A 72,089-nucleotide genomic window follows, 5' to 3' on the forward strand; every position below is an offset into this window, starting at 1 on the left:
AGTGCTTCAGAGAGCACAGTACAATAGAGTGAGTAGATACGATATGGCTCCCTTAAGGAGCTTCCAATCTGATGGGATAATTTTGGTATTTGTAAAGTGCTTGCACGGTTCAAAGCGCTGAGGCAGATACACAACAATCAGGTTGGACACAGTCCCCATCTCACATGGGATTCGTAGTCTAAGTAGGAGGGAGAGCAGGTATTTAATCCTCATTTTACAGATGAGGAAACTGAGGAATAGAAAAGCTCTTACTTCCTAATTCATCCACACCCATACTCTCCACCACAAACCTGCTTCAGACCTATCCCAAGCCCAGGAGGAATTAAACTATCGAAAGTCACACAGGAAGGTCAAAACTTATTCTCCTGTCTTGGGAGCTTTCCAAATAAAACCCAGTGGGTTTAAGCAGATTTCAAATTTCTCACTACATCATCTTTTTTTTTTTTAAATGATGTTACTTAAGCTCATACAGTGTGCCAAGCACCATATTAAGCACTGGGGTAGATATAAGAAACTCTGGTTGATGCCCTGTCCCACATGGGGCTCACAGTCTGAATAGCAGGGCATAGGATTTAATCCCCATTTTACAGATGGGGAAAATGAGGTCCAGGGCTGTTAAATGACTAACCCAAGGTCACATAGCAGACAACTGGCAGAGCCGGAATTAGGACACAGGTCCTCTGACTCCCAGGCCTGTGGTCTTTCCACTAGGCCACACTGCTTCTCTGCTCTACCCATTTTAGGAGCACTAAGTCCTCAGAGTTATGGCCCAGGGCTGCAACTTTGCTCTTGAGGCATAGGGTTTTCATAGATACACAGGGGTTCCCACAGGGTTTCTGGAACTACAAGTCCCAGAAGCCCATTGAGTTAATCGTGAATATACACCACTTTCTCCCTTTCCCCCAACCACCTCCTTCCAGAAATGAGGCCAAGGATCCCTAATCACACCATGGCTTGCCTCAGAGATTCAGCTCAGAGCAGGCGGAGGCTAGGGCCAAAGCCAGAGCAAATGAAACTTGGCTAGAGATGATGCGGTGTCCTCCATTCTCCATCATCATCATCATCAATCGTATTTATTGAGCACTTACTGTGTGCAGAGCACTGTACTAAGCGCTTGGGAAGTACAAATTGGCAACATATAGAGACAGTCCCTACCCAACAGTGGGCTCACAGTCTAAAAGGCATGGCACTGGGACAGAACTCAGCAAACATGGACGTATGTACCACTTCCCGACTAATGCACCGTTAGCATTCTTTTCAAACCCCTGCCCCAGAAATTAATGGCAGGAATGACATATTTTCACCAGCAAAGGAGCTGGCCGTTTAATATTACCCACATGAGTGACAGGCAGGGCTGAGGAAAACATGTCGTTTTTAACGCTACGTAGATTCTTCTTTCCATGATTACAATAAGGGCTCATAATTGTGCGGAACAAGAGTGCCACAAATTTGGACCCATCTAAGGGAACAGGACAAACAGGACATCATCTGCTTCATTGTCTTCTGCAGGAAGAATAGATGCTCTCAGCGAACAATCCATTTAACAGACCTGGCTTAGAAACTTTGATTTCACTTCCTGGTAAGGGGGCTTTGATCCTGGCCCTTCTGAGTGAGGTTGACTGTCTCCTTTATTCAATCAGGCAGATTGTAATGAGAAACTGATGGATGCTTTGCGGAGCCATAAAGGCTTCTGGGTTGTTGTTTTTTTCCGGAATGTTCTCGCTGAAGAGCCATCCACATAAAGCAGCTGCAGTTCCAAAAGGACGTTAGACTAGAAAATTGATTTGATTGATTCAAATGTGATTACATACTGGAAACACATTTAGTTCAAGTTAAAGCACATGAACGCGTATCAGCTAGAATAAAATCCCAAATTGCTTCTTTGTTATTCATTAATGAAACCTAATGATTCCAACAAAACAGTAATGAAGAAAAATATTGGCTCACATAATTTGCTTGGAAAAATTAATTAATTGCTGAATTAGGGCATCCTGCTTCACCCAGTAATTATTAAGCTTTGATGGAGACTTGCTTTATGGTATCTATTTAATAAGCTGTTGTTTACCTCTTTCATTTCATATTGATTTGTTATGCATATAGTTAGTATGTTTTTCTCCTGCAGAAGGAAATTAAGCACCATTTGAAATGATGATTGCAATGGTGTGTTTATAATTGATAAGGTGACTGCATTTTAACATGTTAATGCGGCGTTTACTAAATTCAGTCCGCATCACAAAGATGGGAAGTCTGGTCTAGTCTCCATTAGCCTCATCAGGTCTGAGGAAACTTGAAGAACTTTCATGTATTTTAAAAGATCACAAAACCTAATTGGGGATGGAATTACAAACTATCCAAGACTCTGGAATATAGCAACTCCCAGCAAATCATCTGGATTTTCCTTGACCCCATAAGTGGTAGGAATAAGGTAAAAAACAAAAAACAGGATTACCGACTGCCTGAATCTCATCAAAGCGGAGAAATCGGGAAGTACAGTAGAAGTGGCACCAGCCCAGGAGAAATAGTGAGCTTGTTAATGCATTAAATAATTTATTTCTTCAGCATTGTATATGCTTTTGCTCATTTACCTCTTCCATAGTTTACATTTTACTTCTGTTGCTGGTTCCCAAACATCTAGTACAGTGCTCTGCTCATAGAAGACACTCAGTCTATGCTGTTATGAGGAGAAGGGGGAAGAGGCCAATTCAGGAATAGTCAGAGCTGGCTGGGGTTTGGGTACCCAATCATTAATGGGGCAACTCGGTGAGGACTTTATGACCTACTGAAAAACCAGAAGACCACGGATGTATATTGTAGCAAACTGAGTATTTAGTACAATGCCTGGAACATAGTGAGTGTTTAGCAAGTACCATGAAAAAAAAAAGACTGAGGCTGGAGGTCATTAAAACCTAAACGCTTATCCTGATTTTGTTACCAATTAAATAAATCATCCAACTTCATGCCATTTCTCCTTCTTTTGGTAAAATGGAAATGAAATACCTGACGAGAATACAGTACAGAGGACCGAGGAGCTTGACACTTAAGGGTTCTAATGTTATTATTATCACCAATATTATTGCAACATCCTCTCCTTTTCAATTACCCCACTATAAGATAAATCGATAAAACAGTCTGCAGTTTATTCTCAATGGTAAACTGTTGATCAAAAGCTTCCCCTGTTCTTTGTAGAAGATAATTCATTATCTATAATAGATCGGTGAATGTGTCTATATTGAACTGCCTGAACAACTTTTTCTTACATTAGAGAGCAGATTATCATTATTCAGATGTAGGAGCGAATCTGAAGGCTGAGGCTGAATAATGGTGACCTTTCATTAGGATGGAAAAAGTAGAAAATGAAATAGTTAACCTCTCAAATAAATCAGAGACTACATTTTTCAGCTGGCCTATCTTAATTGGGGAAGCAGCGTGGCTCAGTGGCAAGAGCCCGGGCTTGCCATTATAAATAAAACCTTGACATTGCTGTAAAGATAATAATAATAATAATAATGGCATTTATTAAGCACTTACTATGTGCAAAGCACTGTTCTAAGACACTGGGGAGATTACAAGGTGATCAGGTTGTCCCACGGGGGGCTCACAGTCTTAATCCCCATTTTCCAGATGAGGTAACTGAGGCACAGAGAAGTTAAGTGACTTGCCCAGTCACACAGCTGGCAATTGGTGGAGGTAGGATTTGAACCCAAGACTACTGACTCCAAACCCGTGCTCTTTCCACGGAGCCATGCTGCTTCTCTAAGATGAAGTTGATATTGTTTCAAAGATCTTTTCCTTGGGCTTCCTTCTTCTGGCCTATTGTATTTTAAAAAGCGCTATCTGCCCTAGAGTAGAAGTGAGTTTTCTGAACTGAAAAGGAAAAAAATGAAATGAAAGGATTTCTTTCCTTGGAAATAATTCGGAGTTAAATAGACCGCGATCTCTTTAGGAATGCTATAGGGACAATCTTCACTAGAGACAAATCTTCACTAAATGACTCCCCAGTAAGTTTTTGAACTCTGAAAAAAAGAATCGAGTAACATCTTTGAGAATTGCCATCTGCCTCCCTCAGAGTGACCATAGGATGGCAGTATGGGATGAGAAATAAAAGCAATGTTTAGCTTTATTTAGAATCTCTCTCTTCAGCTTGATGGGATTGTAAATTCTTCACTGTTTGGCGTGGTATCTAGGCGATTCACCGATATAGGTTACAGACTTGAAGTTCAGTCAGAATTCCATCTATCCAGGCCTTGATTTAAGTCTTCCTTCTTTCCATCGATCGATGGTTATTTATCGAACACTTACTGTATGCTGAGTACTATACGAGATGCTTGGTAGAGTACAATACAGCAAAGTTGGTAGACATGATCCCTGCCCACAGGTTCCTAATGGTCTCGAGGGTGAGACAGACATTCAAATAAATTACAGGCAGGAGAAATGGATATGTACAAAAATCCAGGGTGAGAAAAGGGTAGAACCAAGTGCCTAAGGGGTACAGTACGGATTGAATAGCTTGAAGATTTCCTTCCTGTCAATCAACTAGCAGTGCCTTCTGGGCATAGAGCAATCAATCAATCAATCAATCAATCGTATTTATTGAGCGCTTACTGTGTGCAGAGCACTAAGCACTTGAAAGACTACAATATAGTCAGTAGACAAGATCCTTGCAGCGTGGCTCAGTTGAAAAGCTCACGGGCTTTGGAGTCAGAGGTCAATCAATCAATTGTATTTATTGAGCGCTTACTGTGTGCAGAGCACTGTACTAAGTGCTTGGGAAGTACAAGTTGGCAACATATAGAGACAGTCCCTACCCAACAGTGGGCTCACAGTCTAAAAGGGTTCAAATCCTGGCTCCACCAATTGTCACCTGTGTGACTTTGGGCAAGTCACTTAGCTTCCCTGTGCCTGTTACCTCATCTGTAAAATGGTGATGAAGACTGTGAGCCCTCCGTGGGACAACCTGATCACCTTGTAACCTCCCCAGCACTTAGTGCTTTGCACATAGTAAGTGCTTAATAAATGCCATCATTATTATTATTATTAGGGAGTTACAGTCTGCTGTATGCAGAGCAATATAGTAAGTGCTTAAAAAAGTACAGTAACATGATCTGAGTCCTTAATGGGCTTACAATCTAACACAGAGATAAGACACTAAGTAACACTGACAGGAGGATAAAAAGACTGGAGATGAACATTTTAAAAAATGCTTAAATAGTTGAATATGTAAATTGATGTGTCAAAAGCCCTCTGTGTATTTCTTTTTTCTAAATGATATTTGTTAAGCACTTACTATGTGGCAAACACTGGGGCAGACACAAGCTAATCAGGTTGGACACAGTTCATGTCTGGCATGGGGCTCAAGGTCTTAATCCCCATTTTACAGATGAGGGAACTGAGGCCCAAAGAAGGGAAGTGACAGGCCCAAATGTCACACAGCAAACAAATGGCAGAGCCAGGATTAGAGCCCATGTCTTTCTGACTCCTAAGCCTGTGCGCTATCCACTAGACAACACTGCTTCTCCGCTATTGAATGGGCAAGGAGGATAATCAAGTTGGCAAGGCTAATTATTGACCAGAAATAGCTTATCTACGGGCATGGAATATATCTACTCAATCTGTTATACTGTACTCTCCCAAGCATTTAGGGACCATCTCTGTACATTGCTGACTTATATTTCCCAAATGCTTAGTACAGTGCTCTGCACACAGTAAGCACTGAATAAATGTGATTGAATTTAGTACAATGTTCTACACACAGTAAGCACTCAATAAATACCTTTGATTATCTAGGGCCAGGGCAGGCAAAGGAATCTTGTTATTGTAGTTATTGTTATGGTATTTGTTAAGCGCTTACTATGTGTCAAGCACTGTTCTAAGTGCTGGGATAGAAACAAGCTCATCAGGTTGGACACAGCCCCTGTCCAGCATGGGGCTCACAGTCTGAGTAGCAGGAAGAACAGGTATTAAATCCCTACTTTACAGTTGAGGAAACTGAGGCACAGGGAAGTGAAGTGATTTACCCGATGTCACACAACAAGCAATTGGCAGAGTCAGAAATAGAACCTAGGTCCTCTGATTCCCAAGCTCGTGCTCTTTCCATTAGGTCTTGCTGCTGCTTCTTGAACCCAGGAGGACTTCGGTAAGATAAGAACTGTGAGTAGGAGCCTAAGATAAAGCTAATTCACATTTCCTGGGGAATGGCAAAAGCAAATCTGAAACCCTGAGGGAATTATTGTAGCAATCAATCTAGCAGATGGAAATAGAGATAATCACCGAATTAATCAGAGTTCAGACAGCAACCAAGCGAACTTAGGTTGACGGAAACAGGGTGAGCCAGCGGCATAAAGGATAAAAGGGGTGGTGGGAAATTAAGGATCTGAATTACCTCCTGCAGCTTTCTGGGGATCACCTCCAACTTCAAATCCCAAGAAGTTCTCGGCATGCTCCCAAAGTAACTAACAAAGTTTTCAAGTCATCCCAGTTCTTCACGAATTGGCCGAAAACCAAAACCCAACCAAAAGAACTGGAGTAAGGGAATCTGTAATATGATGGCGGTATTCGTTAAGCACTTACTATGTGCCAGGCACTGTTCTAAACCCTGGGGTAGATACAATCTAATCAGTTTGGACACAGCCCCTGACCCACAAGGGGCTCAAAGTCTTACTCCCGATTTTATAGATGAGGTAACTGAGGCACAGAGAAGTGAAGTTACTTCCCCAAGGTCACACAGCAGTGAAGTAGTAGAGCCGGAATCAGAACCCAGGTCATTCTGAGTCCCAGAATCTTGCTCTATCCACTAAGCCTAGCTGCCTCATAATATGTTGGTAGCAATATAGCCGTCCCCGCTCGGGTTGTCACCTTGAGAGTTTCTGGTACTCTACCAGTCTCGGCTACAGGAGGGAGAGTCCAATCAAAGACATACCCATTTCATTCCTAGCTTAGCCAGTGACTAGCCAGTAAAAGGCAATCTGCCATAGGTCAAAAATCACCTGTCAAGGGCAGAGACTCAAGTTTACTGTGTGGAAGAAGCCAATGGTAAACCATTTTCACATTTTTATGGAAACAAGTCTATGGATTCACTACCGGAACGATTGCAGGCGGAGGTGGGGTGTTCTGGGAGAGATGTGTCTATGGAGACGCTATGGATAAGTGATGACTCAACAGCGTAAGACAAGACAATACAGCCGTAGCACCAGTTTGAGCTATACACAAATGAAGATAATCCTGCTTTGACTAGGGTGAAGAAATAACTCTTTTTCTCAGTGATTTTTCCCAACTTACATGTTTTGTCCCTTTGGGTCAAGCACAATAAATAGTCCCATTTTGAGTGGAAGCAGGACAAAGACTGTGAAATGTCAATCCTAAAGCTTCTATCTAGTCACCAAAAGCTCATTCTGAGCAATATGGCTTAGTGAATAGAGCCTGCGTCTGGGAGTCATAAAGTCATGGGTTCTAATTCCATCTCCTCCACTTGTCTGCTGTGTGACCTTGGGAAAGTCACTTTACTTCTCCGTGCCTCAGTTACCTCTCCTTTAAAATGGGGATTGAGACTGTGAGCCCCAGGTGGGACAGGGACTGTGTTCAACCTCATTTGGTGTTTATGCCCACCCCAGTGCTCAGAACAGTGTCTGACACATAATAAGCCCTTAACAAAGCCCTTACTATTATTGTTATAATTAAAGCTGAGACATGTAGACCCAACGAAATGGGGCAAGATGCCAAACAGAATGCCAAGCCAAAAATGAATTTCCAAAGAAGCGCTGTTCTCTCTGGAACCACCTCCTCCTCCTCTAACCCTTCCTTAAAAGGGAGGAAAAGTCCTTAGTTCTCACGTTGCTAGCTTTTCCCAAATGTTTCCCTTCCCCATCCTTCACCGATCCCTAGAACTGAGGGGATGTCTGCCTTCACCCTGTGTCCTGGGATCCGGGCAGTGAGCAAAGTAATTTCTTCAGTATATTAGCCCTGCTGTAGGTTCACTGAAGCTGGGGAGCAAGAAATGTGTCCAGGACTGAGTTCTTCTTGTCTCCCTGCTGCATTGTGGCATTTCCTCAATACCATCCCTACAGATCATATTCTTGGGGTCTCTGTTAGCGTTAGGAGATATTAACCACACAGCAACACCGAGAAGATACTCAGAAGCAGCAAGAGCAGCCTCGTTCTTTGGTTTTGGGGTGCCACAAGGCTACAATAAGGAGGTATTCAGCAACAGCGATTGCAGTTTTATTGGCAATGTATCAAGGAGGGGTGCTACTTGTACATTTCTGTAATTTATTTGTACTGATATCTATCTCCACACCTCTAGACTGTATGCTTGTTGTAGGCGGGGAATTTGCTTATTGTTGTAGCGTACTCTCCCAGATGCTTGGTACAGTGCTCTGCACAGAGCACTCAATAAATATGATTGAATGAATTAATGAATTGAATGAGTGATTGTGATGGGTGGTCTCTATTGGGGGCAGGGGCAACCAAAGAAAGTCACGCCAACCATTACCACCAGCTGCTTATACTTCCCAAGCACTTAGTACAGTGCTCTGCACACAGTAAGCGCTCAATACATTTGATTGAATGAGTGAATGATTGCACTCTCCTTCGGGTTCATTCTTCTTCTATTGGTCGTCTTCTCCAATCTGGATCCCCCTGTGATCGGTCAGTTGGGTGGGCTTTTGACCACTCCTCTCCACGGGGGCCCCCCTTGCCTGGTCTCAACCGGTTTCAGCTGCTGTTTATGGCAGTGGTTTGGAAGCTTAGCTCTTCATCTTACTCCTGGCCTTCAGCCTTACATCCTTTTCTGCGTGGCTTTCACAAGTCCTGTCAAAGCACAAATTTACATCCCCTTTCCTTTGTCAAAGCATACCCACCCTCACAGTCTATTTTAAGCAAAGGGGAGAAAGATCATCATAATGATAATAGTAATAATGATAATTGTGGTGTGTGTTAAGTGCTTACTATGTTCCAGGCACTGTACTAAATGCTGGGGTAGATATAAGGCAACTGGGTTGGGCACAGTCACTGTCCCACATAGGGATCACAGTCTTAACAAAGGGGAAAAAGATAGTCATAATAATAATAGTAATAATGATAATAATTGTGGTGTGTGTTAAGCACTTACTAGGTTCCAGGCACTCTACTAAACGCTGGGGTAGATATAAGGTAATTGGGTTGGAAACATTCCCTGTCCCATATAGGGATCACAGTCTTAATACACATTTTACAGATGCTTAGAACAGTGCTTTGCACTTAGTAAGTGCTTAATAAATGCCATCATTATTATTATGATGTAACTGAAGCACAGAGATGTGAAATGACTTGCCCAAGGTCACACAGATAAGCACTCAGAGCCCTCTGACAATCGGGGCCCTCGGGACGTGGCTTCTAGGGGTTACTGGGCGCAGAACACTATACTATGTACCTTGGGGAGTACAATGCAAGGGAGTTGGTAGGCTTACAATCTAATAAGGAGTTCGACTGTAAGCTCGTTATGAGTAAGGAACGCGTCTACCACTTCTCTTGCACTCTCTCCAATGCTTTGTACAATGCTCTGCAAGCGCTCAGTAAGTACCATCGATGATGATGAGGATGACGACAATGATAAAGAGGCCAGAGAAGGACATATAAAGCTACCAACATAAAAATTGCAGCGCATCTGTGCCAGGAGGGAAGTGTCTTCAGTCTTCTCACCGTTTCAGGCTGCAGTATCCTGAGTCTAGATATCCACAAGCTTCCCAGAGTGTTAAATGGGGTTAATCCCCAGCTTTGGCAGGTATGGGTGGGGAGGGGGTTGTCTCAGTCATCAGCAATCCCCCGTGGCTCCCAGATTCCAGGGAACATGCCAAATCGTCACAATATTTCATTTTAGAGTAATTATTGCTAGCTATGAAATAGAGGCACATTACTTTGGGTGAAATACTAGGAGAACACAGATTTAACAATTTCCACTGCCATCTTGTGGCAGTGGAAACAAAGTACTGACAATCTGGGACGTGTTGATTTAAATAAAGGAATATCCTACGTAATTGTATTTTGAAATATTATTCCCGGTCATCACTCGGCCCTATTAAATTCATTACAATTTCAGCAAAGGAATAAGATAATTTGTTACTGTCATCTATAAAGGCAGATTAAATGGCATTAAAAGTCTCCTACTCCAAATGCATTTCACTTTTGAATTGCTTCTTGCTATTTTTGCAGTTGAAATTCAATCAAAAAAGTAATCTGTGCAGGAATATATGCATCTGATTTTTGAGATAGAATTTATCTCCGAATATTCTATTTAGCCCAAATTTTATCATTTTCAAGTTTCTTACCAGATATTACAGAACAGATCATCCAACTGCCCACTTCAAATACATAAAATATTTTCCAGATTCTATGTGTAACCCCAACCTAGATTTTGGGCCTTAAGTGTTTAAGTAGAATTTATTGCATCCAAGACACTAAAAATAACTGTGAGAGTTCAAACAGGCTTGAAGAAAGAGTTGGGAACAGGTAGTATAGGGTTTCATTTCTTCAGTATAGTATTTATTTGTGTCAGTTTTGTGTGGCTTCTATCTATCACCTTCAGTATTTTGATCATATAATTCGTTCCCTTGGTCTCTCTCATCTATCTCACCGATTTTTTCTTGCCCATTTCCTGCCTTTGGCCTGGAATGCCCTCACTCCTCATATCCAATAGACAATTACTCTCCCCCCCTTCAAAACCTTAGTGAAGGAACATCTCCTCCAAGAGGCCTTCCCTGACTAAGCCCTCATTTCCTTTTTTCCCACTGCCTTTATGTCACCCTGATTTTCTCCCTTTATTCATCTTTCACTCAGCCTCACAGCACTTAAGTACATATCCATAATTTATTTATTTATATTAATGCCTGCCTCCCCTTCTAGACTGTAAGCTCATTGTGGGCAGGGAATGTGTCTAACCAACTCTGTTGTGTTCTACCAAACTCTAAGCACTCAATAAACACTTATCCCAGTTACCCAAACACTTGACTTGTCAGTTGTCTGGTTCCATGCCAATTTTTCTCAAGTTGTTTTTTTTTTAATTATTATTCAGAGGTCTTATTCGAAGGAACTGATATCCAAGAAGCATTTCTCATTTAACTGAGACATGAACTTGGAAGCAAAAATCAACTTTGAAGCCTCCTCAAGGGAACCTTCAATAATTGCAACATTAATAGAGTTGTGTGCTACCAACATAATTAGAAAAATGAAGACTACAAAGACCTTTCCATACATAAATATTACAGCCGGAAAAGAGAGTGCTATTGAGCTCACCCAATAAATGTCGTGTTCTTTAGAAGAGGAAATAATGAACAGAATCCACAAAGACAGAAAAAAAAAGGTTTTAAATATGGAAAAATCAACTGCATATTTGATTGGTATTCAAGAAGCAGAAACATGTGTTCCTTCTTGTAAAACTGAAGACAAATCATTTCTTTCCTTGAAGCAAAATTCTAGTGAATTGGAATGGAATGCTAAATATTGGATATAGGGTTGCAACTCTTTTCATAGGCTCTGAACATAACTAAATTTCTATGTGTGGAGTAGTATCTAGCCAAGGCCTGTGACCTTTCGGTAAATAACTTCTGGCAAATACAGTTTTCTCCATTTTCCAGGTAAGGAATCTGAAATACTGGCTGCAGTAACTTGGGCAAACTCAAACACTACCAGATGGGGTTGTCTGAATTCCCTGGTACCTGAGTTCTAATCTCAGCCCCGCCACTCGTCTGCTGTGTGACCTTGGGCAAGTCACTTCACTTCTCTGGGCCTGACTTACCTCATCTGTAAAATGGGGATTAAGACTGTGAGCCCCCTGTGGCACAGGGACTGTGTCCAACCTGATTAACTTGTATCTGCCCCAGCACTTAGTACAGTGCCTGACACATAGTAAGCACTTAAGAAATACCTTTTTTAAAAAAAAGTCATGGAGCATTGGAGGGAGAAATGCAGACACATCATCATCATCATCATCAATCGCATTTATTGAGCGCTTACTATGTGCAGAGCACTGTACTAAGCGCTTGGGAAGTACAAATTGGCAACATATAGAGACAGTCCCTACCCAACAGTGGGCTCACAGTCTAAAAGATAAATAGAATTATAGATATATACACATCATTGTTAAGTGCTTTCTATGTACCAAGCACTGTTCTAAGCACATGCTGTGACTTGGCCATCTCAAGAAAGGCCTTCTGCCAGGGCAAACTTTCAAACAAAGCTGAGCTTGCTAAAGCTCAAAATGTGATGCTGAGCAATGTCTAGTAGTTGACAAAGGCTCCAGTGTTCTCTGAGGATGAGGGTGTCACTTCTCTACCGCCAGCCTACTCAATGAACCTCGCTCTCATCCCTCTTGCCATCAGTCAGTCATATTTATCGAGCACTTACTGTGTGCAGAGCACCATACTAAACTCTTGGGAGAATATAAAACTATAGACAGACATATTCCCTGCCCACAGCAAGCATACAATCTACAGGATTGTACACCCCTTCCCTCCTGTCTGGACCTCCTTCCCGCTTCATGTAGGTCAGACCACCACTCTCCCTACCTTCAAAGCCCTATTAAAATGACATCTCCAGGAAGCCTTCCCTGATTAATTTGTCCGCTCCATACTTGAGTCTTCACCCACAAGAAGCATAGATTTTAACCCACCTCCCTCACTCCCAACAATACTTATGTACATATCTTTAAACTCTAATTTATTTTCAAGTCTGTCTCCCAGATACTTGAGGACAGAGAGCATATGTCTACTAACTCCATCCTTCTCTCTCAGGAGCTTAGTTCAGTGTCTCTCCACAGAGTCAACACTTTGTAAGAACTATTGATTGGAGAAACAGCATGGTCTAGAAGTAAGAACATAGGACTGGGAGCCAAGAGATGTGGGTTCTAAACTTGACTCTGCCACTTGCCTGCTGTGTGACCTCAGGCAAGTCACTTGACTTCTCTGTGCCTCATTATAATTGTGGTATTTCTCCTCCTCATCTATATCTTCCTCCTTATCTGTAAAATGGGGATTAAATTTCAATGGTCCCTCCACCTTGAAAGTGGAATACGAACTGTGTCTGAACTTGTTAGACCCCAGGGCTTGGCACAGAGTAAGCATTTAATAAATACCACAGTTATTATTGATTTCATCCAGTGGGCCTCTCTGATGCTTAGTCCATTCCAAGTCAGGTGCCTATAGAATTGAGTTGGAAGCATGGCTTCAATAGACCAAGTCAGCCAAATGAACCAGATTGGGCAATAACTATATAATTACCCTTCGCCTACAAGATTATGGTGCTCCAAGACAATTTCCTTAATCTTACTTCCATGAAAACATTTAGAAATGCCCCCAATTTTTAATTTACGGCCTGAATACTGGTTATATCACAAGGAGCGCAAGCCCGGTATCTAGAAATAATATTTTTACGGCATCTATTAGATCTGGGGTAATGACAAGCTAAACTTCAATACTTCACTTTAATGACAAATCCTCTTGCCCAATGCCTTTCAAATTGCCCTCAATCTGCAGACTCAGCTGGAGAAAAGTAAAATTACTTGAAGACAACACCACTCAGCACTGTAAGCCAACTGAACATTTGACCATCCTAAATGAAAATGACAGTAAGCAGATTGACTTGGCACCACCCTGTCTATCCTAAGGCTGGCGTGACTTAGGCGTTAGCAAGAACTTGCACTGAAGTAAACTTTTCTTCAAGACAAATTGCATCTTTCAATATATTGATTGATTGTCAATATAATAATAATGGCATTTATTAAGTTCTTATTATGTGCAAAGCACTGTTCTAAGCACTGGGGAGGTTACAAGGTGATCAGGTTGTCCCACATGGGGCTCTCAATCTTCATCCCCATTTTACAGATGAGGTAACTGAGGCACAGAGAAGTGAAGTGACTTGCCCAAATTCACACAGCTGACAAGTGACGGAGCTGGGATTTGAACTCATGACCTCCAACTCCAAAGCCCGTGCTCTTTCCACTGAGCCATGCTGCTTCTCTAATGTTCTCTATTGCTTCTCAATATGTACATAATAATAATGATGGTGTTTGTTAAATGCTTCCTATGTGCCAAGCCCTGTTCTAAACGACGGGGTAGATACAAGGTAATCAGGTTGTCCCATGTGGGGCTCACAGTCTTAATCCCCATTTTACAGATGAGGTAACAGAGACACAGAGAAGTTAGGTAACTTGCCCAAAGTCACACAACTGATAAGTGGTGGAACAAGGATTAGAACCCACAACCTCTGACTCCCAAGCCCAGGCTCTTTCCACTAAGCCATGCTGCTTATGTGCTGTTCCCTCCCAGATGCTGAGAAACTCCTCTCAGGATGGCACCTGGAGAGTTTCCAGTATTCTACCGTTCTCGGCTACGGGAGGGAGAATCAAGCATACCCATTCCATTCCTAGCTTGGGCAGTGCCTAATGTGTGGAAGGCAATCTGCTACAAATCAAAACTCACTTGTGCTGGGCAACAGCGGCCTGGGAGAGAGTCGAGGGTGGAGACTCAAGTTTATTGCACTGAAGAAGGCAATGGTAACCACTTCTGGATTTTTACCAAGAAAACTCAATGGTTACACTACCAGAATGATTGCACATGTTGGTGGGGTGTCCTGGGAGAGATGTGTCCACGGAGTCTCCAAGGGTCAGACATGACTCGGCAGCCTAAGATAAAACAAGACATATGTGCTGAATTGCTGCCTCCCCTATCTGTAATTTATTTTAATGTCTGTTCCCCCCCATTATAAGCTCCTGGAGGGCAGGGATCATGTCTACCAACTTATTGCGGTGAACTCTCCCAAGTGCTTAGTACAGTGCTCTGCACACAACAAGCGTTCACTAAATACGATTGATTGATTATTGGGTCACACCAGTGACCAGGTCAGTATCCTGTCACCAATAGGGGCAACAGATGATTGAAATTTACTCTACTATCTATCCTAATGTTTTGGGTTTGCCCATTCAACACTTAGTGCAGTGCCCCACACTTAGTACTATGCCTGGCACATAGTAAGCACTTAACAAACACCATAATTATTACCCAACGTCCAAAACATTTTCCTCTATAGTACTGATTTTTCCCTCATAATCCACTGTGGATTTCTAGTCCACAAAATTATCCAGATAATTCCTTAACCTTGCCAAAATTTTCAGCACAGCGTGCATCGGTGGTCCAACAAATTACTAGTATCCTTGTCAATTAGTAGTATTTACTGGGCACCTAGTGCGTGCAGAGCACTTTACTCAACCCGTGGGAGAGTCCAATAGAAACTGATCCTCAGCTTCAATATTAATGCGGTTGTTTCCCACAATGCCTCCATTCTCTTCTTCCTCCCACTCCTCCACCCTACGACCTACTGCTTCACCCCACCTCCCCCAGGCACCCTCTTGGTCACTGGCTGGATCTCATCACTACTAATCATGGATTCCATTTCTAAAATAAACAACTCTGAAATCCCAATCTCAGGCCACACCCTCCTATCTTTTCTTCTCACACATGCCCTCTCCCCCTGAAAAACTGTTCTCGTCCCCGCTAAGCCCCCAACAGTGACCTCTGGTCTGTTGACCTCTTCCACTTATCCCATACCAGTACTGTTGCCTACTGGATAGAGCCCGGGCCTGGGAATCAGACAGTCATGGGCCCTAATCCCGACTCCACCATTTGTCTGCTGGGTGATCTTGGATAAGTCACTTCACTTCTCTGGGCCTCAGTTACCTCAACTGTGAAATGGGGATTGAGACTGTGAGGCCCCATGCGGGACAAGGACTCTGTCCAACCCAATTTGTTTCTTCCCCAGCGCTTAGTACAGTGCCCAACACAAGTGCTTAAGCACTTAAGAAATACTATTATCATTATACTCTTGGACTCCCTACCTATCTCCCCCCTACTGATAAACCATCTAAGGCTTCAACCCCATCCTTCCTGCTGAAGTTAACTCCCTTAGTCCCATTTTTCCTCTGTCAATCTTATACCACCAATCCCCAGACCTGGGTCCCCATAGAATAGGCCTCCACCCTACCTCCTCTCATGTTGCAAAGGCATCATTGAGTTGAAAGTGCTCAATCAATTTTAACCCCTCCTACTTGTCCAATCCTCTCTCACTACGCCCCATTTCACACTCTTCATTCCTCTTAAAGTAACCTAGATTGTGAGCTTGTTGTGGGCGGGGAAAGTGCCTGTTTATTGTTATATTGTACTCTCCAAGCGCTTAGTACAGTGCTCTGCACACAGTGAGTGCTTAATAAATACAGTTGACTGACTGACTAATCTAGCCACTGTGCCTTCCACTTCCCTCTTCCTTTCCCCCTACTTGGAATGCCTCTCCCTCCTCCAGACCACTATGCTCTCCATCTTCACAGCCCTTCTGAATTCACAACTCCAATAAATCTTCCTTTTTTTTTTTAATGGTGCTTTTTAAATGCTTACTATGTGCCTGGCACTGTTCTTGTGCTGGAGTAACTACAAAGTAATCAGTTTGGACACAGTCCATGTTCCATGTGGGACTCAGAGTTTTAATCCCCCATTTTACAGATGAGGTAACTGAGGCACAGAAAAGCAAAGTGACTTGCCCAAGGTCACGCAGCAGACAAGTGGCAGAGCAGAGATTAGAAGCCAGGTCCTTCTGACCCTCAGGGCCATGCTCTATCTGCTAGGCCACAGTTTCTACTCTCTTCAGGTTATATCCTCCCAACTACTACTTTAGCCTTTCTGCATCACCTAAACACTGGTGTACTCACAACCGCCATTAGCTCTTCCGTACATATCTTACATTATCACTTAAACACAAACTCATGTGCATGAGATGTACTTGAATCTGTGACCTACGGGCATTTACACACCTCTCACTCAGCCCCACAGCAACTATGTACATATCTATGAAATTCTACATTATGAATTATTTATTCATGTCTGTCCCCTAGTCCATAAGCTTGTTGTGAGCAGGGGATGTGTCTGTCAATTCTGTTGTATTCTCCAAAGTGCTTAGAACAGTGCTGTACACATTCATTCATTCATTGAATCGTATTTATTGAGCGCTTACTGTGTGCAGAGCACTGTACTAAGCGCTTGCACACCGTAAGCGCTTGATAAATACCACTGATCAATTGACCTATATGTCCCCATTTCCTTCTTCCTCCTGACTGTAAATTAAGTTAGTATTTGTCACCCCCCACTAGATTGCAAGCTCTTTGAGGGCAGGGATCATGTCTTTTTGCTCTATTGAATTAAGTGCTTAGTAAAGTGATCTGCACACAATAGGCAAATTAACAAATATTATTGAATAGTATCACAAAGCAGCATGCCCCAGTGGAGAGAGCATAGGCTTGGAAGTCAAAATGACCGGGGTTCTAATCCTGGCTCCGCCACTTGTCTGCTATGTGACCTTGGGCAAGTCATTTCACTTTTCTGTGCCTCCATTACCTCATCTGTAAAATGGGGATTAAGACTGTGAACCCCATGTGGGACAGGGATTGTGTCCATCCTGATTAACTTGTATCTACCCCAGCATTTAGTACAGTCCATGCCTCATAGTAAGCACTTAACAAATACCATTTCCAAAAAACACTGAACAAATACCATACAAAAATTAATTGATTGATTAACATATGAGGATGTCAAAAATGGCCCACCATTTTCCAACCAACAGAACTACTTTGGATCCTATCTAATTCTATTTCAGTAAAATGTATATTTCCCTTTGTTCAATCCCTCCCTGTTGCCCATTTCAGAGGGTGTGTGGTGGCTACCATTCCATCATTCTTCCATGATTAAACCCTCCTGGAGGATCTTCTATGAGGACGCAGAACAATTACTCAACTTAGGCACTTCCATTTACTGGATTCCAGTTCTGCTCCAACTTGTCAGTGAATGATTCACACTGAAAAGACATTGAGCAATTGCAATTCATTAGGCCTTTCAGTGAAAGAACCTCTCGGATGGGTACTAGTCATATCATGTCAGGAGAAGTCTCCTGGACAGTGAATCGTGGCTTCAGTGTCAAACCCCAACTCTCTTTTCAGTCAGTCATGTCTAATTGCCTTTGAGTCACACGGTCTTAGCAGAAGATGCAATGAAGTTGCTGATGTTTAAATCTCAAACCAGCTTTTGCAAGGGTGAGAGACTGGAACGCTAATGGTGTTGGAGTGGGGGGATCATAATGTGAGGAAATCTGTCTTTCCTGTCCAGCTGCTTAAGAATGTGAAGGTGGAACGAAGCAGTCCAGGCGTCAAGCCTCTAAATCGTTTCAGGAACTTTTAATAATGCGTCAATTAACCTCGTGCACATTTTAGTCAAAGGAGGGACTTCAAACCTGGATTCTGAAATCAGTCAGATGGTTTTTTTTCGGTTTTTGAGTAACTAAGCATTTGTTCAGGGTATCCTTAAGAGCTTATAGTAAGTTCTTTTTGTTTTAGTGGTGTTTACTAAGCATGTACTATGTCCTAAATGCTGGGGTAGAGGTCAATCAATGGAATTTATTCATTCATTCATTCAATCGAATTTATTGAGCACTTACTGTGTGCAGAGCACTGTACTAAGCACTTGGGAAGTACAAATCAGCAACATATAGAGATGGTCCCTACCCAACAAGAGGCTCACAGTCTAGAAGGGGGAATAATGTCGGCATTTATTAAGCACTTACTAGGTACCAGAGGTAGAGGACAATCAGATTGGAAACAGTCCCTGTCCGACATAGGAACCTGAGATATAGGAAACAAGTATCTTATTTTATCAGTGGTAATTGTAGTCAGAGTTGCCATAGCAGAAGTAATACTACTATTTGTTAAAAGCTTATGCAACGTGGCTTAGTGGAAAAAGCACAGGCTTGGAAGTCAGAGGTTGTGGGTTCTAATCCCAACTCCACCACTTATCAGCTGGGTGCCTTTGGGCAAGTCACTTCACTAATCTGTGTGTCAGTTACCTCATCTGTAAAATGGGGATAAAGAATGTGAGCCCCACGTGGGACAACCTCATTACCTTGTATCTACCCCAGTGCTTAGAACAGTGCTTGGCACATAGTAAGAGCTTAACAAATACCGTTATTATTATTATAGCACTGTACTAAGGGTGGGGGAAAATGAACAGGTGGAAATTAGATATAGCCCCCGGGCCTCAGGTAGTTCAAACTCTGAAAATATAAGTGGGGAGAGGGGATTGGCAATATAAGGAAAGATTAAACAAAACGCTAAACATGCATAATAAAAAAACAAATAAAAACAAAGAATAACATGGTACTGTAAGTTGGGGAGCAGAATTTCAGGCTCCTTACAGCTCAGAGTCCACAGTCATGACCACAGCCCCAGTGATGACCACTACAGGAGCAGCTGACCCAGTCTGCCCCAAATTTTGTAGAGGCAGCATAGTATGGCCGTTTCTCTCTTTCCTACCAGGTTGGAGAAAAGTAGGTTGGCGTGGTTCCAGTTGTGGAAACTGGAGCCCAGGGACATCAAGTAATTTGCCCCAGGTCACACAGCCAATCAGGACCAGAGTTAGGACTAGAAGCTAGGTCCTCTGGCTCCCAGCCCTGTGAGCTTTTCTCTAGGTTACACCAGACTGCATTATTAGGAAATGCTGCTTTCTGCCAGAGCTCCATCAGATGAAATGCTGATATTTTCTAATCTCTGACTGTCGTTTATTCAGGAAAAGCCCAAGAACTGACTTGGTTCTCTCCCCTGCAGCGGCAAGGGGCATTAAACTCACGGAAAAAGCTACAAACTGAGCCCCTCTAGACTTTAAGCTCCCTCTCGACTGTAAACTCCCTCTAGACTGTATGCTCGTTGTGGGCAGGGAATGTGTCTTTTTATTGTTATATTGTCCTCTCCCAAGTACAGTGCTTTGCAAACAGTTAGTGCTCAATAAATATGACTGATTGATGACTGGCAGGAGTTCAGGAAAGAAAGACTTTTGTCTATCCCTTCCCCACTTTGAGCTTTGCACAGAGGATGCTGTTCTGGACACAAGCGGTGAGGTATGGCCCCCATTCGTGGCCCAGAGGGGAAGTAGGTGGAGGCGGTGAGCCAGAGAAGGGCAGGGAGGGAGCCAGAGAAGGCAACAGTTTCAGAATCCCTGAGGGGAACTCTGTGAGCCAGGAAATCTGGGTTCCAATCTTGGCTCGGCCACTCACCTGCTGAGTGACCTTAAGTAAATCATTTAGCTGGCTGCCACACAGTTGACGTCTGCAAATAAGAACAATAGCATCTGCCTCTCCCTACCTCAAAGGGCTGTTGGGAGGATAAAATAAGATAATTGTTATGAAAACATTTTGGAAAAAATTAGAGTGCTCTACTTCGTATCTTTTTGTTAATGGTATTTGTTAAGTATTTACTATGTGCCAGGCACTGTTCTAAGTGCTGGGGTAGATACAAGATAATCCAGAGTCCCTGTTGCACACGGGGTTTACTGTCTTAATCCCTATTTTACAGATGAGGTAACTGAGGCACAGAGAAGTGAAATGACTTGCCCAAGATCACACAGCAGACAAATGGCAGATCTGGGATAAGAATCCAGGTCCTTCTGACTCCCGGGCCTATGCTTTAACCAGTAGACATAAATAACATCTATTGTCTCCCAACACTGCCATGCACAATCTAGTGGTGGTAGTAGAGTGAGTTTGTTCCAAGAAGTATTCAAGTTGGAGTTTTGGAATGAGTGAGGGACAGGGCTTTGCCCTAAGCCTACTCAGCCAGTGTCTTCTTTTTACTATGTCCTGCTTCAAATCCTCTTTAAAGTTTTTTCCTTCAACCACTGACTTTCTGAAGATCATGTTCTAAAGTTCTCTACACTCTGAGATGGTGGCTAATAGCCCAATTCTCACCACATTATAAATTACAGTTTCCTATAAAACAAAATCCATGTCTAAAATAATTGGGCACTTCATCCCAGTCACTCGACATGGGGATGAATTCCTGAAATAGTCTGATGATAATAGTAGTCAAAATCGGTCATGGTTAGGCCTATTAATATCCCAACAATGTCCCTACTCCTCTCTTCCCTTCTGTGAAGAAATATTTCATCATTTCACTGCTGTTATGAGCCATAAGTGTTTCATATAAAATTATCGTTCCCGTGACAGCCCATTTATTATTATTGGATTAAAACTAAGAGGGCTTTGTCCTGATGGTAATGAGAGTCTGCATTATATTCATCAGTCTGAAATGGCTTTAAAACAAATTGAACTCGAGGCTGAGATCATTAATGTGAGAAACATTTTTGTTATTCCCAGTGAAAAGCATTGGGAACTATTGTGGTCTAGTGAAAAGAGCACTGAGTCAGAGGACCATTCATTCATTCATTTGTACTTATTGAGCCCTTACTGTGTGCTGAGCACTGTACTAAAAGCGTGGGAGAGTACAATGTAAAACTAAACAGACACATTCCCTGCCCACAATGAGCTCACCATCTAGAGGGAATCTGAGTTCTAATCCTGCCTCTGCCAATTACTTGCTGTGTGCCCTTAGGCAAATCACTTCACTTCTTTGTTCTTTAGTTTCCTCTACTGTAAAATGGGGATTCAGGACCTGTTCTCCCTCTGACCTAAACTGTGAGCCCCATGTGGGACAGGGACTGTGTCTGACCTAATTACCTTCTACCTATCGCAGTGCTTAGAACAGCGTTTGACACACAAGGCTAACAAATGCCATAAAAACAAAGGAGTACAAAATGATTGGGTCCTCAAAATGAAAAGGAAGTGGAGCATTCTTGGGCTGTGTAGATATGGAATTTTGGCCATGTGATTGTGTGTTCAGGCATCTCTCCTGATTGACGGCTATTGTTGCCCTACTCTGCTCTCTCTGCTGTAAGGTCTCAAGCTCAGTTGTAGCCTGCAAAATGAGAAAGATGGTTTGTCCAATGGGATTATGGATTATGGAATGCCTGGGGAGAAGTTGAGGCTTTAATCTGGCAAACAGGCTTGCAAGCCATGAAATGATTTCCCAGTGAGTTGATGATTCGGCTTGGCTCACCGGTTGATGGCACCACCCCATCCCCACCCACATTTTATGAGTAAAAGTATTTCCAGGACTGTATTATAGTAATAATAGTGGCATTTGTCAAATGCTTAGTCTGTGTCAAGCAGTGTATTATGCGCGGGGGAAGATACAAGGTAATCGGGTTGGACACAGTGCCCCGCATGGGGTTCCCCATATGATATGAATTAGCTTCTCTTCATATACAAGGAATACTCTGAAAATGCTCTGAAAAGGAGTCCAATACTCTGGGGTCTACTGACTCTTTTGAGAGAGGTTTGAATTTGGTGGAGATAAAAGTGGTCAGTGGCTAATCTTTACTGAAGTCACCCTTTCTTATGTCAAATCTCAATTTGAGCAATCCCTGAGCCATTTCACCTTCCTTCCTCACCATCTTCTCCCCACCTTCTCATCACCACTAGCTTCCAGCCCATTTCTGAGGGAAAGAGCACAAAGGAAATGATTTACCCTGGATTTTAAGATGATCTGAAAAGGTACAAGTAGTTAATAATATTAATAATAATGGAATTTCTCAAAGCACTTATGTGCTGAGCACTGTACTCAGCACGGGTAGATACAAGATAATCAGGTTGAAAAGAGTCTCACAGTAGAAGGAGGGTTAACAGCTATTGAATCCTCATTTTACGGATAAGGAAATGGAAGCACAGTGAAATTAAATGACCTGTCCAAGGACACACAGGAGGGAGGTGGCAGGTTGGGACTAGAATCCAGACCCTCTGACACCCAGAGCAGTGCTCCTTCTACTAGGCCATATTTCTTCTCAAGCTAATCTTCCTGTGATCCCGAAATGCTTAGGAGGGTTAGGCAGAAGGAATCATTTGATTAGTCAATTAAATGGCTCTTCCTGTTCCTGCATTTTAGATGTGGAAACATTGCGCCTGCATTTTCCAGCAAGGAGCTAACTCACCTCAGGGTGTGCTTTGGGAAGCCAGACTCCTCACACCCTGGGTGTGTTCAAGCCCTCAATTGGGTGTGGATGTTAAGTACGCCCAATGCGAGACAATTATGGGTTCTTGCTTACAAATCGGGTTAAAAGCAGGAACATCTATTCTGAGGCTAAGGTTGAAGGCATTTCTCACTAAGGCAGGAGAATTTTTTTTATGGTAAGCACTTACAAGGTACCAGTCACTGAACTAAACACTGGGGTAGATATGGAAAAGCTGAGATGCTCCGACCCTCCTTAGGTCATTCATTCATTCATTCATTCAATCGTATTTACTGAGTGCTTACTGTGTGCAGAGCACTGAACTAAGCACTTGGGAAGTACAAACAGCATCACCTCAGCTCTGCCAATTGCTTGCTTCGTGACCTTAGGCAAGTCAGTTAGCTTTTCTGTGCTTCAGTTACCTCATCTTTAAAATGGGGATTAAGACTGTGATTCCCATGTAGGACATGGACTGTGTACAACCTGGTTTAGCTTGTATCTACCCCAGTGCTTGGTTCAGTGCCTGGCACTTAGTAAGGGCTTAACAAATACCATTGAAAAAAAACCTACGGTAGCTCCAAATTCTAGTCTATAATTTTAATAATTAGGGTATTTATTAAGTGCTAATCATCTCTGCCCCTTTTAGCCTGTGAGCCCACTGTTGGGTAGGGACTGCCTCTATATGTTGCCAACTTGTACTTCCCAAGCGCTTAGTACAGTACTCTGCACACAGTAAGTGCTCAATAAATATGATTGATGATTATGATGATGATCTGTGCAAAGTGCTGAGGTAGTGCTGGGAAGCAGCGTGGCTCAGTGGAAAGAGCCCGGGCTTTGGAGTCAGAGGTCATGGGTTCAGAGCCTGGTTCCACCACTTGTCAGCTATATGACTTTGGGCAAGTCACTTCACTTCTCTGTGCCTCAGTTCCCTCATCTGTAAAATGGGGATGAAGACTGTAAGCCCCCTGTGGCACAACCTGATCACCTTGTAACCTCCCCAGTGCTTAGAACAGTGCTTTGCACATAGTAAGCACTTAATAAATGCCATTATTATTATAGCAGATCATCAGATGAGACATAGTGCCTCATCTATCCATGGTTCCCAATCTACCTTATCCTATATTAAGCTCATTGTGGGCAGGGAATGTATCTGCCAACTCTGTTGTACCGTACTCTCCCAAGCGCTTAATACAGTGCTCTGCACACGGTAAATGTTCAACCAACACCATAGATTAATTGATTACAGATTAGGAAACTGAGGAACTTGGCCAAGGTCACACCACAGACTAGTGACAGAGCCACATCTAGTCTCATGTAGGGAAGGGACTGTGTCCAATCTGATTATTTTGCACCTACCCCAGCACATACATAGTAAGCACCTAACAAAATACCACCATTATGTGGCCCAGTGGAAAGAGAGCAGGCTTTGGAGTCAGAGGTCATGGGTTCAAATCCCGGCTCCACCAATTGTCAGCTGTGTGACTTTGGGCAAGTCACTTAACTTCTCTGTGCCTCGGTTACCTCACCTATAAAATGGGGATTAAGACTGTGAGCCCCACGTGGGACAACCTGATCACCTTGTATCCCCCCAGTGCTTAGAACAGTGCTTTGCACATAGTAAGTGCTTATCAAATACCATCATTATTATTATTATTAATGTAGTAATACCATTACTAGAGATTCAGCATGGTGTTGTAGGTAGACCATGGGCCTGGGAATCAGAAGGTCATGATTTCGATTCCCAGCTTGTCTGTCTCTTGTCTGCTGTGTGGCCTTGGGCAAGACACTTGACACCTCTTTGCCTCAGTTATCTCATCTGTAAAATGGGGATTAAGATTGTGAGCCCCTTGTGGGACAGGGACTGTGTCCAAGCTGATTATCTTGTATCTACCCCAATACTTATCACAGTGCCCTGCACATAGTAAACGCTTAACAAATACCATTATTACTATGATTATAATGTATATGTATCCATAAATTTAGAAGGATGACAGGGTGGGTGAGAGCTCAGCAAATTTAGCCAGCCAAATGGTAATTCATTGTATTATGAATAATTGTCATAGGTAGGGAACATGACTACCAACTCTGTTGTACTCTCCCGAGCACCAAGTTCAGTGCTCTGCACACAGTAAGTGCTCAATAAATACCATTGATTGATTGAAGACTGATGATTGGCACAAACCATCTAGAAGGTTGACGCACCACTGAGGCACTGCAATGTAAAATACTTCACAAGATAAATGGACAGTTGGGTAAGGAAAGAACAAAGATTCAGGACAATCTGCTGCATAATTGCTTCTCAGTCTTGTGGAGATAGTGGAACTGTCAAAAATGATAAGTACCACAAACACGTATACCTTATGAGGTAGAAAATCAATAGAAAGCCCTAATTATTTCTTTCAAGCCGAACATTAAATTCTGGCTTGGACAACCACTGAATTAATCTATTAACAGTGGTAATGACTCAAAACGTCTGACGTTGAAGAACTACCAGTTCTACAACCTTTTTTTTCTGGAAGGTTTATGCCCCGATTCATCAAGAAACTAACCATCTTGTCTGTCCAATAATCTATCCTGAAGTTTGCTTCCCTGATGGGTAGGCCAAAGAGACCTTATTCATGAGATAATGGGTCTATTGATCTGTTTTCAACTCTATACAAGTCAGATTTCACTGCTGTTTCCAGTTTCATCACTTCCTGCCTGTTCTTGGGACTTATCTGGGTGTAGTATCCTCCAAGCACTTGTTATATCCCGACTTGACTACTACATCAGTCTCCTTTCTGACCTCCCTACCTCCAGTCTTTTCCCTTTCCAGTACATACTTTACTCATTGGATAATTTTCTAAAACATTATTTTTGTGGCCATCCCCTCAAAACCTTCCAGTGGTTACTGAAGGCAGTGACTAATTCCATTACTGGGTCAGCCAATCATCCACCCAGCCCACTGCAATGTCAACAGAAACTTTAGTACAGTGCTCGGTAAATCCCACCGATTGACTGAATCTGATTGTTGCCGGCCTCTGTCCAAACGAGCTAGGAAGGCATCTGTGACTCAAAAGTGCGGAGACCTTTGAACTCCTAGAGAGAGGAAGAAACAGATGTTGTTGGAGAAGAGCAGAGATCAGACTGTTTGCAATGCCTGAATCAGTGGCATTATGCCTCAATCAAAGGGCCCTATATTTTACACTGAAGAGTTGTTTTCACAACTCACACTACCTGGAAATAATTTGCTTAACTTTGCCTAAATAGTCACTGAAGTGCAATGCATATTTTGAATTGCTTTAGATTTTCAAAATATACATATTTTCAAGCATAATATTAATGGACTCCCATTGGAGCAAATGAAATGCTACTCCTTTAAGTTTTCTAAAAACACACTCATAGATTCCAAGATCTTGAAAGAACCTTGAGAGATCCTCCGCTCCAGGCCCTGTCTTCAGGCAAGGAAATGATGAAACCCCTCACTCCAGAGACGGAGTGACTATTCTTTCCACAAGCAAACCCAGGGATGGAAATTCAACCATCTGGAGCACAGGCCTTGGAACCAGAGGACCTGCGTTCTAATCCTGATCCACCACTTGTCTGCTGTGTGACCTTGGATAAGTCACTTAACTTCTTTCTGCCTCAATTACCTCATCTGTAAAATGGGGATTAAAGATGTGTGTCCCATGTGAGACATGGACTGGGTCCGACCTGATTATCTTGTTTCTACCCAGCGCTCAGAACAGTGCCTGGCACATAGTAAGCACTTGACAAATAACGTAAGAAAATAGTCTATTTTGAGGTTTCATCACCTTGAGAACAAAAAATCGATTTTATATTCAACCAAAATCTCTTCTGTTTTCATTCAAACCCATTTCTTCTGTTCTAGCCTCCAGGGAATCAAACTCCCTGACAGACAAGAGATTTGGGTGTTGGCAATTCCCACTGAATATTTCCAATTTGGAAAGGTCCATATTCTCTACTTTGATCCACTGAGCTATAAGTCTGATGGCATTGTCTTGATTTTTTCCTTTTCTTAAGGTCTCCCATTCACCTTAAAATGTCTTCTGAAAATATGAGAAAAAAAAGTTAAAAGAAGCTTCTCAATTCAAATATCAATGGTCGAGAAAAATACACTCCAAAAGGCATTTGGGCATTTTTATTAATACTAGTGCCATAAACATTTTGTATTTACTTTGACTAAATCCACATTCAGAATATTTTGAATATTACATAGGTCTGTGACCACAAGGATGATACTGTATTCAGTGCACATTGAACCAGTAAAAGAATTGAAGAATATTTTACATAGATAATAGATTGTCTCCTACTGAAAGATTCTACTCAATAAAGGTTATTACTCTGGTTTTTACAATGGAAGGTGGAATGCATGACTTCAGTCTATAATTTGGGTAGATTAAGCAGAAATTATTGCCCATATTCTGGTTTTGACTTGAACAGACTTCCAATTGATTGAGTACGTACTCTGTGCAGAGCACTTTAGAAGGTGTCTGGGAACATAGAGCATAAGTAGAAAATACAGTTTCCACCCTCAAGGAGCTTACAATCAAATGCTCTTGAAAATAATATGAATATAGATCAGAGGCAGGAAACTATAAACGCTGTTAAATCTAGTGAAAGAAAAATATATAGCTTCTCTAAGTATATGGAAGTATTTTGTTTTCAAACAATTAGTTTCCAAAAAAAGACAAAACTATGTGAGGTTTTTAACATTTGTTTTTTGTTCTGTTCTCTGTTGCAACTTTCCCTGAAACAGACAGGAGACAAATAGTTCCCCCACATTAAGATATGGAAGGCTAATTACATTACATACACCTGAACATATGGTCATTACATAGTCTACAGTACTAACATTTACAAGAAATGAAAACTAAATAACCGTTAATTGTACCTGAGCAAAGCCCCAAAAGGAGAAAATAAAGATACTCCATTCAGAAAATGCTTTAGGGCTGTTTGCTCTTATTCAACTGATTTATTGCTTATTCTTCCCTCAGCACAGGACAGGCACAAGTATCTTTTTCCAGTGACAGGGATGATATTCTTTAAAATGGTCAGAATGGGGAGTGCCTAGAGAAGAAAATTTTTGGATGAACTGACGAATGCAAGCATGACACAACCATTTATTAACTGGAGCACAAAGTGATGGGAAAATAAATTCAAGTCCCTCATCCAATCCAAGGATTTGCTTTCATGCCCAGTCAGGATTTTGCACTGCGGGACAAGCGCCTACATCCACAGCCAACCCTAAACTTTTCTTCTAATTGGAAAACTGGACAAATCTCTACATTTCTTAAACTAACCCATCAGAAACACAACTTTCCCTTTAGCAGAGGGCAAACAAACACAACAGAAACAATAGAATCTGAATTCAAAAGATCTCATCAACTCGACATCTAAGTTTAATTCCTAGTTCTTTTTAAATGGAATATTTATAAATGGCGTCTTTGAATCTGGTGTGTTTGGAAGCCAATATCGAGATAGAAGAGATAAAAACTAAGAAAATGATATTCTCTACTACATATATATATCTATATACACATCTTGGGTTTTGTTCCCCAACCCCAACTCCTTTTTTATAATGTGATTTTTTTACCAATATATAAAGCTAACTCTAATGAAAGCGTTGAGTAACTTTATTTCTGTAATTTTCATAGCAAAATTAAAGGCTCTTAATTCCCAACTCATATAACAAAACAGCCACCAAGGCATAAGAAGCACAATTGCATAATTACATTAATTTCCACAAACCGTGACAAATACTTTTTCGTAAAACAGAAAAACAAAATTCAAATAAAAAAATAATTTCCTTTTTCTTCAGAATTCAGCCTTTTGTGGTGAAACAGTAGATGCCATTTGGACCGAATAGTTTCAGTAAAATTGGACAGCGCTTGGCATGTAAGGATATTTATAGGAAAACCACCAAGTACAAAAGAGAAGTATTTTCTAAACATGTGCTTTGGAAGCCTACATTTCAAAGGCAAAGTTGGCCAAAAGGCAAAATGTAGTTTCAGTGCAATATTGTTTAGGGTCATAATCCCCCTAATGCAGCCTTAGACACAACCACTCACCCAGGGCAAATACTTTTTTCTAGATGAGTAGTGGAAGATAGATCATTGTTCACTTCCCTACTTGAGGCATTCCAGGGAAGAGTAGGCTGATAAACCACACTTATTGCTCCCGTGTTAATGCGTGCTTTCCACAAAACCACCCCCTCACAAAAAAGACGAAAGAACAGACCATGCTCCAGCTTATAAAGAGTCCCCCCCAGCTTAGAAACCTCCAAAAAAATCTGACAAAGCCATTTACAGTTTTAGCACCACCATGGTCATGGTTATCTCTTTATGCATGCTTCTGCTAGTGTCCTAAATTTGGGTTCCAGATGGTCTAAAAAGTCAAGCCCCTCCTCTTCCGGATGATCACTGCAACAGCCTACAGAACCAGCGGCAGATCCTTTTCCTTCATAGTTATATGAAAGGACGTAGTCTTGAGCATGCTTATGTTCCTCGTCCTGATTACACAGATTCACCTTCTGCAGAGGAAAAAAACACATTTTATCATTTTTTTTAAAACACCAAACATATTAACAGGAAAATAATTTCTTTGATTTACCTTTCATTGTTTAATTTTTAATCAGAGTGTGTCCTCTAATGGATTCCTACATACAAAAAATGCACATGATTGGTCTATATCATCATACTACAGACGAAGTACTTAGCACATTTCTAGGAATGACACATGAAACAAAACATATACACAATATGGATAAACACATTCACAGATAACGTCATTTTAAAAATTCAATTTCCCCCAGAAAATCATAATGGGCTCTATCCATTAATCTATAGATACACCTAGGAGGGATCTGGGCTGAGATTAGCATAGTATGAGTGAATAATAGAGCACACGCAGCCAAATCGAGCTACAGGATATCATTGGAAAAACACAGAGAGTAACTTACATATAGCCAGTGCAGTAACGGCAACAAAATGAGGGAAACCAAAATGAGGGGACTCTAAGGCAAAGCAAACTATGTTGGCTGAGTTAATTTTCACTTCAATTAAATGCGCGGATTTAAACCTTTAAAAAGAACACAACTACTCTGTGGATAGCGTGAAGTAATGGTTTTAGAAAAGGCAACATGATTTGAACTTAGGGCTTACAAATTCAGTTTTCATGGTTTAAATTTGTTTTGTAAATGGCATTGTACTATCCGTCCGGGCCCCATCCGGGAAACTTACTTCACCCAATCGCGGCTGTGTGTAACTCTGCCACTCCGAGTAAGTGTATCTGCAGTTGTCCATCTCAACCTGTCCTCCCCGGCATGAATCCAAGGTTTGATGACCACCCCGGCACGAATCCAGGGTCTGGTGCCCTCCCCGGCACGAATCCAGGGTCTGGTGACCCCCCCGGCATGAATCCAGGGTCTGGTGACCTCCTTTCACCATCTCAAAGCACTCTTGGCCCCCATTCTTCACAGCTGGTCCCAGGGTACCCCCACAGACGTGTCCACAGGTGTTCGTGGTTTGGGTGGTAAATCCGTTTGTAGAACACTAAGAGAAGACAGAGTAGGAGGCAGGGGAGACCGGAGAAACAGTTGATACGAGAAACCATTTTATTTTGCTCTCCACCTGGTTCTTCTTATTTCATCTGTACAGTTAGGATTTAAACTGGGGGAACGTTTGCCTGTGGACCATATGGTGGCTCAGAACTCCAAGTGAGGGAGCTGGATGGGGACCCCTGTTGATTTTGGAGCAAAAAGCACTCCATTTAGGTGTGTGAGATAATAATAATAATAATAATAATGATAATGGCATTTATTAAGTGCTTACTATGTGCAAAGCACTGTTCTAAGTGCTGGGGAGTTTACAAGGTGATTAGGTTGTCCCACATGGGGCTCACAGTCTTAATCCCCATCTTACAGATGAGGTAACTGAGGCACAGAGAAATGAAGTGACTTGCCCAAAGTCACACAGCTAAGTGGCGGAGCCAGGATTTGAACCAATGATCTCTGACTCCAAAGCCCGTGCTCTTTCCACTGAGCCACGCTGCTTCCCCAATGAGGAGGAGCATCCCCCAAAGCAGCATCAGCCACGTGTCTCTCAAATCTCTAGAGAAGGCTCCACAACCAGCTGTGTGAAGGCCTTCAAGAGGATTGTAACTCTTGGCCGTCAGAAAGCCCAAAATGTTCTTGCTGCAGATAAGGCTAGTGGACCCACCAGCAATGGGAAATCAAACTAGCTTCCTGACTCTCAGCCAGTCACTTGGTCAATCATATTTATTGAGTGCTTGGGGAGTACAGTATAATAATAAACAGACATAGTCCCTGCCCACAACGTGCTGACAGTCTAGATGGGGAGATGGACGTTAATAGAAATAAATAAATTACAGATATGGATATAAGTACTGTGGGGCTGGGCAGGAGAATGAATAAAGGGAGCAAGCCAGGGCAATGCAAAAGGGAGTGGGAAAAGAGGAAAGGGTCAGGGAAACCCTCCTGGAGATGTGCCTTCAGTAAGGCTTTGAAGGCGAGGAGAGTAATTGTCTGTCGGATATGAGGAGGGAGGGCATTCCAGGCCAGAGGCAGGATGTGGGCGAGAGGTCAGGGGACCTCTTATGTAATTGATTCTAGGTCGGCGATCAGAGACTCTCTACCAGGATACTGCCTGCCATCTTCTACTGGCGTGGCAATGTTTGAAGACATTTGAAGGTCCGCTAAAGGCAATGCCAATAAGGCTAGTTACGTGGATAAGTTAATTTTTCATATGACAAGCTACTTACCACTCTGTCATCTCCAGGAGCTTCGGTATTGGATATGATCAAATTCTGCTGAGCTAAGTCATCAGGGAAAGTTTTGACATCTTTTTTTGAGCCAGTGGCCCCACAGATTAATGTGAACAGGATGCCTGAAGAAGAAAAAGACCCATTGGAGTTTAGCAAAAAATGTGTATGTTTGTGAGTTGGCTCACACACCTGTTGATGTCTTCCTTCTCAGTTACCGAGCGAAGCAAATAAATTCTTGTTAAAAATCCTTGAACCCACACATTTCTTAGCCGCCCCGGCTGAAACAATCTTGCTTTCAATCAATGGAGAGGAGTTTTGTACTTGGACTCAAGTTGTGATGTTTCAGACACCCAAAGTCAGCCACTGTTCCCCAAGAGACTGTGACATCAAGTGTGATTGACTGGGCTAGATGTCTCTCTGATTTTGCTGTTGGGAAAGGTGCAAAGTGAAGTACCCCTATCTCTCTTATTTCTGATCTGCTGATTGCTGTTCCCTAGCAGGATACAGGCCTCTTTGATTTTTAAAATTGTAATTAGACACACCTCTTGTAATTAGGACTTGGATTATACAATTGACAAATGGGGCCCTTGATTTTTCTGTTTTTCTGGGCAGGAGTGGGATACTGGAATAACCCCAGAGCACGTAGGGATAGCTGGACAAGCAGGCTCCCAATCAGGTGGGTAGGCACTGAAGTGGGACAAGTGTCATGGGTCTACAAACTCTTGGACTTGTCTGCACAGGGCAATCCTCACAGACATCCATATGTCATTGGAGTTTTGTTTCTTCTTATATGGTACTTGTTAAGCACTTACAACGTGCCAGACATTGTTCTAAGGACTGGGGTAGATGCAAGTTAATCAGATGAACCCATATGGGGCTCACAGTCTTCATCCCCATTTTATAGATGAGGTAACTGAGGCACAGAGAAGTGAAGTGACTTGCCTAAGGTAACAGTGTAAAATGTGGCAGAGCCGGGATTAGAACTCAGGTTCTTCTGATTCCCAGGCCCGCGCTCTAGCCCTAGGCCACACTGTTTCTCTTGTTTTGTCGTGTGTAGATTCTGATCATAAATCTTGTGGCCTGATGGAAAGAGCCTGGGCTTGGGAGGCAAGGGATCTTGTTCCTAATAATAATAATAATAATATTTGTGGTATTTGTTAAGTGCTTACTTTGTTCCAGGCACTATACTAAGCACTGGGGTAGAGATAAGGTAATTGTGTTGGACATAGTCCCTGTCCCACATTGGGCTCACAGTCTTAAACCCCATTTTACAGATGAGTTAACTAAGGCACAGAGAAGTTAAGTGACTTACCAAAGGTCACACAGCAGACAAGTGGCTGAGTCAGGATTAGAACACAGCTCCCTCTAATTCCAAGGCCCATGGTCTATCTACACTGCTTCCCTCCTGCCTGCCTGGTATGTGACCTTGGGCAAGTCATTTAACTGTGCTTCAGTTTCCTCATCTGTAAAATGGGAGATCAATACCTTTTTTCCCTCCTACCTAGACCATGACCTCGCTGTGGGGCCAGGACTGTGGCCAGCCTGATTACCCTGAATCTAATGCAGCGCTCAGTACTCTGCTTGGCACATAGTAAGTCCTTGACAAATACCACAATTACTATTAATTATTATTATCAGGACAGCTCTGAGAAGAACAGCACAGCTAGAGTGTAAGTTCAAGGGCAGGGATCCTGTCTAGCCTTATTGTACTCTTTCAAGCACTCTGTGCTCTGTGCACAGAGTGCGCACTCAATATATATGATTGAATGATTGATTGATTGATTGTGCCAGTCTCTGAGGAGAAAGCCAGGAAGTGGGGACAAAAAGCGTGACAGGGATAGGAGCAGGTGAGGACATTTTGCATCATCAACCAAGTCAGACCTGTGCTCAGATGCATCATTTTCCGACTAATTCCTGTATGTTACACTGAAGGGCAGTGGCTGAACTTTAAGGAAACGAACTCACAGCCTAACAGGGCTGCTCCCAGGACCATGGCAAGGATGGCCCATTTTCCGAGTCTTGCAACTACACCGCTCCCTGTGCTGGAACCCCGATCTGTACATTCTGCCGCAGTCACACAGTTACACAGATTAACTCTGATGGTCTGGATTGACGCCTGCCCGAGTCTGTCCCTGACGACTATGGGCACGTTGTACTGTCCGAATGGAGGGTCGTTCCGATGTCTGAGACGGACAGCCGTGTCTGAAAGAAATCAAGAGCCAAATTAAGTTTCCATTGCACTTTCCCAATCCTTAATCTGAAGCCTCAGCCTGATACCGTATCTCATATTTAAATGGTCAAAAAACTCCAATCAGGTATTCTTCCCCCCTGCCTACTTATTTCATCTCTGTCCTTCACTAGCTACCCTCTCCAGTAGTAGTAGTAATAGTATTTATTGAATGCTCACTGGCTGCAATGCACTGTATTAATCTCTTGGGAGCTGAGGAAGTGATCCAGGAAATATTCCCTGATTAATCCCCTTACCCTTCTGGTTATGGAATTCTCTTAGCCCTCTGACTCACTTGTTTATTTATTAGTGTTTGTCTTATACAACTAATTTCCATATACTCAGTCTCTTTTAACTCTTATTTTTCCCATATTGTGATAACTTTTCTTTCCCATTAGACAGAAAGCACTTGAGAAAAATAATATCACCGTATAAATTCAAGGAATCTAGGTGCTATTATTATTATCCTTATCATTGTAAGTACTCCTACATCTAGTACTATTTACGTCTGTCTGCCAAATGATGCTAGTTTCATAAGAACAATTTTTACTGTTTCCTCTGTTATACTGCCACATTAGGTCATACCAAAACAAAAAACCCCAAAAAACAAAAAACACCTGCTGCAGAAATACCTTGTACTTCCCAAGCGCTTAGTACAATGCTCTGCACACAGTAAGCACTCAATAAATACGATTGATTGATTGATTTATACCTCTCCCCCTTCTAGACTGTGAGCCCACTGTTGAGTAGGGACCGTCTCTATATGTTGCCAACTTGTACTTCCCAAGCACTTAGTACAGTGCTCTGCACACAGTAAGTGCTCAATAAATACGATTGAATGAATGATCGAATGAATGAATTCCTTTAAAAAGTTTTGGTTGGAAGTTCAAAAATCTTCCTGCTTGTTGGTTGGCAGAGACTTTGTTTGGTTGGCTTTGTGGGTCAAAAGGGAATTTTTCCCCTTTTCTTCACCTCAAAGACCTTTCAAGTAATACCACTGGGCTGTTAGATGAGTCCCCACATTTTGAGTTTGGGAAAGAAAATCATTCATCAGGTTTAGCTGGGAGATAGCTTTCCTGACCACCCCTCTCTAACTCTGGCTTTGAATTTTACGGCAAATTTGATTCTGGGCTACTGAGGGGAGTTCACAGGACCTGGACTCCAGCCCTCCAAGAGGCCTCCCTGACTAGCCCTCATTTCCTCTTCTCCCTCTCTCTTCTGTGTTACTGTGGCACTTGGATTTGCACCCTTTATTCACCCCTCCCTCAGCTCCACAAGTACTTACGTACACATCCGTAGTTTGTTTATATTAATGTCTGTCTCCCCTTTTAATAATAACAATAATAATGGCAGTTACTAAGCGCTTACTATGTGCAAAACACTGTTCTAAGCACTGGGGGATACAAGGTGATCAGGTTGTCTCACGGGGGGCTCACAGTCAATCCCCATTTTACAGATGAGGTAACTGAGGCACAGAGAAGTTAAGTGACTTACCCAAAGTCACACAGTTGACAATTGGCAGAGCTGGGATTTGAACCCATGACCACTGACTCCAAAGCCCGTGGTCTTTCCACTGAACCACGCTTCTTCTCTAGACAACACTTCTTTTACACAACACTCGCTGTGGACTGGGAATTTGTTTACCGACTTTGTTATGCTGTACTCTCCCAAGTACCTAGTAAAGTGCTCTGCACATGGTAATCGCTCAACAAATATAAAAAACATGATTGAACTGGTCCATTACAGGAGGTCCCCTGGTTGGATCAAGTCCACCAATGGGGCAGTGTAGCATGTGCAACACTGATTGATTAATCAATCAGCCAATCGTATTTATTGAGTGTGCAAAGTACTGTACGAGGCACTTGGGAGAGTACAATAAGATGGAGGTGGTAGACACGTTCCCTGCCCACACAACGCTTTGCGATGACATACCATTAATTCTTGTTAGAGACCACATATTCTGGGTATCTGATCCACTCCCCAGAGTGAATTCGAAAGGAGGACCGTTGTTTGGTTCGTCGGGGTCAGTAGCCCCAATCTCAGCAGATCCCAAGCTTGTTTTGCAGATAGTGACATAAGTTGTCGAGATAAAAGGGGGGTTGTCATTCTCATCTTCCAGGATGACTGCCAAAGTTCCCGTGCAGCTTCTGCCACCTAGAAAATAGGAACGTGAGTTATCAGTCAACCTTTGCCATTTAACTATAGCAATATGCATTAAGTGGAAATCAAATCGTCCTTTAGGCTAGTTTTGCCTCCATAGCAATTGGTCACTCGTGTGATCGTTAGGGAAACAATCTAATGAGCGCATGAAATCCAGTATTTCCGAATTTGTTTTTATCCAAATCTTTCTCCAGCCCCAAAGCCAACTATCCAGTCTGATTTCTCATTCTTCCTACATGGGTTCGGTTTAGGCAACTGCTGACGATTCTGACTGGCTCAGAGTTATGGATTCCAGGTGGCGACTGGTGGGAAAAGCAAGAGTAGAAGCTACAACAGAAGGGGAGAAGAAAGGCTGAGGAGTAATGAAATAAGAGTCAATCCATCAATGGTATTTATTGAGAGCCTACTGAATGCAGACCACTCTATGAAGTGCTTGGAAGAGTACAATAGAATTGTACTTTCCCTGCCCACAAGACTGGCTTACAGTTAGAGCGGTAAGGAAACAGGGAAACAGGAGGAGAGAGTACATCTGAAAAAGGGAACAAGGAGGGAAGGAGACAGGGGAAACAGTGCTGAGGAAACAGGAGTTCTCACGAGGGCAGTGACAGTGTTAGAGGCCAGTAGCAGGGCTGGGACAATTTTGAGTAGACAAGAATTTCTTTAAAGTGTTAAATCAGAAACACAGTCGTAGTTCCACCTTTCCTGCTGTACTCACAGTTGTGTGTGAAGAAAAAGGAGGTGCTGATTTTGCCCACTCTTTCTTCTCCTTTTCTGATTTCAGGACTGCCTGATGCATAATTTTCCTCAAAGCACTCACCCTGTTGTCAGATTTTGCGGTTCAACCAGGATTTCCCCTTCCCACCACGTTCTAGGCAGCTTCTTCTGCCAAGGGTCTAGAGAAGTTCCTCTTCCCCTTCTCCCTTGCATGTGGGCCTAGCTCATAGGGAAGTGCATGGGTGTAAAAGTGAACTGAGTTTTGCACTGAAAAATGGGCTCTTCTTATGGCCAGAAGGTATCTGGAAACATGGCTCAGTGGAAAGAGCACGGGCTTGGGAGTCAGAGGTCATGGCTTCGAATCCTGGCTCTGCCACTTGTCTGCTGTGTGACCTTGACTTCTCTGTGACTCAGTTACCTCATCTGTAAAATGGGGATTAAGACTGTGAGCCTCACGTGGGACAATCTTGTCACCTTGTATTCCCCCCAGCACATAGAACAGTGCTTCGCACATAGTAAGCGCTTAACAAATACCATCATTTATCATTATTATTATTCCTTTCCTCTTTTATTTGTAGATTCACTTTACACAGATCCACTCTGCACTTTTTTATGGTACTTGTTAAGCGGTTACTATGTGTCCAACATCATTCTAAACTCTGGGGTAGGTACAAATTAATTAGGTAGGACACAGTCCTTGCCCCACATGGGCCTCCCAGTCTAAGAAGGAAGCAGAACAGCATTTAATCCCCATTTTACAGTTGAGAAAACTGAGGCACCGAGTTAGAAGACAAATGGTGGACTAGGATTAGAGTTTAGGTCCTTAGGACTCCAAGGCCCACGCTCTATCCACTAGGCCATGCAGCTAAAATAAGATAAAACACTAAAATAACCCAAGTTATTTAATTGGCCTTCTAAGAACTGGTTTTACTAGTGAAAGGAATTTCCTTATACGTTACCAAGTGACTGAAATACTGTTTTTAAAATAAACGAGTGACAATGTGCCTGTGGCTATCTGAAATATTAAGCATTTAGGCTGGGAGATGTAGCTTGGGTAGATTGGACAGTGTTTTGGGACACAAAAACCATAAATATAGGAATAGTGAGCGACACCTTTCTGATATGCTGATTAATTATCCTGCAAGCCATTAAAGGGGAAAAATTAAATGACTGGTTAAACAATGTACTACGTCATCATTTATTTGGCACATTCCTTAGTAAATGACTACACCATTTTTAACTTGTTACTCACTTTGGTCTGTAGAAAGAACTGTAATATTGTACAGACTGTTTACGATTCCCTGTGCTTCTCTGTCCAGGGATCTGGTAGTGGTGATTGAGCCTGTGTTTTCATCAACCGTGAACCACTGTTTAGGGTCACTTAATCCTCGATACCTGTTCATTAAAAATCAAATTTGAATTTAGAAACCAATAAAATAAAATTTGCCAAAACAAATTCTGTTAGTGCATAAAGCCTCCAGTGTTATAAATACATGAAATACACTTAAATTCTGGTCTATACCCATTTTAAAAAAATGGTATTTGTTAAGCACTTGCTGTGTGCCAGGTACTATACTAAGCGCTAGAGTAGATACAACATTATCGGGTTGGACACAGTCCACGTCCCACGAAGGGCTCACGGTCTTAATTTCCATTTTACAGATGAGTTAACTGAGGGACAGAGAAGTTGAATGACTTGCCCAAGGTCACACAACAGTAAGTGGAAGAGCTGAGTTTAGAACACAGGTGCTCTGACCCCCAAGGCCCATGCTCTTTCCGCTAGGCCATACTGCTTCTCCTACTTCCCTGCTCTAATCCCTGGCCCAATCCACTTTCCTATCACTGCCTCTGACCCTAATTCCAGAGGCCGAAAATGCATTTCCTCTTCTCTCCCCTAATAATAACTGTAGTATTCATTAAGTGCTTATGATGTGCCAAGCACTGGGATAGATATCACACAATCAGATCAAACAAAATCCCTGTAATTCATTCATTCATTCATTCAATCGCATTTATTGAGCGCTTACTGTGTGCAGAGCACTTTACTAAGCGCGTGGGAAGTACATGTTGGTAACATATAGAGACTGTCCCTACCCAACAGCGGGCTCACAGTCTAGAAGGGGGAGACAGACAACAAAACAAAACATATTAACAAAATAAAATAAATAGAATAGTAAATATGTACAAGTAAAATAAATAGATTAATAAATATGTACAAACACATATACAGGTGCTGTGAGGAGGGGAAGAAGGTAAGGTGGGGGGGATGGGGAGGGGGAGAAAGGGGAGGGGAAGGAGGGGGCTCAGTCTAGAAGGAAGATAGAGCAGACAGAACGAGCTGGGGCCCAGAGAGGTTAGGTGATTTTCATAAATTCACACAGCAGGTAATTGACAGGCCTGGGATTAGAACCCAGGTCCTCTGACTCCCCTGGCCTTTTCACTAAACCATGCTGCCGTGTTCCCCGAACGGTAAGTGCTCAATGAATACCACTGATTGATTAACTGATTGACTGCTTCTTCTAACACAAGAAGCCTTGTAGCCAAGTGGAACAACAACGGGCCTGGGAGTTAGAAGGACCAAGATTCTAATCCCAGCTCTACCACTTGTCTGCTGTGTGACCTTGAGCAAGTTACTTACCTTCTCTGTGCTTTGATTACCTTATCTGTAAAATGGGGATTAAGACTGTGAGCGTCCTAAGGGGCATGGATTTTATCCAAACTGATTACTCATTTACTCATTTAATCATATTTATTGAGCACCTACTGTGTGCAGAGCACTGTACTAAGCACTTGAGAGAGTACAATACAACAATAAGCAGAAACATTCCTTCTGCCCAAAAGGAGTTTAAAGTGTGAAGGGGAGGGTAGAGGGGACTGGCTTGCAACCACTCTGGTGCTTAGTTCAGTTCCTGGCACATAGTAAGGGCTTTACAAATACCAAAATGAAATAAAATGAACCCAACAAAAAAAATCCAAATAGCAGTCAGTTCTAAAGCTCAGCCCTTCTACCTTCCCAATTTTCTCCTCCTTTCTTTTCCCCATCTTTCCAGCCTCTCCCATCAAGCAACAACTAGGAGCTGGATCTGAACCACTCAGTGCTCAGGACAGATTCAGAGGCCACTTTAAAAAAATAATAATTATGGTATTTGTTAAGCGCTTACTATGCTCCAGTAACTGTACTAAGTGCTGGATCATTTCTAATAAATAAACATCAAATCACTTGTACCTTATACCAGTGCTGGTTCTGCTTTCCGGGTCCTTAGCGGCATACCCATTGATTCGAGTTCCCACTGGCACATTTTCTCTTACTCGAGTAAACTGCACCGCAGGCACGCATTCGGGTCCTTCATCCTGATTTAGGACATTGACGGTCACCACAGCAGTGGTCATAGATATTGTTCTAGAGATGCCATCTCTGAAAAACGGTGCTTCATTGCAGGCACCAACTTGCAGGGTTAGCTGGCGGTTTTCTTCGTAGTTCAGTGACTGTAAAATCAAGTGTATCTCTCAGATGACATAAAGACATTTTTCTAGGGACCAAGCGAGATATCGTTCCCGGACAGGAGAAACTAGAGCAAAGTTAAGATGGTCTGTAGGGATGAGAAATAAGAGCTGTCCTTCCGGATTCATCCCAGTACACCCCTGTACAACTGGCAAAATGTTTTCACCATCACTGGGAGGGTGGGGAACGACTTTATTCCCCGATCATCATAAAGGGTGGGATGAGGGGAAAAATCTAGTAGGCATTTGGGGAGTAAAATGGAAAAACGCTCTGTGACGGCTGTACTACAAGTCCCGAATTCCATGGGACACAGACCAAGTATCTCTAGCCTGGATGCGACAATCCCAGTAATTTGAAGTGGACAAGAGTAGCTGAAGGTTACAGCAAGATGCCCTATTTTACGCTGACGAGTTTAGCCACAATAATTCTAGTTCTGGGACTTTGGTTTTAAAACTCTGGAAAGTCTACAAAAATCTGCAATGATCCCACCTCATCTAGGACAGTCAGCCTACTTGTGGGCTTGTGTTCCCAAAGCAATCTAGCCTTGCTGCATTCATACAGGGATGGAAGAAGAAGAATCACAAAATCGCAAATGTGAACTTTCACTGTCATCATGTCTGCTCACCCCACCCTAATCCTCTCTCTCAGGAAGGCTTCAAACCTACCAATGTGGCCTTTTGGGAGTGACTTTTTGAATAAAAAACAGAAGCCATCCATACTCATGGAAAATATCACTTTCACATAAATTCATCAAATGTATTAATCAAAGTGTTTAACAAATGCTGTGGACGTGAATCTTTTCTTTCAAAATAAATGCATAAATGTTTCAGTAATAATACAACTGCAAATGTCTATTGAAATCAATAGGCTAACCAAGTATTACGTACTCTTCAAGAAGAAGTCTACAGAGTAGGATTACAAAAATACTGCTTTATAGTATACCAAATTGTTGACTATCCAAATTCTGAATTCATTTTCCTTACCTTAACAACACCCAGAACGCCTTCATTGGTTTTTGGATCTGTCACAATTCTGAAATTTCCATTTTCATTTCCCTTTACGATGGTGTAATTAGCCCTCCAATTGGCAGTGTTAATTAAGTCTTTATCCTCAACAGCCATTCTCAAAATTTCCACATTGACTGTATTTTCCTCTACTGAGGCAGTATACTGAAACAAATAAGAAACGTTTTCTTTAAAGTCATGGCATGCTTGCTGTATTAAAGATGGGCAAGGTATTTTTTCCCCACTCCCAAACCAATGGCTCGTCCATTCATTATGTTCGAAGATAATTTAAAAGCATGAATCCAAATTGCTTTCTTGACACTGAACTCTAAGAAGCAGAATGGAGGACCTAAGATTAGAACACTTGTAAGGGAAGTGTGCTAGGGAAAAGTTTTAATCAAAATATACCATAGAAGTGAATCTTTCCTTTCTAAATTAATGGATAATTGTTTTAGCATTACTTGATTTAGCTGGAAATGGATATTGAAATCAGTAGGTTAGCCACATATTATGTACGTTTCAACAAGAAGTCTACAGAATTGGGTTACAGATACAGTTTGGATGTCACCATTAATACTGCACAATAATCTACTTGTGTGTTCTTTTCTCCCAAAATGCATAACTCCCTTCTGACCCCCAAGAAAATCTAGTTCTGGGAGTTAGGTTGTTTTTTTAAAAAAAAATTACTTCCAATCTGCACTGTGAAACATTTTCCCAGATTAGAATGAAATGAAGACTACTGTTGTCAAAATTCAAATTGATTCACCACAATCTAAGGGTGGCATTAAGGTATTTTTCCATTTTTAGGGAAAACCTCCATTTTACTGAGTGCCCAGTTGCAAATAGATAATGACAAAGTAAGGAATAAGCAATTAGTCAATGAAATGGGGATTGACTAAAGAATTGGAGGCAGAACCAGAAAAACATTAAATTGGGGTGATTGTGCATATCAGCAAAAAATCTATATTTAGTATAAAATATCCTCTTCCAACTCAAGTTATTTTAATTAGTTTTGAAAAAGGTATTTTTGTAAATTTATATTTTGAACTCTCCCTTCTTTTGAAAGCAAAAGAACACAATTGAAATTTTTAATTTATCAGATGCTCCACTTTCACTTTAAAGATTGTATTCATTCATTCAATCTTATTGAGAGCATACTGTGGGCAGAGCACTGTACTAAGCACTTGGGAAAGTACAATACAACAATAAACAGACACATTGAACACAGACATTGAACACAGACACAATAAGTGCTTTCTATATAACAACTTATATATATAAAACTTCTGTATAACAACATTGTTGTGGGCAGGGAATGTGTCTGTTTATTGCATACAGTATTGCAGTATTGCATACAGTATTTTTCTAGATAAAATAAAGAATTATTGAAGAAATATCTCTGGACCCAATCAGTCTGCACAGATCTCATAAACTCTAAAATCCTTACTACTTCAAAATGAAATATAATAAAATTGTAAAGAATCAGAATTATTTTAGCTTTTAAATCTTATCTGGAAGGGAAGATTAGAAATCAAGGGAAGAGTCAAATTAATATGAACTTCAAAGTCCACTGCCAATCGGAATATTGGACTGAACCCAGAAAACATGTAAGATGGATGTGAGAGTTTCACTTTGCAGTTAGCCAGGTCCCATACTTACAGATGATCTGGTGAAAATTGGTGGATTGTCATTCACGTCGCAAATAGAAACAACACAAGTTGCCGTGCTCCACCGACCAAAATGTTGGCCATCCATATCTTGCACTTTCAATACCATTGTGTATTTGTCTAGCCTCTGAAAACAAAGTCAAGAATTGATAGTGGACATGAAAAAGACAGCCTTTGGTCTGAAGGCTGAAACTTCTTCTAAACAACTTCATATTTGTGTTTCTCTATTAGCCTGAGTCTCTCTAAATCGAGCTCATTTTCCTTGTAGTAGAGATCAAAGCATTTATTAAATGCTTACTGCTTTCAGAGCACTGTACTAAGTTCTGTGAATTAATAAACATGTAGAAATTAGACCCGATCCCTTGTCCAGTGATCTGGAGAACTTTTCCCCCTCCATCTAGTCACCTAAAATAGGTTATATCGTTTTCTCAAGGAGGAAACTGATTATCTTGTACCTCAGAAATGAGAATCTTGCCCTAGTAGAATGAGCACGGCACTAGAAGTCAAGAGACCTGGATTCCAACCCTGACTCTGCCACTTACACTGTGAGTTGGAGCGAGTCACAACTTCTCTGTGCCTCATTTCTCTTATCGGCAAATGAGGATAAGTATCTGTTCATGCTCCTTAGACTATGAACGCCACATGGGGCAGGGAGTGTCTGATCTGCTTATATTGTATCTATCCCAGTGTTTATTTGTTTTTTTCAATGGTTTTTGTTAAGCACTTACTACATGCCAGGAACTGAACTAAGCACTGGCGTAGATAGAAGACAGCCAAGTTGGACACAATCCAAGTCCCACGTGGGGCTCACAGTCTTAATCCCCATTTTGCAGATGAGCTTACTGAAGCACAGAGAAGTTAAGTGACTTTCCCAAGGTCACACAGCAGACAAGTGGCAGAGCTGGGATTAGAACCCAGGTCCTTCTGACTCCCAGGTTCTTGCTTTTTCCACTGGGCAAAACTGCTTCTCACAGTGCTTGGCACATACCAACTCTACTGTATCATATTCTCCCAACCATATAGTACAGTGATCGGCACACTGACTGCCCCTGATTGGTAATAAGCTCTTAAGCAATACCACAAGCATTATTATTGCTACTATTCCAACATTTGAGTATTAGCCAAAAAACCCAAGTTACCTTTTAAATGGGGTTCAACAATAAAGGGTTCTATATATCAAAACAGGACTGAGGAATTGGTCAAGGTGGATATCAGCAAATCTGGTTGCACACAGTCCCTGTCCCATGTGAGCAGCATGGCTCAATGGAAAGAGTATGGGCTTGGGAGTCAGAGGTCATGGGCTCAAATCCTGGCTCCGCCAATTTTCAGCTGTGTGACTTTGGGCAAGTCGCTTAACTTCTCTGGGCCTCAGTTACCTCATCTGGAAAATGGGGATAATAATAATAATGGCATATATTAAGCGACTACTATGTGCAAAGCACTGTTCTAAGTGCTGGGGAGGTTACAAGCTGATCAGGTTGTCCCACGGGGGCTCACAGTCTTAATCCCCATTTTGCAGATGAGGTAACTGAGGCACAGAGAAGTTAAGTGACTTGCCCAAAGTCACACAGCTGACAAGCAGCAGGGCCGAGATTTGAACCCCTGACCTCTGACTCCAAAGTCCGTGCTCTTTCCACTGAGCCACGCTACTTCTCGTATATAATAATGATGGCATTTATTAAGTGCTTACTATGTGCAAAGCACTGTTCTAAGCGCTGGGGAGGATACAAAATAATCAGGTTGTCCCCCAGGGGGCTCACAGTCTTCATCTCCATTTTACAGATGAGGGAACTGAGGCACAGAGAAGTTAAGTGACTTGCCCAAAGTCACACAGCTGACAATTGGTGGAGTAGGGATTTGAACCCATGACTGTGAATGACTGTGGATGAAGACTGTGAGCCCCATATGGGACAATCTGATCACCTTGTATCCTCCCCAGTGCTTAGAACAGTGCTTTGCACATAGTAAGTGCTTAACAAATGCCATCATCATTATTATTATTATTATTATGTGAGGCTCACAGCCTCAATCCCCATTTTACAGATGAGGTGATTGAGGCACACAGAAGTTAAAGTCACGCAGCAGACAAGGGACAGATCTGGGATTAGAACCCATAACCTTCTGTCTCCCAGGCCCTTGGTCTATCCACTACGCCGTGCTGCTTCTCTGCATTTCTCTGAATCGGCGTCTTCCAATTCTACAACTGTTGAGGGAAATTGGAGGCTAGAATTAGCAGAATATTACCTCACGATCCAGCTGAGATGATACAGTTGTGATTACTCCGGTCTTTGTGTTGATAGAAAATAGCCTGGGTGAGGAAGGATACTGTTCTAAAATCTGGTACTTCAGGCGTGTGTGTAAAGTATCAGGTTCATCCGCATCTGTAGCACAGACCTGTCCCAATGAGGTACCTACATGGTTTGAAAAAATGAATTTCCTTTCATTTTCACTACATGTTCCAATCACATTCTGGTTGAAATGATCTCCCAAAAGCAAAATGAAAGTTAGCAAGATTCTGGTATAACAGATCCTGTTTACCCACCTCCTTTAGATTAATAATTTCTTTTGATGAAAAAATTTTAAATGAAAACTATATGACTCTGACTATTTTTGCATTATGTGGATTCAAATGACATACACATTTTATATTTGGGGGTCAGTACTAACCTGATTCAGGATAACATGATTGAATAATGCAAGATTCAAAGATTCCATTTATTTCAATAAGATACACAGCCAATTCTGTCTTTAAGATCTTGGTATGCTAATCCCACAAAGGTAACATCATTTCATAATGGTATCTGGGTACAAATCATAATCCTAGCTACTGGGAAAAACTGCAAATAAAATCTAAATCCTTTAAATTTAGCTCACCCCTAGAATATACTGCTTTGTACAGTGCTTAGAACAGTGCTTTGCACATAGTAAGCACTTAAATACCATCATTATTATTATTATTACACAACTAATGCTGTCTGCAAGGAACTCCCCACCTAATAGCAAGGACAGTACAGAGGCAATTAAACAAATAGAAAAAAAAACATACTGATACGCAGTGTGTGTACCTTACAAAGATTCAATCCAATGCAAAAGCATCCCTAGGATGACTGAATGGTGATGGTGGGAGGAATTGATCTGGTTCAATTTAAGGAATTTGCTTAAATTTTGTGTAGTAGTTACATCCCAAGACATATCAAATCATGATGTCAAGTCCATCCTTACAGTTGAGAAATTTCTCAAAAATATTTCATCCTGAAAAATCTTTCAGGCCACTCTGAGCAGATGGCTCCTTCTTTTACCTACTAGCCCTGACCTCTCTCCTTGTCTGTAATCTCGCATTTGCTCCTGCCAACAAGATAGCTCTATACTGATGACCTGACAGAACCTCAAGCTCAATGTGTTCAAGACTGAACTCCTCCTCTTCCCTCCCAAATCCTCTCCTCTAACTAACTTTCCCATCACAGTTGATGACACCACCACCCTCCCAGTCTCTGGAACTTTCAATCTTGGAATTATTTTTGACATCATCCTCTCTTTAAACCCCTCATATTCAATCTGTCATTAAATCCTCTTGTTTTTCCTAATAATACTTATGGTATTTCTTAAATGCTTACTGCGTGTCAAGCACTGTTCTAAGCAGTGGGACAGATTACAGGTTAATCAGGTTGGACACAGCCCCTGTCCCTTATGAGGCTCACAGTCTAAGCAGGAGAAAGAACGGGTATTGAATCCCCATTTTACAGTTGAGGAAACTGAGGCACAGAAAATGTAAGCGACTTGCCCAAGGTCACATAGCAAGCAAGTACAGAGCAAGGATTAGAATCCAGGTACTCTGATTCCCAGGCCCATTATTTTTCCAAAAGGCCACGCTGACTCCCACAACATTTCTAGAATCTGTCCATTCCTCTCCAAGAAAAAAGCTGCCCTGCTAGTTCAGGCATGTCATAGCCCATTTGACTACTACATCAGTCTCTTCATTTGCCTCCCTGACACTAATCTCCACCCTCTCCAGTCCAAACTTAATCTCACTACCTAGATTATTTTTCTAAAACATCACTCTACAAACATCTCCTTAATCTTCAAAAACCTCCAATGACTATTCATTCTTCATTCTTCTCAAACCTAACCAACCCACAGGGCCTTACTCTCATCTCTCCCACCACCAACCTTTGCTTGGAGCCCCCTCCCACTGCAAATCTGCCACCAGAGCTCTCTTCATCTTCAAAGCCCTTCTGAAATAATTTCTCCTCTGCACGACCTTCTCAAATTAATCTCTAACCTCCCCAGGTTATGTCCCCGTAACTCCCACTTCAGCTCTTTTGTGCTTCCTAAACATTTGGCAACTGACAACCTCCCATAGAAATTACATTTACACCTTATTTTCCCTAATACTTAAGCACTAATTCATGAACATATTCCATTTTCCTACTTCCTCCAAACTGTAAATTATTTTGTGTCCGCCTCCTTCCCTAGATTGCAAGCTTCACCATGACAAGGATCATGTCCACTACAGAACTCTATTGAACTCTCCCAACTGTTTAGAACAAAAAGATATAATGTCTGTCTCCCCTTAGACTGTAAATTTGTTGTGGGCAGGTCTCTTTATTATTATTTATTAATGCTATGACATCCTTAACCTGCTCAGAAAAGCCTTTCCAGTGTGAGTCCCCCACAGAGACAGGGATTGGGTCTAATTCCCACTTGTGTATTCTTTTCCAGCTCTTAACACAGTGCTAAGCACACAGTAAGTGTTTAATAATCGTTATTACTACTAAGTGCCGATTAATATCTAAATAGCCAAACAATATGCAATTTTACTGTTAAAAAAGTTTTAAATTGCCCCCAATTCAACATAACTCACCCTAAGATATGAACTTACCAGGTCTGGAATGTTCCGTAACATTAAAAGTATATATGAGTTGTGTGAAAATTGGGGTGTTGTCGTTTTCATCCTCAACCTTGATCAGAAGGGGCAACGGCAACTCTGGAGAATATCCGTCTGAAGTTGTGGCATAGGCAGTTAACTGCGACAGAAAGAGAGAATGGAAGTGAGACATTACAACAAAATCAAAATAGTCAATCCCTGTCTGGGTGACTCGATGTGGGGGTGGGGAGGATTCAGGGTATCCATCAAGCTCTAAGAGAAGGGTTATACTTCAGTTAAATTTCAGGTTGAAGAATAAGACCTAGAGACCGTTAGATCTCATGAGAAGTTCTGCCATGTGTCCCTTGGGGGATTCTGGGTGACAATGCCTACTGTTACTGCTCCTGCACACTTAACACTACTGCCATCTTCCCCTCCTTATGTTAGGAGGCTAGTTTACTTCTACCCCAGTGGTGTTGCCATCTTTACAGTGGCCAGACGGCAAACCAGAGTCTTCGCTGAAAGCGGCAGTGGGATGTGAGGGAGTGTGAGATTTCAGAGGAGATGAAGAAAAAAGTGGGGTGAGTGTGGGTGAGCCTGAAACCAGCGAGACCCACAGCTAGGACACCCAGCACTTCCCCAACACCAGCCGGGGGAGTCAACTTGTACTTGTACTTCCCAAGAGCTTAGTACAGTGTTTTGCACACAGTAAGCGCTCAATAAATACGATTGAATGAGTCCCACCTACCTTGCCAGAGCAAAGAGGAAAGACACTGGTGGGGTACTAAAAGCTTCACAAATTTTAGAACAATAGGAAGGCTTTGACTGTGCTGTTTTTGACGGTGCTGGACTCTGAGGAGAATAGAACTGAAAAAGACCCCCTTGAACTGTGGTGATCTGAAGCTGTTTGTGATTGGCCTTGAAGCAGTGTGGCCTAGTGGATAGAAGGAGTAGAAGAATAGAAGGATAGTGGGAGTCAGAAGGAGCTCCACCACTTGTCTGCTGTGTGATCTCGGGCAAGTCACTTCACTTCTCTGTGCCTCAGTTACCTCAGATTTAAAATGGGGAGTAAGAATGTGAGCCCCATGTGGGACAGGGACTGTGTCCAACCTGATTAGCTTGTACCTGCCCCAGCGCTTAGAATAGTGCTTGACACATAGTAACTGCTTAACAAATATCATCATTATTATTGTCCTAGAGTTCCTATGTTATTCTGTGTTCAAAGGCTGGAGGCCTTCCTCCCAGGCCCAGATTTTAGTTGTGAGCCCCCTGAAGGCAAAGGATCACCTCTTATTTATCTTGCATTGTTCTCTTCCCCAGCTCCTGAGCTTTGCATATGGAAAGTACTCAATAAGTATCAATGAATGAAAGACCCAGTCCACAGTTACTAGTTCACTTCCTTCAAGTATAGGATAAGACAGAACAGAGAAAGCTTTTCTTCCCTCCCAACTTCACCTCTGCCTTTGCCACTCATCCCAAAGGAAAACATTTATTGCCCTTAGAAGCTCCATGTAGTTCAACAAAATCAATAATGCTCTATAAACTACTGTAATGCCTACCTCAAAGCATTCATACTGCTCACGATCCACAGGGCGATTACAGTACAAATTTCCAGTGTCTCTCTCTACGTGAAACAAATTAATAGGCTCTCTATCCACCCCTGGTCCACTTATTGAGTAGAAGATGGTGTAGTTCTGCTGGGTATCAGACTGGACCTGTAAAGGAAAGTTTGAGAGAAAGAAGCTGAGACCATGAGAAACCACATTTGGCATCTGATTTAGTTTGGGATCATTTTATTTATTGCGGAACCCAATGTGTATTTAGAGTCCTTGGGCTTGGGGACAGAAAATTTTACTAAAATAATTACACGTTAGATTTCTGAGGGAGACCAGCATGGCCTAGTGGATAGACCACGGGCCTAGGAGTTAGAAGGATCTGGGTTCTAATGTTTGCTCTACCACTTATATGCTGTGTGACTTTGGGCAAGTCATTTAACTTCTCTGTGCCTCTGTTGCCTCATCTGTAAAATTTGTTTGTAAGATTGTCAGCCCTGTGAGGGACATGGCCTGTGTCCAGTCTGATGCTTAGTACAGTGCCTGGCACATACTAAGCACTTAACAAATACCATTAAAAAAACAGGAGGAGAGAATAAAATTGAGGAATTACCACATATTGAAATAAGTAAAAGATATGTTTCTGCCATGAAAGCATATTGGTGTGAATGACGAAAACAACATATATATGTGTCCATGTCTACTATATATGATATGTAGGTAACATGTCATGACAATAGCTCACCTCCTCTATAGGAGAAAAAAAAACATTACCTGCTGAAGAAACATAGGGAAAGGGCCTAGGGAGTTCTCCGTGATAGAACAAGGAATAGGAGCCCATCTTCTTTTGGCCCTTTTGAGGGCTTTTTCTTTGGTGTGTCTCTTCTTCAGAGTCTGGATTTCCAAACCGGAAAGAAAATAAGCAAAGTCAGTGGCCATCTGAGCCTCAAAATCAGGACCATGAATGAGTATGAATCTTGCACTGAGAATCAAGTGTGAGAATGGCAAGCCAGTGGATAACATGACAGTTTTGGAGCTATAAACTGTTGGAGCTTTAATCAGTTCAATCAACCAGACCAAAAGCAGGACCCCGAGGACTTACTAATTTTCACTCCCAGCAGGCCTTTTCTGGCCATCACCCTTGAAGTGAAGGGTGAGAGCCAGTCTTATATTGGTGGGGTTGGCAGAGACCCTAAAAGATCGCCTTGTCGATCCCCCCATCTTCAGACTGAACCACAGCTAAACCACTTAGCATGGTTCTTCACAATAAGAGATGGAACAGCTTCCTTGGTCACCGATCCCCAAATCTAACCATCCATCAGGAAATTTTTAAACCCAACTCACATCCCTCCTGCTGCAGCTCTAATTGAGTTCCTCTTGTGCTAACAGAAGAGACAGCTTAGTATTACCCTCTGCACAACAGCACTTGAAGATAGTCGATTAGTCAATCGAATTTATTGTGTGCTTACTGTGTGCAGAGCTCTGTACTAAGCACTTGGGAGAGTACAAATAGACACATTCCCTGCCCACAATGAGCTTACAGCTTAGAGGGGGAGAAGACAATAAATACAAATCAATGAATAAATTACAGATATGACCATAAGTGCTGTGGGACTGGGAGACAGGATTTATAAGGAGATAAGTCAGGGCAATGCAGGGGGTAGTGGAAGAAGAAGAAAGGAGGGCTTAATCGGGGAAGGCCTCTTGGAGGAGATGTGCTTTCAGTAAGGCTTTGAAGGTGAGGGGAGTCCTCAAACAACCCTCCATGGGTTTTTTGTTTTGTTTATCTAGTCCTTTTTCCCCTATAGGCTTAACAAACCTAGCTTCTTTACTCTTTCCTCATTGGTGGCATTTCCCAAACCTTTATTTATTTTTACGGTTTTCCTCAGAGCTCTGTATACCTTCTCTCTAGTCCTCAGAACTGGAGACACAACTCTGGTAAAGATCTTATCGAGACTGAGTCCAACGGAAGGGAAACCTCACAGCCCCTGCTCATATTTATCCTAGCTGGTCTACCACTCTAATGCTGCCTCCTCTCAGATTATACCTACAAGTAAAACTCTTAGCTCTCTTTCCACTGGCTGTGTAGAAAGAGCCTAGGCCTAAGAGTCAGAGGACCAGGGTTCTAATCCCAGCTCTGCCAGCTCCCTGCTGTGTGACCTTTGGCCAGTCACTTTAACCACTCTGGGCCTCAGTTTCCCGATCTGTTAAGTGGAAATTCACTATGTGATCTCCCTCCTACTTACTGTGAGCCCCATGTGGGGCAGGACTGTGTCTGACCTGATTAACTCGTACCTACCCTAGTGCTTAGAACAGTGCTCGACATATAGAAAGCAATTAACAAATGCCATGATCATTATTATTACTACTAATCTTTGTCATTAATTCACTAATTAGCTTGAATTTGGTCCTCTTAAGTGTTCCACCCTGAACTACGTACTCTCTCACTCCAGCTTATATTGATCCACTTCTTTAATTGGCGAACGTCATTTTTGCCTTTAAATTTCACCCTCTCAGCTCTTCCACTCCCCTAGCTTGAGGCCATCTGCACATTGAGTGGGGATGCTCCAGTAGCAGCAGCCAAGTGTCCTATTCAAGGATCAACCACAATAGGTGTCCAATGTCATGTCAGCCGATCAAGTCAATCATATTTAATGTCAGTCAGTTGTTTTGACTGCTTACCATGTACAAAGCACTATACTGAGTGCTTAGGAGAGTACAACACAACACTATTACAGATGCATTCCCTGCCCACCATGAGCTTACAGTCTAGAGGGGGAGACAGACACCAGTATAAATAAGTACATTATAGATATGCACATAAGTGCTGTAGGACTAAGAGCGGTGTAATAATAATAATTATTATTATTGCATTTGTTAAGCACTTACTATGTATCAGGCCCTGTATTGAGTGCTGGGGTGGATACAAACATATCAATTTGGACATAGTCCACATTGGACATAGTCCCCGTTTTACAGATGAGGTAACTGAGGCCCAGAAAAGTGAAGTAACTTGCCCAAGATCACACAACAGGCAAGCAGCAGAGCCAGAATTAGAACCCATTACCTACTGACTCTCAGGCCCGTGGTCTATTCACTATGCCATGCAGCTTCATAAATAAATGAATAAAAGAAGCAAGTCAGGGCAATGCAGAAGGGGATGGCAGAAGAGGTAAGGGGGGTTTTATAGTCAGGGAAGGCCTCTCAGAGGAGAAGACCTATAATTGACAACGAGCCACTGACAAGAAAATTCTTGGAGGCCATTAAATCAGTGGCACCAAAATCTTGTCCAGTCACCACAGGCCAGAAATGAAGACTCATCCCCTGAAACCATCCCAAAATGGAGCACTTTAATTCTGGGTGGTGTGTCGTTAGGTGAGCATCACTTTAGGTTTCCCAGAGTTTCTCCAAGGTGGAAAGGGTAGGCTGCTTAGGACTGGACCCCGAAGCCGCTCCAAAATTTATGAAGGGGGTGGGGTGAAGGGGCACTAATGATATTGCCCAGAAGTGGCAGGCTTGGGAATCAGAAGGATCTGGATTCTAATCCCACCTCCGCTCCTTATCTGCCATGTGACCTTGGGTAAGTCACTTAACTGCTTTGTGCCTCAGTTCCCTCATCTGTAAAATGGGGATTAAGGTTGTGAGCCCCATGTGGAATGGGGACTGTGTCCAATCTGATTACCTTGAATCTACCCCAGTGTTTAGAACATTGCTTGACACATAGTAAGCGCTTAATAAATACCATCATTATCATCATCATCAAGTCTCAGAGCAATGGCAATCGTTTGGTATGGTGCTACTGATGAGCCCCTCTGGAGACTTCCACCAGAAAGAGGAAGCAGGAAAATAGCCACTGCTTCCATAAGGAGGTCTTCACCTTCTCCTCTTCCCCTGCACCCCTGAAGGAGAGGAGGGATTCTCCAAAGAGCAGAATTGGGAGACCCCTTGTTTTCACACACTCTCTCTATGGTATGTATGAAGAAAAAGGAATCCTGGAGAAGGCAAGGATCTCAAGAGGTTCAGTTCACCCCTTTCCTACAGGATGGTAAATTAGATTACCATTTAAGAGAGACTTCAGTGCATTGTATGATTTTACAACAAATGGTCAGACGGCTCTGAAGATTTTTTTTTATTCCCAATGAGAGAACCACATATAATGACTTCTAAAAAGAGTTTAGGATATTCAGCTCCTTACCTGTATCTGATGTGCCAAAAGAACAACTATCTTCTTTTGGTCTAGTTTCTGAGTGTCCGTGAGTTCAATGGTAAAGGTCTTTTCCTCAGACGACAACACGACGGCATTTGTTGTGTACACTGAGCCATCCTTGAGAACTCTAAAGTCAGGATCAACTGAGTGGATGAGGTTGGCGGTCTTGAGGCACTCTTCCAGATTGACTGCATGGGAAAGATGTCATAGGAATTCCAGGATGGAAATTGAAAAAAGAAAAGCAGAACATGTTTTCACAGGAATAGCTGTGACTTGCTGGAACATGATAGAGCAGGGATGGATGAGTCCATTCTGCAGTTTGGACTGAACTTTCAAACACTCGATTCCCATTATTCTGAACTGAATTTCACCACTGATGTTTCTCTTTCATTTTTTGAAAGATGCATTTTTCAAGGGAAAATGAGTCCAAGAATTATATTAATTTAGACTTCTTTGGCTCTACAAAATAAAAAGGATCCAGTACCCTTCACTTCTGTGTCCAAACGTGGCTGTGAGATTGGGAGGGGCCAGGTTAACAGGTGAGATTTTTCAATAGTTTTGGCCCTGGAGATCTGAGCTAACAAAGCTATAAAATAGCTATTTCTAGTGACAGAGTTGCTTCAGTACAATTTTCTTCCCTCCCTCCCTTACTCCACCAACCTTGTTCTTTCAATAGGCCCTGAATCTTTCACCTCCTTTATTTCTGACTATTAAAATTTATTAAGTAACAACTGGATGCTTACCACTGGTAGGACTCCTACCCAAATCCCCTGCTTGCAGTGACCAATAAGTCCTTTTACTATGTTTATTGAGACACATTTTCATTCTAAAATAAGTTGTCTCACAAGTGTCATAAAGGTTTCCGTTCTATTTGCCATTACCCAATGAAGAACATACCGACTCTGCCAGAGAATGAGATAAAAACTAAGGATCACAACAAAATGGTGCCAATTTCCAAATTGAATTTCCAACTCATTTAAAATCCTTTGTCCAGGATGTTTGGCTTTATTTAGGTGTTTTCCATTATGGCCACCTAAATTCAAAATGGAATTTTCCCAGACCAAAAAGGTCAGTAAATTCAGTGTTTGGATACAGTGGTCCGTTACAGGCTATTAAAGGCGAAAAGCTGGGGATATTAGATAGCATGTACATAGCGATGAAGGTGGATATTAAAGACAGCAACCATTATTTGCATAGTAGCCTCCCGTGGCCATTGTCACAGAAACACGAGCTGTATAACCACTGGCTAATCCAGCAATGATATCGGCCACGTTTGTTTGTTAAATGTAATTAAAACGTACATGGTAAACACAAAAGAGTCTGAAGAATAAACAGAGGGGAAACAAAACTGAATATTAAATTTCCAAACTGTTTCTAAATCAAAAGTAGAAAAAACAAGCTTAGAGTTATGATAGTACCACAAGAATTATTTTCCCTATTCCTTCAGTGGCATACTATCCAGCTAAGCAGGGCATAATGCTAGAATACTTACTCATCCATTTTAGGCTCTACTTCAGTATTAAGAGTCTGTTTTCAAATAGTAAAGCAGAATTCCCTTCAGGGCTGCATACACAGCACAATAATGTTTTGTAATAAATATGATGGTACTTATTAAGTGCTGTACTAAGCACTGGGGTAGACATAAGATAATCAGATCAAACGCTGCCTTCGTCCCCCTCCCCCACCACTTTGGGGCTCTAAATCTAAGAAGGAGAGAGGACAGGTGTCGAATCCTCATTATACAGATGAGGAAACTGAGGCCCAGAGAAGTTGAGTGACTTGCCTTTAGTGGCACTCTTTTCAGACTACATCTGCAGAACAAAGTTTGGTTATATGAAGTTTGGTCATGTGCCTCACAAAAGGGTGTCACCAGACCAAATAATCAAATACAATATTTTAGTTGATAATTTTTCTCATTTAAGTTGTCTGAGATGCATATATATTTTTTAAACCCCTCTAACAGGAATATTTTCAAATATACAAAAACCTCTAGAAGCAGAAACCTCCAAATGTACCTTCAGTTAATGGTAGGGATAGACCATCAATAAATCTGTTACTACATTCCAGAATTTTTAACACTTCTTTTCCACAGTAGTTCTATATGGAAGTCAGCATTAAAAGGATATTATTCTTCTTAAAAAAATTAAACACTTTCTCCATCAACCATATATCCTTAAACTCTGCCATTTCCCCTATCGACAACTCATTTTCAGGTCTATCTCCCCCTTTAGACTGTAAACTCCTTGTGGGCAGGGATTGTATCTGTGGTATTGTACACCACCAAGTGCTTAATGCAGCACTCTGCACACTCTATATGCAGCACTCTATAAATATCACTAATTAATTTTTCAACTAGACATTTGTCATTAGTGACAGTAATTACTAACTTGGGGAACTTTTAGGGAGTCATTGGTAATCATCTGCATACCGTGAGCGGATTGCCAACCAGTGACGCCAGGAGGTTCCAAAAATGAATTGCCCACATTTCTACACCTCCTTATTCCCACATTTCTCTGTCTAATTGGCTACCAGATATCGCTGATGCTGCCAATTCACTGTTTTTTTCTGGAAGAATTAACTTCTCATAAGGTAGCATAAATGAATAGGGTACTAACTTAGACACAATAGAAAGATGAGCAGAAACATAAACCACCTCAAGATTAGCTTGATTTTGATACAGAATTTCCCCCTATCTACCCATCTTAAAGATTATCTTCGCTTTGACCTGTCCTTAATCGGCACCCATAATAAACCAATAACATTGGCTACTCTCCCCTTTTGAGGGCAACTTTAAAACAAATTACAATTCATACAGTCTTCTGAAATTTCTCACCTCTGCCAACAAATTGCTCAGCTTCTAGTTTAGAAGGAACATGGAGGGTCACTGTTTTGCACGCCTCACAGGCAAAACTCAGAAACTAGAATAAAAAACAAAACAATTGTTTTTGATCATTTGGGGAAAAATATACTTTTGACAAATTAATTTGTAAAGCAAAAGGGACCTTATACTGGGGAGAAACAATACTGAATATTTAAAGACATTTTTCAACTGTTCAGTAAGTGAACTTTGAAATCAATATAATAAAACTCCTTGTTCTGAAGAACTGGCAACAAAATTGTTTTAATACATTTATTCGCAACCGCACGTTTAAAGTCTATTCACAATTAGATTCATTTCCAATGAGCTTGATCCTATCTGGTGCCTAAACACAGATTCCTCTGGGTAATGCAATGCAAAAGATTGCACCGGATGAGTTAAAAATATTAATGAATCTCTCTAAACAACTAGATTACCTTCTGGGAAAGATTTGCTGGGGATATAGGGAAAGATTTGGATCAATGTTTAATAAGCATTTAGTTATATGCAACTTTTGTACACATTTACATTCAACAGCATCAAGAGTAAAAAAATATCTATCGACAAGAAAAAGTCCCCTGCATCTAAAAGAAGCCAGTGAGAACACTGGTTCACTTATAACTCAAAAACAAGTCATTGCAAGTTTTCTCATTTCATCATTTCTCTACCATCCCCAATATTTGATATGAAATCATTAAGGATGTAAAAGTCATGAATGGAAAAGAGAAATGTATTTCTGTCATTTCTTCACCTAAGGCTGAACATGTCAAACCATAAACTGTCCTCGGCAATTCCAGTTTTAGCATATTTTAATTATATCAATTAAGTGATGGGTTCTTTAGCTACAAGCCATGATAGAATCCTGAGCAGAGTATAACCTAAAGACATATTCATTCAGTTGTATTCATTCAAACATATGAAGGTTCAGAGAATTTCTAGGGTGGGTCTAAGTTTGTTCACAGGTTCCATAATCAGGAAATCTTGCTCCACAAATAAGGAACCTGTCATAAAACCACTTGGCACTTCACTTTTTCATTTGTGAAAGAGGAAAGAAAAACTGTCCCAACCTACCCTACTGCTATACAGTAAGGATTAGTACTTGGAGTTCTTAAGGGAAAGGCACTCTACAGGTTTGAAGTAATCCTGATTGCTATTCATTTTGTCTAAACAAGTTGCTCATTTCTTTGAAGAACAATAATTCTTTGAATCCATCAAGAGTCTAAGAGCCTCCTCCTTCACAATTAGTACTAAACTTTACCTGAACACTCCCAACAGTAAAATTTCAAGACTGTGCCTCTTGAGAGACTTTGCACAGAAGTACTGATTTGTTTTAAAAAAAGCCAAGTTTCAACGGAAAACAATGCCATATATGTGCAGTTCTCAAAAATTTTAATACAGTAAGAGTCTCTTAAATTTGCAATAGATGCAAATTTATTTCATGCCTATGTATTTCAAGTACTTGATCATGAACAAAACAATGCAATCTCATCACAACTCACAGTTCCATAACCAAAGTCATTTGCCAACTATTGCAAGCTTCTTGTGGGCAGGAGATGCATCTACCAACTCTGTACTATAGTCTGCCAGGTGCTAAGTACAGTGCTCTACGAGTGAACATTCAATAAATGCCATTTGATTGACTGATTGATTAAGGATGGGGCATTTTTTAAAAAGAGGAGGCTCTTTTGTTCAAATCCCTGCCGGGTTCTCCTCCATATCCTATTAAGCCCTGTCTCCTTGAATTAAAAAAGAATCATATCGCTGTTATCAGCCAGGATGTACTGGTATCCCGGGGGGGACAAAGAATAAGCATTTAAAACATTAATCCAGGGAATAGATGGGCAGCCTCGATAAGCTCACTGTGGGAGAAGAACGCATCTCCGAACTTTGCTCTATTGTACTCTCCCGATCAGTGATCTGCACATAGGAAGCGCTCAGTAAATACGAGTTACTAAATATGCACCCTCAATTCTCACCAGCAGCAATGGGAACTAGGAACGCAGTCCCGGCTAATCTTGAGGCCCTGATCGAGGGATGGAATTCTCACTTGGAAGCTGGAAATTCCAGGTTCGCAATTCCCAAGGGAAACGACCTCTGTACATGCACCGTATCCCGGAAAGGGGGTTAGGGATTAGGGAGTGGATGGTTTTCTTGAGGCTGGTATAAGTGACCCGAACAAGGCCGGGTTCACATAAAACTTCTCTCTCTGGGCCCGACCAACAGCGAAACTCAGTTGCAGGGGCGAAATGCAGTGTTTTCTGACTATTTTAGGTGAAAAAGAAAAGAAAAAAGGAAGACTCCCCCCGGCCCCAGATCCTTTGCAGTGAAGGGGTTCATTTAGCCAGAATTCACCTGGTGGGGGGCTCCATGCATCCACCAGGTGACCCCCCCCCAAAGTGGTGCGGGATAACCGTATATCTTTATTTATTTTGATGGTTTTGACACCTAATTATTTTGTTTTGTTGTCTGTCTCCCCCTTCTAGACTGTGAGCTCGTTGTTGGGTACGGACAGTCTCTGTTGCCGAATTGCACTTTCCAAGCGCTTAGTACAGTGCTCTGCTCACAGTAAGCGCTCAATAAATACGATTGAGTGAATGAACTAATGAACGGCTGTCCTGTCCTGATGGCGCAGTGGCTAGAGCCCTGGGAGTCAAAAATCACGGGTTCTAATCCCAACTCTGCGACTTGTCTGCTGTGTGACCTTAGACAAGTCACTTCCCTTCTCTGAGCCTCACTTAACTCACCTCTAAAATGGGGACGGAGACTGCGTCCACCCAGGTTTGCTGGTATCCAATCAATCAATCAATCGTATTTATTGAGCACTTACTGTGTGCAGAGTATCCACCCAGCGCTTAGTACAGTGCCTGGCACATAGTAAGCGCTTAACAAATACCATAATTGTTATTAGTATTGTCCGGCCCTCACTTCTTCGGCTGCCCAGCCCAGCTCCCCCGAGAAAACCACCTTCCCCTGGCCGGTCCCTGGGGCGGCTGCTGACCAGAGTCATTCAATCGTATTTACTGAGCGCTTACTGTGTGCAGAGCACTGTACTAAGCGCTTGGACAGTACAATTGGGCAGATGACAAGCGCTCAGAACAGTGCTTGGCACATAGAAAGCGCTTAACAAATTCCATCATTATTATTATTGAGAAGCAGCGTGGCTCAGTGGAGAGAGCCCGGGCTTGGGAGTCAGAGGTCGTGAGTTCTAATCCCGCCTCTGCCACTTGTCTGCTGGGTGACTTTGGGCAAGTCACCTCACTTCTCTGGGCCTCAGTGACCTCATCTGGAAAACGGGGATGAAGACTGAGAGGCCCAGGTGGGACAACCTGCTGACCATGTATCTCCCTCCCAGCGCTGAGAACAGTGCTTGGCACATAGTAAGCGCTTAACAAATGCCATCATTATTATTATTGAGAAGCAGCGTGGCTCAGTGGAGAGAGCCCGGGCTTGGGAGGCAAAGGTCGTGAGTTCTAATCCCGGCTCTGCCACTTGTCTGTTGGGTGACTTTGGGCAAGTCACTTCACTTCCCTGGGCCTCAGTGACCTCATCTGGAAAACGGGGATGAAGACTGAGAGCCCCAGGTGGGACAACCTGTTGCCCATGCAACCCCCTCCCAGCGCCGGGAACAGTGCTTGGCACATGGTAAGCGCTTAACAAATGCCATCAATATTATTATTGTTGTGGCCGCCAGATAATAATAATAATAATAATAATAATTGGCATTTGTTAAGCGCTTACTATGTGCAAAGCACTGTTCTAAGCACTGGGGAGGATACAGGGTGATCAGGTTGTCCCATGTGGGGCTCACAGTCTTAATCCCCATTTTACAGATGAGGTAACTGAGGCCCAGAGAAGTTAAGTGACTTGCCCAAGATCACACAGCAGACATGTGGTGGAGTCGGGATTCGAACCCATGACCTCTGACTCCAAAGCCCGGGCTCTTTCCACTGAGCCACGCAGATGTCCGGCTACGGGGCAGACCCAGGGTCCCCGGCCCCCAGCCCCCTTCCCGGGGTGGGACTCACTCCGAGGCAGAGCAGGATGGGCAGCAGAGGCGACGGGGGTGGACGGAGGGCTCCTCGTAGGGGGAGGCCCCGGCCGGAGGAGGAGGAGGAGGCCATCGGGGTCCGGAGCAGCCGGGTCCGGGGGGGCTCGGAGGAGGAGGAGGAGGAGGGAGTGACCCCACCGGGCCTGCTGGACTCCTTGTCCGCTGTCCTGCCCGGGTCCCGCTGGCGGTCCTACTGCCAGCCCTGCCCAGGGGAGAATGCAGGGGAGCGCTGCACCCAGGACCAGGACGAAGACGAGCAGGAGGAGGAGGAGGAGGAGGAGCCGGAGCCTTGCTTTTCTTCTCCGAAGGTGCTAGGCGCCGTCTGCTCTTTGGGCTTCGGCGGGCAGAGGCAGAGGGGCTGGTCCCCGGGCCGGAGGGCGGGGCCTGCCCACTCCCCTCCCTGGCCGGCGGAGCAGCTGGAGCCCCCGGACCCAGGATCCAGGACCCCGGACCCCGCCCCCGACGAGGCCCAGGCCTAGGAGGGCACACACGCCCCTCCCTCGGGGCTGTGGCTCACCTTCCTCCGGGCCCTCCCTACCCCTATCCTCCCTCCCGCTTCCCTCCTCCCTCCTCTCTTCCCTCTTCTCTCTCCCCACCTCTGTCTTTTTCTCTGTCTTTCTCATTTGTTTGCCAACTGTGGAGGTGGAGGTAGAAGTGCTCTTGATCAGACCCTTCTCTCTCCCTCTCTCTTTTTCTCTCTCCCTCTTTTTCTCTGTCTCTCTCTTCCTTTGGTCTGCCAACTGTGGGAGGTGGAGGCTGAGGTGCTCTTGATCAGACCCTTCTCTCCCCCCTCTCTTTTTCTCTCTCCCTCCCTCTCTCTTGTTCTCTCTGTCTCCCTTTCATCTGCCAACTGTGGAGGTGGAGGTAGAAGTGCTCTTGATCAGATCCTTCTCTCCCCCTCTCTCTTTCTCTCTCACCCTCTCTCTCTTTTTCTCTCTCTCCCTCTCTCTCTCTGTCTCTCTCTTCCTTTTGTCTGCCAACTGTAGGAGGTGGAGGCAGAGGTGCTCTTGATCAGATCCTTCTCTCTCCCTCTTTTTCTCTGTCTCTTTCTTTCCTCTGCCAACTGCAGGAGTTGGAGACAGGGGTGCTCTAGATCAGACCCTTCTTCCCCTCTCTTTCTCCCATTCTCTTTTTCACTTTCTCTTTCTCTTTCTCTGTGTCTCTCTTTCCTCTGCCAACTGTAGGAGGTGGAGGCAGGGGTACTCTTGATCAGACCCTTCTCCCTCCCTCTCTCTTTTTCTCTTTCTCTCCCTCTGTCTCTTTCCTCTGCCAACTGAGGAGATGGAGGCAGGGGTGCTCTTGATCAGCCTCTTCTCTCTCCCTGTCCTGGGAGTTGACTAAAGGAGACCCCACCCCTTACAGCACCCAGGCCCACCTGGTCTAGGTGGTGGACTTGAATGCACATGACGGATTGAGTTCTGGTTTTCCTCCGGGAGTGAGGATTGGCATCTGAACAATTCCTCTATGGTTTAAAGGTCCAGAAAGTCTTGGAAACCAGACGCTGCTCTAGACCCTGAGAACAACCCTCCTCATAATGGTTCCTAGCTGAGGGGCAGGTTGCTTCCCCCCTTGGACTCTGCTCTGGGACTGTGGACTCCCAGATCTCACACGACTAAGATGACAAAGTTTTCAGATTGGTGCTGGGCCAGTTTCTCCCAAAGAATATTTTATCATGGCTGCTCTGGCCACCAACACCCCATTTTGGAGCTGCACCTTTTTTAAAAAAATTAGGATTCTAGTAAGAAATGGTTTTGCATCGACAGGCTCTAAATGAATAAGAATGTAATACAATCAGGAGGAATGACATATTTGGCAAAGACATTGATTATTTTGTAGGTGACTGCATCAAAGTGGTCAAGTACTGACTGAAAGTACTCTGGTCACACCTGAGATATGCTGATCTATTCCGGACCTACTCTTGGGACAGTTTATTCATTCAGTAGTAGTTATTGAGCGCTTACTGTGTGCAAAACACTGAACTAAGTGCTTAAGAGAGAACACTACAAAAGTAAACAAACATGTTCCCTGCCCACAGTTAACCTATGAAACTGGGGCTTTCCCAAAGTCTGGAAACATTTAACACTCCCTTAAAGGCTCATACCATTGGCTCTAGCCATGAACATTTCTTTAAAATTCCCACATTCAAATCAAATATAAAACTGCTACACAGACCCTCCAGTGTCCCACTATTTTCCTCCCTTTAAAGTCACAAAATGGACAACCCTTTAGTTCTGAGAGCAGAGAACCTCTTCTTGACAGCAGTAGTTTCTACCCTGAAGTGATTCCTGAGTACATTCCATTTGGTTCATTTTGCTTCTCCCATTTTCAATGGAGGTGCAGTGTTCCTGATTGCAAAGTTTGAACTCCTCTCCCAGGCACACCTCACCCAACTAACAATGACATCATGAGCTCTACAGTAACCACATAGCAGAGACCAGAAAGCTAGCCAGGCCAGTTACTTGCAGCCCCAGAGTTGGGTAAACACACTCAGACTTTAGTCACATCTCCCTGACAATAGGACCGAAGAGCCTCCTGCTTGATCTCAGCCTCCTCCGGTGTCTCAAAATGATGTTTCATGTTTTTCCTCATTCCAGGAAAGGGTGGAGAGAGGTAATCTATCTCTGGTGTCCAGTTTCATCTCCAAAGCATGGCAGTGAATTAAGAACATGCAGTCCGCTTCCTTCTGCCCCCAAATGATCAGTTTTTTAAAGAGTTAATTGTGGCGATTAAGCCACTAGGATTGTCACTGCAGCTGAAATAGATATGTAGAGAAACTCTTAGAGGAACAAATTGTCCAACTCGTTTCTTGCATTCTATCACCTTACTCAATCTCACTAAATCCTGTCAATTCTACCTTCACAGCATCTCTAGAATCTGCCCATTCCTCGCTATCCATACTGCCCCACATGGGACAGGGACTGTGTCCAACCCAATTTGCTTGTATCCACGCCATCACTTAATACAGTGCCTGGCACAAATACCACAATTAGTAGTAGTAGTAGTAGTAATAGTAGTAGTAGTAGTAGTAGTAGTAGTAGTAGTAGTAGTAGTGGTGGTAAGCACTCAATAAATATCATAGATTGGTTGACTGGAGCCAGAGAGAGATGGCTTAGGTGGTAAAAGGAGAAACTTCTATTAAATGCTTTAATAATAATAGTATTTGTTAAGTTCCTGTTATAATATTACAATATGTTAGTAATGATATTGATTATTGTCATTATTCCAACAATAATATATTATTCATAATTATAATATATTGTCAATTTGTACTTTACCAAGTGCTTAATTCAGTGCTCTGTACACAGTAAGTGTTTGATAAATACTTTTGATGGATTGATTGATTACAGAACATTACACCTTTTAAGTATGAAGCTTTCACACTTGTTTAGATCCTTTCACAAATTTTTGTGCAAAGTTTCAATTCAGCAACATGATCTAATGGGAAATGTTAATGAGGAACCACATTTTGAAAACTAAAGGTTACTTTTTTTTCTTTGCTTTTACTTGAAATAATGAGATTCTAAAGAAATTATAGGAGGAACATAATCCCCTCAAAATTTCACTCAGCATTTTTTTTCCTTGTCTTCCCATTTGTCTTCTACTGAAGTATTTTTTAAGTTCTCACAGGACAGGCCATTAAAATAAACTAAGCGTCTGAATGCATCAAAGTTAGATTCCAGTGGAAAATGATTTCATGAAGAACTTCTTGAAGTGGCTACTTTAAAGTTCTGTAGTTATGTTTAAAGGAAATCATTAATTTAAATGATGTTTACACTTCAATCACAATACTTTCATTTCAGAGTAACCTTAGTAACATTTCTTAGACTCTTTTTCTTTAAAAAAGGGCTTAGTACAGTGCTCTGCACACAGTAAGCGCTCAATAAATATGATTGAATGAATGAATGAAGAGCTTTGTTTCTCTGTAAAGCAAAGAATTTCAGTCATGTCTTCATTCAAAACTCTGAACTTAAAATATTTTGGTGACAAATTGGCAAGATGGGAACTCTTAGTTATCCTTTAAAAGAATATAGCCCTAAGATGTGAAGAACTTGGGAAACGCTACCTTCAGTAATTAGCTTTACCTATTGAGAAGATATGCAACTGATCTGTGAGATACTATTGAAACCCAGGTGCTCCTTAGTCAGGGAAACCTCCCACTTGGCTTCAGGTACCAGTTTCCCTTGAGTCAGGATGATGAAATTGAGCAGAGTCCTCCACTACTCTTAAGTCTTCTCATAAGAAACAACAGTGGAGTAAGTGTAATTTAAGGCCATAACCACATGAAGAACACTGTTGGTTTGGAAAGGATTTTTACTTGGGATTGAGCCACATGGAACTTCAGTCTTTTCTTTGATACACATATTTGTTCATTCATTGAATCATATTTATTGAGTGCTTGCTGTGTGCAAAACACTGTACGAAGTACTTGGGAGAGTCCAGTACAACAGTAAACAGATGCATTCCTTGCCCACATATCACGGGGGACCCTACCAGTCAAGAGCTTGTAGAGTCTGCAATGGAAATATGTTTTATAGTTTCCGACTTAGTCTTCAAAAACTAAAGTAAAATGGACTTGTGAGGGAGACTACAATGTCATTTCTAGTAACAACAAAAATCACCACTGCCATTATCAACAGACATGTAAGCACATTGTGGTTCGGGAGTGTGTCGGTTTATTGTTCTATCATACTAAAAAGCAATTTTGTTACCTTTATTTCTTATATATCTTATTTCCTAAACTCAGAAGGCTTTTCGGGGAGAGCATGATATTGGACATGGTTGCTGGGGAGTTAGATGTTCTCAGAACTTGAAAGAGTAAATAATAATAATAATAATAATGGTATTTGTTAAGTGCTTACTATGTGCAAAGCACTGTTCTAAGCACTGGGGAGGTTACAAGGTTATCGAGTTGTCCCACGGGGGGGGCTCACAATTTTTATCCCCATTTTACAAATGAGGGAACTGAGGCCCAGAGAAGTGAACTGACTTACCCAAAGTCACACAGCTGACAATTGGCAGAGCTGGGATTTGAACCCATGATCTCTGACTCATGGAGACAGAGTCTCATGGAGTAAATGGAGACACACAGATGTGGACTCCATCTGCATAGGGAAAATCCAAATGATTCATGGATCTTGCTGAGGTATTAATGATGTTAATGACATCACACTTCAATCAGCAGCGGTTTAGGTGAATTTGCTATTACTGTGGTATTTTCTGTGTTTATCATGAAAGAGCTTAAGTCATTTGGCTGAGCTTGTAGTCTGAGTATTTTTCACAATTCTCAGAACTATATTCATCTCAGAGGTTGCATTATTGCAGAATGTCCCATTAACAACATTAATAATGATAATTATAATAATAGTATGCATTAAGCACTTATTATATGCCAGGCTGGTATTGATACAATATAAGCCAATTGATCACAGTCCCCATCCCACATGAGGCTCACAGTCTGAGGGAGAGGAAGAATGGGTATTTTATTCCCGTTTTACAGATGAGGCAACTGAGGCACAAAGAAGCTAAGTGAATTGCCCAAAGTCACGCAGCAGGCAGTGGAGGAGATCAGCATGAGAAAAGAGATTCTCTGACTCCAAGGCCTGGGCTTTTTAAAGAAACAAATGCACAGCTCTTTGCCCCCACGCTGCATTGATCTGTATCCAGTCAGACACACATTATTGGAAGATGTTCATTCAACTGTATTTATTGAGCGCTTGCTGTGTGCAAGGCACACATTACTAAGGACTCGGGCGAGTACAATAAAACAACAGACACATTCCCTACCCATAATTCTGGCATTTCATTCTATCCAAAATGTGTAAATGAATGAAAGAATCCATTTATCAGTGACATTTATTGAGTGCTTACTGTGTGCAGAGCACTGTAGTAAGTGCTTAGGAGAGTACAAGACAATAGAGTTGGTAAATATGTTCCCTGCCCCCAACAACTTACAGTCTAGATGGAGAGAAAGACTTTTGAATAAGTGAAAAAATTATGGCTATGTACAGAAGTGTTATGGAGCTGAGGATAGGGTTAATACCAAATGCCCAGAAGGTGCAGAGCATAGGTGACACAGAAGAGAGAGGGAGTTGGGGAAAGAGAACGTAACTGGGGAAGCCTCTTGGAGGAGATTTAATCTTAATAAGGCTGAAAACACATGAAAACTTGTCTTCTGAGAGGTTTGGGTATAACTAGAATTCCATCGGATAGGCAGCTTCAGTCTGGACACTGGTAACTCTCAACTGCTCCATCTTCCCTTCTTCCACTTCCCATTCACTCATTCAACCATATTTAATGAGCGCTTACTGTGTAAAGAGTACTGCACTAAGGGCTTGGAAAGTACAATTTGGCAAAAAATAGAGGCAATCCCTACCCAACAATGGGCTCACAGTCTAGAAGGGCAGGGCAGTGGTGATGTAAGAACAAAGGTGGGGCGAGGAATATAGAAATGTGATTGATTGATTGATCAATCAGGCAGATGGGCTGACCCAGAGGTCCAGGGTTAGACTGAGAGGTGGAATCAGTGGTATCTAGGAAGCGCGTGGCTCCATGGACATCAGTAAATCACCATCTCTCTAACATTAGATTTGCCTTTGGCTGATTCAGGCAAGAACCAGAATGTTCTATAGGAAAATAATCTTCAGAAATGATAGCTCACCTATGCCACAACGGACAGTGTGCCATCGATATTATGCCAATCTCGATGCCCAAACGACTTTGATTTAGATGGGAAAAAATAGCCGACCATCAGTATTGGTGCAAATAGCATTCAATCAATCAATCAATCATGTTTATTGAGCACTTACTGTGTGTAAGGCACTGTACTGAGCACTGGGGAGAGTAAAATGCAACAGTATAACAAGACACATTCCCTGCCTAGACAACCCTATAGCGTTTCTTGATCTTCTTTGGTGTCTTCACTTCCGGATACTCGTCCTTGCATCATGTAGATGGCTGTCTTTGTCAACATTCTTCAGAAATGCTTGTGCCATCTGATGATTTGAAGTTTGGAATTTTATTCGTACACCATATCCCAATTTTAGGAGTACTGTGCCCCACTCTGCAATCTATCCCTAATCTTTCATTGAAGCTTAATTAAAGTATTCAGAAAATGCTTGCGTAGTGCATTTTAAAGTAGAAATTAACGAAGAGGAAGACTTGGCTTTCTTTTGGAAAATATATTATTTCAAGTGAGATTTACTCTGGAAAAATTGTCACCTGGATTAAGCCCTTTAAAGATTGGTGATTTTCAGAGAGTAAATTAGACATTTTGGGCACGTTAATTTTGAAGTGATGCTGCACCCTCATATTTGAGTTTGAAAGACTAGCAGATGTTTAGATCTTTTTTGTGAGAAAAACTCATCAGTCTGCACTGTAAGGCATGCAGGTGCCACTTAGTCCCTAAAGTTTTCTAAACATATTCCTTATTTTGAAGCCTAAGAAATGGCAAATGGGAGGAAAAGTGTGTATTTCAGGCAAAATGTTTACGTTCCCCTCTCTACTGATATACAATGAAGGTTTCCTTTGAAAGCATCCCCAGGTCTAAGGAGCATATTTCACTTGAATGAATAGTTGTCCTTTTAATGCCTAGAATCTTCTGTAACCTATGGATTGCCAGTCCTAGGGATAAAAGATTTTGTTGTTGCATATCTATTTACTACTCGATTTATTTTATTAATGTTGTACATATAGCTATCATTCTATTTATTCTGACAGTTTTGACACCTGTCTACATGTTTTGTTTTATTGTTTGTCTCCCCCTTCTAGGCTGTGAGCCTGTCGTTGGGTAGGGACCATCTCTATATGTTGCCGACTTGTACTTCCCAAGCGCTTAGTACAGTGCTCTGAACACAGTAAGCGCTCAATAAATACGATTGAATGAATGAATGAATGATAAAACACGTGCTATACACTGAAAACCTTCTGCTAGTGGACATTCCTAACTGGCTCTTCCAGCCACCTCCCATTAGTATTAAACATTTCTGCCACCCTTTGTTTTTTGCAATGCCTTGCTTTCATTCCCATGATATATTCCTCCCACCACTGAGAAGGTAGATTAATAGAATTCCAGTTTTATAGAAGAGAAAATGGAGGCCCAGGAAAGCGAAGTAATTTTCCTTATGTCACACAGTGAGTCAGTCTTCTTCGTCACATGACACACAGCAGAAACTTCTTGCAGACTAGTTCCTAATCATGTCTTTAGACATGTAGGGCTATTCAAGATTATTGAGTCAGACATGGAATTAGTTTCACATCTGAAGACCGGGGGAAATTACAGGGCTAGTTAGGAGTGAGAAATTGTCCTTTTGTCTATTGTATACTCTCTTCTGGATCCATCACATAACTAATCAAGAAATCAATATTATGTATTGATCACTATTGTCAATTAAAGACTATGGATATGGGGCAGAAGAGGGAAACAGTAATCCAAAAATTGGGATACTGTATAAGAATAAAATTCCAAATTTCGAATCACCAGTCGGTAAAAGCACTTTTAAGCACTTGGTGAATTTCAGTCTTTTAGATTGTGAACCTCACAAGGGACAGTTCTCACAAGGAGAACTAGTTGGGGCACCAGACATTGAACTATATTACAAATAGGAAGAAGTAATAAATACAGCATACGAGATGTGAACATCCCTCTAGACTGTAAGCTCACTGTGGCCAAGGAACATGTTTACTAACGTGTCTACTAACTCTGTTGCACTGTACTCTCCCAAGTGCTTAGTACGGTGCTCTGCACACAGTAAGAGTTCATTCAACTGTATTTATTGAGTGCTTACTGTGTGCAAAGCACTGTACTAAGCATTTGGAAGAATACAATATAACAATAAAGAGACACATTCCCTGCCCACAATGAGCTTACAGTCTAGAAAGGGAGACAGACATTAGTATAAACAAATAAAGCACTTTGCCATCAATGATTTCATTATCTCCTTGCATCACATATGAGGAGATTGAGGCTCAGAGAAGGTTTGGTTTGTGCAAGATCATAGAGCAAAGCAGTGGCAGAGTTGGGCTTAGAATCCAGGTGATCTAATTCTCAGGCCTCTGCTCTTTCCATTAGACCCTATAATAAAACAAGGAAATCAGGCTGTTTTCAAATGAAACCCAATGCAATTGCGTTTGTGGTGGATGTGTTTTCTCTTAGTGATATAAATTATGATTACAAATTGTTGATGCTTTACTTTGCCCTGCCATGCACTGCACCCAGTACGTGCTCAATAAATACAATTGATTGATTATGTATATATCTGTAATTTGTTTATTCATATTAATGTCTGTCTCCCCCTCTAAACTGTAAGCTTGATGTGGACAGATAATATGGCTGTGATATTGCTATATTATACTCTTCCAAGAGCTTAGTACAGTGCTCTGCACACGGTAAGTGTTCAATAAATATGATTGATTGAATGACCAATTTGCAGGCCCCCCCAAGCAAACAAGGACACCAAAGGAGTTACATTCATTAATTGCTTATGATGGTGGTGATGATGCAAAGCTTCATCTGCGTGTGAGTTAAGGGGAAAGGCTCATCGGTAACAGATGACTCTTCTTCCAGTTATCTTTCTCACTCACTTACTAATCACATGCTTCTCTGACCATTCCTCCTCCCTCAGGAAAATTCCTCGAGCTATGTTTGGAAGCTTTCCTGAAGGAAACTAGGGAAATGAATCCCACAGTAGAACTATTTACCCATCTTATGTTGAAATCTGGGTTAGATTAAGGTGTGGGTATGGGGTTTAGGAAACAATGGAACATTCCAAGACACTAGAATACACACACACGTACACACCTCTCTTCCAACTCTAGGTATGGATTCCCCAAGGGTTTTTTCAGTTCTTTCAGATTATGAACCTCACAAGGGACAGGAACCATGCTTAATTCCAACTATGTATTCTCTCCAAGCGCTTACTATAGCACTCTGCACACAGTAAATGCTTAATAAATATTACTAATACCATCTCAGTGGCACCACTGTTGGGAAGGATGATTATGGAGGCCAAAGGACGGGAGCCTAGGGAAGCTGCCCTTCCCACTGCCCTTTACCCTTCTGAGTCAAACCTCACTGGCTCAAGTAATCCTGGTTGAATGTTGAAGAGCTGAATTTTGGTGACACACAACACAGCTCTGAGCATGTGCAAGGCAGCAGCTTCACATTGCTCCCTGGTGGTGTCGTCAGGAAAGTTATCAAAAACGAATCAAAACTGTGTGGCCTAATGGCTAGAGAATCAGAAGGACCCAGGTTCTAATCCCAGCTCCGTCCCTTGTCTGCTTTATGATCAAGTCACTTCACTTCTTTGTGCCTCAGTTACCTCATCTGTAAAATGGGGATTAAGACTGTGAGCTCTATGCGGGAGAGGAACTGGGTCCAACCTGATTGGCTTGTTCCATCCCCAGCGCTTATTACTGTGCCTGGGTCATAGTAAGCATTTAACAAATACCATTAAAAATGCTATTATTTTACCATTATATTAAACCATCGTAGTCAGCACCTTTCATAATATGTGCTCTGCTAGTCTGCTCTTATAGAGGACATAAGGGAACTGGTGCAGGAACAAAGAGGAAGGGAACTGAAATAATCATAGAGATGGAGTTCCTTTCATTTGATAAAAGGCTGAAAAATTATGACTCCATTCTAGAAAGAAAATGGGTGAGGCAGGGAATACGTCTGTCTATTGTTATATCATACTCTCCCAAGCGCTTAGTGCAGTGCTTTGCACACAGTAAACACTAAATAAATATGATTTAATGAAATAATTTGCATACTTTATCAAGGGTGAGGACAGGGCAAACATGGGATATTCGCCAAATCTCACAATATTGGGATGAGGGGACATCTTTTTAAATTTAAAAGTGGGTCGTCAGAAGGAAAAAATAAATAAAACACTGTTCCGTGCAGTGGTTGGTGAGTGTGTTGTATTTGTAGCCACATAAACTTGTTCGGGACTAAACTCTCAGAGGTACAAGAAGATGTTAGGCTCATATAGGCCTGGGAGAGCTAGGAAATGTTACTGGAGGGGAATCGATGAGATATTCATTCAATCGTTTACTGAGTACTAAGTGCTTGGGAGAGTACAGTATAACAATAAACATATTGAAATAGGGATATTCCTAACCATAAGGATGATTTCAAGAAAGGCAACCAATGAATTGTTTTTCTAAGAGTTCTTTGGGGTCGCTGTTGGAGAGAGAATAATTCTGTCATTTATTTATTGTGTTAACTGTGTGCAGAGCACTGTAATAAGCATTTGGAAGAGTAACATACTGTAGAGTTACTAGATGTGATCCCTGCCCACAAGGAGCATACAATCTAAAGTGGGGTTTTAGGTAAGTGGGCCTGACAGAAATCTGACCAGAAATGGCATTACGCATTTCTAATGAGATTGTATGTCTTGCTCTGTTCCCCTTCTCTGCACTTAAGCACTCCATCCTGAATGGATGCCCCTCTCGCACTTCATCTCTGACAGACGACCACTCTCCCCATCTTAAAAGCCTTACTAAAATCGTTGCTACTCCAAGAAGCCTACCCTCATTGAACTCTGCTCACCCCACCCTATTCTCCCTCCTTTCTGCATCATCTATGAACTCTAAGCACTTCGATACTTACTC

At 42.1% G+C, this 72,089-nt stretch overlaps 1 protein-coding gene across 2 annotated transcripts; it reads right to left on the bottom strand.

Moving 5' to 3' along the window:
* Positions 1-27,015: 27,015 nt before the first annotated feature.
* LOC119945552 (desmocollin-2-like) lies at positions 27,016-60,550 on the bottom strand. 2 transcript variants are annotated; one of them, XM_038766737.1, is made up of 17 exons: positions 60,454-60,550; positions 56,405-56,489; positions 53,560-53,759; positions 50,139-50,258; positions 49,371-49,526; positions 47,827-47,971; positions 45,192-45,358; positions 42,940-43,074; positions 41,260-41,445; positions 40,001-40,260; positions 38,027-38,169; positions 35,833-36,054; positions 33,639-33,875; positions 31,671-31,795; positions 30,131-30,442; positions 29,502-29,547; positions 29,338-29,421 (listed from the first exon to the last, which is right to left on the bottom strand). In XM_038766737.1, exons 1-16 carry the CDS (start codon positions 60,547-60,549, stop codon positions 29,512-29,514), a joined length of 2,625 nt encoding a protein of 874 aa, XP_038622665.1. In that variant the 5' UTR covers position 60,550; the 3' UTR covers positions 29,338-29,421; positions 29,502-29,511. The 2 variants fall into 2 exon arrangements, with proteins under 2 accessions (XP_038622664.1, XP_038622665.1); XM_038766736.1 differs by lacking the exon at positions 29,502-29,547 and having other exon boundaries at positions 27,016-29,421.
* Between the last annotated feature and the right edge of the window lie 11,539 nt (positions 60,551-72,089).

Source organism: Tachyglossus aculeatus, chromosome 25 (genome assembly GCF_015852505.1).
Source record: "Tachyglossus aculeatus isolate mTacAcu1 chromosome 25, mTacAcu1.pri, whole genome shotgun sequence".
Lineage (NCBI taxonomy): Eukaryota > Metazoa > Chordata > Mammalia > Monotremata > Tachyglossidae > Tachyglossus > Tachyglossus aculeatus.

Coding starts and splice junctions, on each gene's coding strand:
- LOC119945552 (XM_038766736.1), bottom strand. CDS start 60,549: ATGGCCTCCTCCTCCTCCTCCGGCCGGGGCCTCCCCCTACGAGGAGCC. Junction 56,490..60,453: donor CCATCCTGCTCTGCCTCGGA/GTGAGTCCCACC, acceptor TTTTTATTCTAG/TTTCTGAGTTTTGCCTGTGA. Junction 36,055..38,026: donor AGTTCTTTCTACAGACCAAA/GTGAGTAACAAG, acceptor CCTATTTTCTAG/GTGGCAGAAGCTGCACGGGA.